Source organism: Amblyraja radiata, chromosome 23, assembly GCF_010909765.2.
Source record: "Amblyraja radiata isolate CabotCenter1 chromosome 23, sAmbRad1.1.pri, whole genome shotgun sequence".
Lineage (NCBI taxonomy): Eukaryota > Metazoa > Chordata > Chondrichthyes > Rajiformes > Rajidae > Amblyraja > Amblyraja radiata.
Window position 1 is genome coordinate 31,375,865 of NC_045978.1, and position 63,641 is coordinate 31,439,505.

The 63,641-nt window shown below is 41.5% G+C and overlaps 1 protein-coding gene and 1 pseudogene across 1 annotated transcript; one reads left to right on the top strand and one right to left on the bottom strand.

Moving 5' to 3' along the window:
* Positions 1–16,789: 16,789 nt before the first annotated feature.
* ntsr1 (neurotensin receptor 1) lies at positions 16,790–56,308 on the top strand. The gene is made up of 4 exons (XM_033041252.1): positions 16,790–17,458; positions 34,206–34,407; positions 50,621–50,711; positions 55,631–56,308. The coding sequence occupies exons 1-4, from the start codon at positions 16,790–16,792 to the stop codon at positions 55,878–55,880; spliced, it is 1,212 nt and encodes a 403-aa protein (XP_032897143.1). The 3' UTR covers positions 55,881–56,308.
* LOC116986119 lies at positions 31,339–32,269 on the bottom strand (annotated as a pseudogene).
* Positions 56,309–63,641: the final 7,333 nt, after the last annotated feature.

Here is a 63,641-nt window from a genome sequence, read left to right on the forward strand (position 1 = left end):
CAGTATGCACTGATGGTGCCGAAGTAGAGATGGTCAAAAGCTTCAAGTTCCTTGCATAAACACTGTATCACCAGCAATTCGCCTTGGACCAGCCACATTGGAGCTGTAACCACACATAATAATAAAATAAGGCACAGAATGAAGGTCTTTCATTCTGTCAAGTGTAATCTGTCTCTCTGGAGACATCTATTTAAACACAATATTTTGCCCTTTTTCCATAGTCCTTCAAATCTTTCCATTTTGAATTTTTTCTTCACTTCTGTGAATGCTTAGGACCCACATTTCAGTGTTGATTGATAGTTGTATATCAATTTATCTCAAGTTATTGCATATTTACTAATGTTATTTATTATTAAATGCAAACACATGACTAAAATATTGTATGCCAGTTTGACCATTCAGAATAATGCTCATGGCTTGCGCAATTTAGTAGGTACATCAATAAACAGGCAGCTCTAATTCATGGCTTACCTCACACCGACTGAAATAATTTGCTCTCTAAATGCAAACTCATGTGGCTTGGAAGCATCGTCAGAAATATTGTAGGCCACTTTGACAATTCAGAATAATTCTTTCACAATTAAGTAGGTACAGCTCTTAACTGCCAGCTCCAAAAGGAAATATATTTGCTAATGGGAGGTAGAATCCAGTCATATTCTAGTTGGAGAGTGAAAGGCAATGTGGTTTGAATAGTTATGACAATTGGTATTCTCAGCAATCACTCAGGCAATCACAATAAAGATCGGAATTATTGAACAAAAATCCAGAGATTTACGTAAGAGATTGCGATGTTTGCACTTGGTACTTGTGAAGCAAATAGAGGCATAAAAATACATGCGGATATGTAAGAGATTGTCATCAAGGTAAAACACCAACAACCTCCAGTTATGACAACTTTCAATCTGTCAATAATCACACTCGATGCTTCACAGGAGTATTATCAGACATTTTGAGAGGTACCAGATACTGATTAGATTATTGGGGATACGAAACAATTTTACATTTTGTTCCAGTAAGAAAATTCATCAGATCAAACTAGGTATTTATTATAATCATAACATGAGAATTGCTCCAGCATATTTTTCACACATTATTGACTGCATTTGGGAAATGGTGCACGGGTTATGAGGACAATGGTACTTCTTGCAATAAATTCTGTTGTGAGCAGCGAACTTTAAAAGAAAACTATAAATGTAAGAATTTAAAAGAGATTAATGCTTAATGAAGATTAAAACGTTTTTCCATTCTCCATATAAAATATAATTATGTTGTGAAACCAGGTATGCTCAGGGTGCTAAGCATCATAGCCATGTTATCAACTTAATCCATTTAACCATCTGCAAAACTGAGCAGAATCGCCTTACTAATATTTAAGCTGAAATGGCATGCAAAAAAGTCATAATTTTGTATTTTAAAATTCATCAAAAGAGCAAAAATCTGCATAAGATCAAGGCTTTTTTAATTTCTGGGTTTCAATACATTTTTAATATTACCTATGAACAATTAGGAACACTTTTGCATCGAGGATTGGTAGTCAAACCACTGAAAACCGAGATAAAGCCTGGTCAGATTGCCACGGCCTATTATGTGTGAAATTAGATGCTTGGGTCCTCATCCAATAGACACTCATCCATGCTTTCGACATGTTCATAGCAAGGTAGTAAAAACAGTGTGATGTATAGTTTATGACCAACAAAGGTTTTATTTTTGTTGCAGCATAAAAAGTAAGATTAAGTGATATAAAATGTAATAAAAGTAGAAAATGCATTCTACTTAATATAAGGCTTCAGGTCTTTCTGAATTCTGAACTTGAAATCCTGGCATTTTTAGTTTTATATTCTGCAAGATTGTTTCCCTTATGAAATGTCACTGAGTGCATTCATTTAAGCTTTGTTCAGTACACAAACTTGTTAATTTGAATTGAATTGAATTGAAAGACATAGCTTGAAAAAAAGGCCTTTCCAACCATCGATCACCCTTTCACACTCGTTCTATATTATCCCACTTTTGCATCCACTCCCTTCAAACTACGGGCAATTTACAGAACCAACTATTGTACAAACCCAAACATCTTTGGGAGTTGGGAGGAAACAGGAGCACCTGGAGAAAATCCATGTGGTCAAAGGGAGAATGGGAAAACTCCACATGGTCAAGATCCTGAAGTCAGGATCAAACCCTCGTCACTGGCACGGTAAGGCAGCAGCAGCTGTGCCACTGTGCCTCCTTGCAATCAATAATTATTAAGAAAATAACTGTTATCTATTATTTAACATTGAGATTCTGTAGCTGGTTTAATAAATGCTTCCATGTTTCTGATCTTTTTGCAGATATGATCATCCTCTGTAAATGGAAACATTAATATTTCAGACAGAGTAGTGACGTGGCAAATTAAAGTTGAGGTCTGTGACCCACTTGATGGCTTCAGATTTTGCGGTGCGGAGTTCTCACAAAATCTTCAAAAATCAGTATCTATGTCATAATTTATAATATGGTTTACTCTTCCAGTTGAATGGTCACAATTAAATTTGGCATTGTGTTTACTACATAATAATGAGGAATTGCAAAATGCAGAACAGGAGGACATGCTTGGTTATGATCTTTTGTCTCAGTTCTCACACTCTCTAACTTCTCCGATTTATCAGATATTCTTGTTTATACCTTATCCCCATGGTCTCCAAGGTTGTACAATGGAGACATCCCCATCCCACACTTTCTCTGCAACTTAATAGGCTTCTTTTGTCTCTTTTGCAATTCTAATGAAGGATGTCCTACATTTGGTTAGTTTAATTTAGTTTATTGTCACGTATACCGAGCAAAGATCCTAGAGCAGAGGATCTTTGGTACTGAGGTACAGTGAAATGCTTTTGTTGCATGCTAACCAGTCAGCAGAAAGAGAGTACAGGATTGCAATCGAGCCGTTCACAGTGTACAGAACATGATAAAGGGAATTTGATAACAACATTTCTCTTCCACAGATTCGCCAGCCCCGCTGAATATTTCCACCGTTTTCTGCTTATGTGATGAATTAGTTTTGAATGGATTGATTTTCAACCATAGTCTAAAATTAAATACTAGATAATGTTAGTGACCTCACGAAATTAAGAATCCACAATAATCCTTTGGCATAAATTTGCAAACAAAATTGCAACAAAATTGCAAAAATTACATTTAGTACAGGAGCTCAAAATAGATGATGTAAATATGTAAATAAAAAATAAATAGAAAGATGCAAACTAAAGGAATATCATGCAGACAAAACACATGAAGTAAAATAAACCAGATTGTCCATTTCTAAACGAGAAATTGTTTCTGATAAAGGAATAAAGCAGTGGCTTTGAGTTAAAAAAAAGATAAAAGTTTAATTAAATGCGGTCCAACAATATAAAGTGCATATGTTGTAATGATTCGTATAAAACTTCATGTGCGAAAAGTAGGAACCAATAATGTTACACGAAGATATAAATTTCCTGTCACTAATAGAAAATTTGCTGAAAATAATTCCAGGGATCGAACATTTACACTTATGTTGGCTGGAAATCTGTAGTTTAAATGTAGGATGACTTCTGTTCACTACATGCATTAGTTATCGAATGGAGAACCAGACTGAGTGGTGCTTAATTTAGATATCGAAATAGGATTCATGATAAATTATGCTAAAATCCAAGCAGATATTTATATCGCAGTGAAAGTGAGTTCCACTGAATTCAATGAAGTGGATAAATACAAAATGCCCAAAGGACATGAGGACAAAGCAGGAATATGATTTTCAGATAGGGCAAAACATTCAAAGAGCTGAAAACCTCACTCCTGCTCTTATTTTCTATGTTTCTATGTCAACAGTTTATTTTGCTAAAAAGTATGATAACTATTATTTAAATTGGGGAAAGCTGAGTGATGTGCAACAACAAGGAGATTTGAAGATTCATAAATTGTATTTAATCTCTGTATCCAGAAAAAGCAAACTGAATATTGGTTTACGACGCAGAATGTAAAAGTCAAAAGAAAATGGTGAATCTATATCAAAGATTATAACAGTACAGTTTGAATACTCTGTACAATTGACTTTCTTATTAAAAGCTTAAAGGCTGTAGAATGGGTATATCCCAATTTATCTACCTTCTTCATTGTGTGGCACGGTGGTGCAGCTGACACAGTGACACAGTGGCACAGCTGACACAGTAGCTCAGTGGCACCGCTAACACAGTAGCATAGCTGCTGCCTGACAGCACCAGAGTCCCGGGTTCAGAGTATGTGTGGAGTTTGCACTTTCACCCTGTGACCGTGTGGGTTTTATCCAGGTGCTTCCGTTTCTTCCCATAATCCCAAAGACGTGTGGGTTTGCAGATTCATTGACCTCAGTAAATTGCTCCAAGTGGATGTGAAAGTGGGATAACAAAGAACAAGTGTAAACTGTTGGTGATGGTTGGGGTGGAATCAGTTGGCCAAAGTGTGTATCAGTTGGTCCATTGTGTATCCGCCCCGCTCTTTTCACTAGACAATAGACAATAGACAATAGGTGCATGAGTAGGCCATTCGGCCTTTCGAGCCAGCACTGCCATGTTGGAAGATAAAAGACCGTAGGGCGAATTGATGGAAGTTTGGAAAGTGAGGAAAGGTTTCAGTACATTAAATACAATGGGACACCAGTGGCTGAGGAATCAAGAACAAAAAGATGTATTTTTAACACTAAACAGGATAAAGAGTAGAACAAACATTTGTATACAAGATACTGTGGGACTGAAATCATCATCAAAGTTAGCAGTTCATGACTCATTTGGAGGATGGCAACTGATAGGATTTAATTTGATCACGTAATCTGTTTCAAATTATAATTCTATGTAGTGTTTGAGGACCATTATAGGGAGAATCATCTGTGGGAAAAATATTATTTTTTATGTGGATTTATATTTGTGTAACAAATTCTGCAAGGAGGGAGGTCTGTTCAACAGGACTGTTGTACAATCTATGATTTTTCCAGTTCTCTTGTGCAAGTAGCAAATTTTTCTACTTCTTTTCAACAAACACTTCCTTTAGGATGATGAGTGCAACAGACCAGAACAAGTGTAGTGACATATTGTGTCAGAAAGGGAGATATCTGATGGAGAGAGATAATTGCTTTTCACTTCCAACTCCATGAAGTTTGAACAGATCTATGTTCAGGGATGCATAAACACTTATTTTGTTCTCTGCACTAAGAAGCATTGTTTACAACTTCAGTTGGATGAACTAAAATAGTAATAGAAACATAGAAACATAGAAATTAGGTGCAGGAGTAGGCCATTCGGCCCTTCGAGTCTGCACCGCCATTCAATATGATCATGGCTGATCATCCAACTCAGTATCCCGTACCTGCCTTCTCTCCATACCCTCTGATCCCCTTAGCCACAAGGGCCACATCTAACTCCCTCTTAAATATAGCCAATGAACTGGCCTCGACTACCCTCTGTGGCAGGGAGTTCCAGAGATTCACCACTCTCTGTGTGAAAAAAGTTCTTCTCATCTCAGTTTTAAAGGATTTCCCCCTTATCCTTAAGCTGTGACCCCTTGTCCTGGACTTCCCCAACATCGGGAGCAATCTTCCTGCATCTAGCCTGTCCAACCCCTTAAGAATTTTGTAAGTTTCTATAAGATCCCCTCTCAATCTCCTAAAATCTAGAGAGTATAAACCAAGTCTATCCAGTCTTTCTTCATAAGACAGTCCTGACATCCCAGGAATCAGTCTGGTGAACCTTCTCTGCACTCCCTCTATGGCAATAATGTCCTTCCTCAGATTTGGAGACCAAAACTGTACGCAATACTCCAGGTGTGGTCTCACCAAGACCCTGTACAACTGCAGTAGAACCTCCCTGCTCCTATACTCAAATCCTTTTGCTATGAAAGCTAACATACCATTCGCTTTCTTCACTGCCTGCTGCACCTGCATGCCCACTTTCAATGACTGGTGTACCATGACACCCAGGTCTCGCTGCATCTCCCCTTTTCCTAGTCGGCCACCATTTAGATAATATCGGCCACCATTTAGATAATATGTAATTTATCTAGCACCGATCCATCTCAATTCCCTTGACAGTGAAACGGACCGGAGGAGCAGAAGATTTAATGATGAAGGTACACCGCTTAAAGGTCAAAACATGATTTTTTAATGCACTTTCCAATTCACAGTGATCACAATATGTTTAAATCCAAGCAAGAATAGAAATGTCAACGTGTTTTTCAAAATTGTGAATCAGTTAGTTTGGAGATTTGAGTTTCTACAACTCATCTGGAAGAACCTGGCATCCTTGTGGCTGTTTTGTGGCTCTGGTCCCCACTGTGACATGTTTAACAGCAAACTGCTGTCTGAAGTGTTCTCGAAAACCATCTGGCCTTATCTTCTCATCATTAAACGCTCATTTTTTCTCCAAAGACCATTGTTGTTTTTAAGACTCTGGCTCTTTTTCCTTAACTACAAAATGTGGGCAATGGACACCACTGGCATCATCTACTGGATCTTTTTGCCGATAGATAATGTTAGATTGCAGGTGACATTGATCAAGTTCTTTAAACACAGAGAAGAACAGAGATGCAAATTCAAACTGAAATCTTGTAAAATCAAATGTGCCAGACTCCCATATGTAACAAAATAATTTGGACAATATTTCTCATTCTATTTAACTTATTTAATTTATTTTTATGCTCATTTTCTGTCTTCTTATAGTTCCTTCTCTGGATTGAGTCACACAAATGTAATTGCCTCTTGATATTTCATTGTATATCCATTGATTAATATGAAACAAGATAAATAATTCTGAATAGCAGACTGGGATCAGTACAGGTGACCAAGAAAGATACTGCACTGGTGTGTCAGGATGGAAGCCACCATCCTTTCCTGAACTGTGACTGAAAACCCACTAATGTGGTTGATGCTTGCCATCGTGCTGAAGTTGCTTAGAAAACGATTTGGTCCACGTACAATGTGGGTGGGTAATAAATGTCACTATGGTGATGGCCACATCCAATTAATTAATCAATTAATTATGAAAATAAGAGCAGGAAGCCAGCTAATTTTCCTATTAGAGACCCAGAACAACTGGGCTAATTTAAACATAGCACATAACGGCCATAGGCTGGTGGACCACAGACAAGGGATCAAAACTAAAACTAATGCAATGTATTTAAGATCAATGTAGCATGGGATGAGCTTCTTTAAAACAATAATATGCACTTTGTAAGTATATTCAGTTATTATAAGTATTAAATTATATAGTTAGAAATAATTATTGAAATAAGTTATCAAAGGATTCCTGTAAAAAGATGACATTTGATGTTTGCTCAAAACTACTTAATTGATATGTTCTATTGGGAAAGAACAAACTTAATGTAGCCTTGCATGAATAAACTCCTCTGGTCAGCTCTTAGTTAGAATGATTTGCTGAAAACACATTTGTACTGTTTTTGTCATGTTGCTGGCTATCAATTAATTAGCCTCTTTAAGTCCTTAACTCTTACAGTCTAAGTGCTGTCCAGAGGAGTTTATTAGTATAAGACTATATAAATGTCATTCTTTCCCGATAACGCATGTTAATTAAATAGTTTAATTTTAATTTGAACCATAATTTCCAATTCTACTTCATAATAAACCAAGAGAACAGTTGTGAAACTTTCACATACATAAATTGTGAATATAGCTATTGAATACAAATAGTGATTTTGCTTTTGGTATTGCTCCTATTTAATCAAGATTAAATAATTGCAAATATTCTAGCCAGAAATGGTTAGAATTCAGAAACCCTACTATATAAATTAGACACAAAAATCATATCATTAGTTGTTCAGTGCATTGTTTAATAAAATAAGATCAATAAGTAAATAACGGTAATTTTTATTTTAAGTTAAATGAGGAATGACAGACATTTGTTACTGACATTCCAAAGAGGTTATGTCTCATGCAATAAATATGTTACAGCAGAAAAATAAATTGCATCAGCAAAACTAGAAACTACTAAAATCATTTCTTCTCAGTTATGCATCCCAACAAATTAGATATAATTTCAGGGACAGTAAAGTATATCAGTAAGTGATCATTCACAGTGAATTATGAAAGAATATTGAGTTTAGAGAAACATCACAATCAATGTTCCCTCTCATTGTTAGCAGTTTGTGTGCGCAGAAATCTTGTATTGTGTTATTTTTTATGCCGTTACAAATGTGTGTGCACTGAATTCTTGTGCAAATTTAAAGCTGAAATTGTTTCACCTTATTTTTGCCATAGCGTCTCTCTCATGGCTAATAACACTGTATTGCCATTTTTCATATAATGTAAATTTCATTCAAAATCCGCGGAAATCCTTTTGTGCGCACATAAATTTCCTTTGTGCACAGGTTGCAAAATGTGTGTGCGCGTGCACAGCTTAGAGAGAACATTGACCACAATCATCTCCAGTCCTGCCTACACCGGGCATCGGCACATTTACACTTTCAGTGGAGATCCTCGAATAAGGACAAACAACTGCACCTTGCAGACTTTGCTTCTCCTTTGGCATTAAAGGAAATCTTATTTCATTTAACCACAAGAAGTTTAGCATACACATAAAATGGCGCATCATGTTTTCCCTTGTCCCTTCCCCTTAAGCTACCAGCAGATGCATCAATCCCTCTGGGGTTAAATTCCAAAATGGATTGGGCCACTGTTCATTTTATCCAATTAGAGTCATAGTCATACATTGTGGAAACAGGGGTTTCAGCCCAAGTTGCCCACACCAACTAACATGCCCCATCTACACTAGTTCCATCTGCCTGTGTTTGGCCTGTATCCCTCTAAATCTATCCTATCCATATACCTGTCCAAATGTTCCTTAAACATTGCAAAATAATTTTCCTCATCTACCTCTTCCGGCAGCTTGTTCCATACACTCACCACCCTTTGTGTAAAGAAAGTTGCCCCTCAGGTTCCTATTGAATCTTTCCCCCATCACCTTAAACCAGCACTTAGCAGCATGGTGAGCTGACAACAACCTGGCTCTTAACTCCAAGAAGACCAAGGAGCTCATTGTAGACTTCAGGAAGTCCAGGGGCGGCACGCACACCCCCATCCACATTAACGGGACGGAGGTGGAACGTGTTTCTAGCTTCAGGTTCCTGAGTGTTAACATCTCCGATGACCTCTCTTGGACCCACAATACCTCAACTCTGATCAAGAAGGCTCACCAGCGTCTCTTCTTCCTGAGGAGACTGAAGAAGGTCCATCTGTCTCCTCAGATCCTGGTGAACTTCTACCGCTGCACCATCGAGAGCATCCTTACCAACTGTATCACAGTATGGTATGGCAACTGCTCTGTCTCCGACCGGAAGGCATCGCAGAGGTTGGTGAAAAATTGCCCAACGCATCACCGGTTCCTCGCTCCCCTCCATTGAGTCTGTCCAAAGCAAGCGTTGACTGCGGAGGGCGCTCAGCATCGCCAAGGACTGCTCTCACCCCAACCATGGACTGTTTACCCTCCTACCATCCGGGAGGCGCTACAGGTCTCTCCGTTGCCGGACCAGCAGGTCCAGGAACAGCTTCTTCCCGGCAGCTGTCACTCTACTCAACAACGTACCTCGGTGACTGCCAATCACCCCCCCCCCCCCCCCCCGGACACTCCTCCCACAGGAAAAACACTATGTCTGTATATATGCTAATGTAAATATTTATTCAAATCATATGCTATGTCACTCTTCCAGGGAGATGCTAAATGCATTTCGTTGTCTCTGTACTGTACACGGACAATGACAATTAAAGTTGAATCTGAATCTGAATCTGAATCTGAATCTAAACCTATGTCCTCTAGTTTTCGATTCCCCAACTCTGGGCAAAGGAATAGTCCTAGCCTGCTCAACCTCTCCTTATAGCTCAGGCCCTTATGAGTCCTGGTAACTAACATCCTTGTAAATCTTCACTGTACGCTTTACAGCTTGACATTTTTTTTTCCTGTAACATGGTGACCACAAATAAACTGAACTAAACATAATACTCGAAATGTGGCCTCACCAACATCATATATACCTGCAGCATGAATTCCCAACTTCTATACTCAATACTCTGATTGATCAAGGTCAATGTGCTGAAAGTCTTTTTGACCACCCTATGATGCCACCTTCAAGAAACTATGTCCCTGCACTTCAGATAGACAAAAAATGCTGGAGTAACTCAGCGTGTCAGGCAGCATCTCTGGATAGAAGGAACGGGTGATGTTTCGGGTCGAGAGAAGGGTCACCCATTCCTTCAATCCAGAGATGCTGTCTGTCCAGCTGAGTTACTCCAGCATTTTGTTTCTATCTTCGGTGTAAACCAGCATCTGCAGTTCCTTCCTACACATCATCTGCACTTCTAGATCCCTCTGTTCTTCAATACGCCCCAGAGCCCTACCATTCACTGTGTAGGTCCTGCCCATGTTGGACTTCTCAAAATGCAACACCTCACATTTCTCTGATCAAGAATCTGTTACCATTTTTGACAACCATCTTCATTATCTACAATACCACCCACTTTTGTGTCATCTGTACACTAGCTAACCATGCCATGTACGTTCTCATCCAAATCATTGATATAGATGACAAACAACAATGGGCCCAGCACTGAGCACTGAGGCACACCACTAATCACAGGCCTCCATTTTGAAACACAATCTTCCGCCAATACACTCTGCTTCTTTCCATGAAGCCAATTATTTTACCCATTCAGCTATCTCTCCTTGGATCCCACACAATCTAACCTTCCAGTGCAGCCAACCACGTGGAACCCTGTTGAATTCCTTGTTCAAATCCTTATATACAATGTCTACAGCTCTGCCTTCATCAACCTGTTTGGTCACATCTTCAAAAATCAAACCAGATTTGTGAGACACAACCTCCCATGTACAAAACCATGCTGACTATTCCTAATGAGCCCTTGTCCATCTAAATGCCAGTATATCCTATACCTTAGAATACGATCTGGTAGCTCTCCAACCACAGATGTTGGGCTCACTGGCCTGTAGTTCCCAGACTTATCCCTGCAGCCCTTCTTGAACAGACGCACAACGTTTGCCATCGTCTAGTCGTCCGGCACCTCACCTGTATTTAATGACGACTCATAAATCTCAGCCAGCCCACCTGCAATTTACTCCCTAGCTTTCCACAGTGTCCTCAGATATATTTGGTCAGGCCCGGGAGATTTATCTACCTCCATATGGAGAGATTGGTTTAACTTGGCATCATGTTGGGTACTGACATTGTGGGCTGGAGGGCCAGTTCAGTGATCTATTCCCATCTGATCATATAACTGTAGAGAATTTACAGCGGAAGAACAGGCCATTTGGCCCAGCGCATCGAAACTGGTCTTTGCACGCAAGGAACTGCAGATGCTGGTTTACGATAAAGCCAACATGTTACAGTAATTCAGCAGTCATGCAACATCTCAGGAGAACATGGACAGGGGACGTTTCGGGTCGGGACCCTTCCTCTGGTGTGTATGCTCCACAGGAGCGCATCTCACTATCTCTTTTTTGGTGGTTCACATGTTTGATCAATGGTGTTTTATCATTAATGTTTTATTATTATTAATGTTTTGTGTTTTCTGAGTCATTCATAACTGTCACTGTATGTAGGTATGTTACAAAACTTACCTTCAGCGGCGCTGCAGTTCGGCCACTGGCCGTGCGCGACTGTGGCGCCTTTGAGGGGGGAGTGGGATTAAAATGCCGTTTTCTCCTGCCTGTCGGAGTCGATCTTTCTCAGGCTGTTAAGCTGCTGAAGAAGAATCAATCCGACTTGCGTTCCCGGAAGTTTTTAAACAAAATCGTGGGACAATTTAATCCCTGGAGTAAAATAAAAAAGCTACTTCTAATGCCGTCAACGCCGACAACGGGACGGATCTCATGTAGGGGACAAAACATAAGGTAAGTCATTTATTTTACATATAAACTGGCTTCTTAGGATGACTTTAATCCAAATTTCCTTGGCGAAAATGTGATTCTGGCCACATACGAACCGGCAGTGTTTTTCCTGCCGATATGGGGTTCAAATCACCACAACCGCAACATTCCAATTGATTGCGTTCCACAAAAACCCACTCGCAAGATGATTAAAATGGCCATTAATTTACGGAAATCAAACACTAAATTCCTTCCATTTGGCCTATAAATTTAAAAATCATGTTATACTGTGAATTCTCATGTGAATGTTATTTGGACACTTAGGATATTTAAAAATGTTAACCTTTTCTTAAGAAATGGATAGATGTTTAGATCTAGAAATTGGATTTAGTAATTAGCTACAATTAGGTAACTAACTAATTATATGCTTTAATTTCAGGTCATCCAAGTAAGATTGTTTCATATTTGTTTCAGAATGCTTCAATCTATAATAACTGAAAATTTCATTCAGTTCTCTAAATTTTTAAGAAAGTTATGGGCTTTTGACTGTCCTCGATCACAGCTTTTAAGTCAATAAAAAGCAATAGGGAACAAGATGCTAATTTCAGAGTATGAAAATGGCCATAACCTTTTTTAATACTGAAGATATGAAAGTGAATTAGGTGTCAAATTAAACTTCTTTTTATGCTTTATCTGATGGGATAAATTGCAGACGATTTTTAAAATCTCAAAATCTCAAAATGTTGTAACTAGTGGGCGGAGCACCAAGGCAAATTCCTTGTAAGTGAATACTTGGCCAATAAACGTACTTACTTACTTAACATTTCCTCCCATTATTTCACCTTGTACCATTGCAATTTTCCCGAACAGATTCACCCGGGTCTCGAAGTCACTGCATGCGGCAATTCCATAGTCTCGCCGGCACTTGAGATTGTTCACAATCTGCTTGTCCCTTTTCCTCCTCCATTTCCCCACTTGCTTCAAACGTCTCTGTGTTTAGAGATCAGTTTGCCCGTGGTGCAATGTGAGGAGCAGTAACCGTCTCACTTTGTAAAATCCGTCTTCAACTGTTTTTGTTTTCGGAGCCGTGTGTGTGAACGAAGTTTATTGTTCGGTAGTTGTAACCAGTTTAATAATCTAGGGTGAGATCGCCTAATACCCATTGCCACTTACTGCGCCGGGTTACAGAAAACAGCGACCCTGCTTGCTGTGACTTTGTGCTTTCGGGAGAGATGCTGACTTATAAAATGAAGAATGGTCTGAAGAAGGATCTCGACCAGAAACGCCATCAATTCCTTCTCCACAGAGATGCTGTCAGTCCCGCTGAATTACTCCAGCACTTTGTGTCTATCGCTATTAAATTAAATATCGCCAAAGACAATTACGCGAAAGACGTGACTGCAGTCGGACGCTTTGTGCAATTGCACAGATCATTTACTATAATGCCCATACATCGAAGCGCACACATTCTGATCTTGGAGACATGCCATTTATTTAAGAGGTTACATGAAACCATTTCGAAGGTTAAATACTCAAGGAGCTGGAGTAACTCGGTGGGTCAGGCAACATATCTGAGTCTGAAGGATATGGATAGCTAACCTTTCGTGTCGGGACTCTTCTGACTGATTGTAGTGGGTGGGGGGAGAGGAGAAAGCTGAGGAGGGGGTGTGGCTGGACAAAGCCTAGCAAGTGATAGGTGGATATAGGCGAAGGGGGGTTATTGACAGATAGCTGGGCAAAGGCAAAGACAACATTCTGTAGGATTAGGAGAGTTGAGGGATAAATTGTGACGCCAGGGGAATGGATAGAGGTGGAGGGGGACGGGGAGACGGGGGGCGGGGAGGGGCTGGGATTGTGTGAGAAAGAGGTTCGCATCCAGTGGAGTGAAGACTCTCCAGCAAATCCAAGCGATAGAGATTCATGATCCCTTCCATGTCTCGTTTCCCTCTCCCCTGTGAAGGTTCTCGACCCGAAACGTTACCCATTCCTTCTCTCCATGGATGCTGCTTTGATGCTGCCTGCCCCGCTGAGTCACTCCAACATTTTGTGCCTATCTGCGAGAATCATGATCCATGTGTTTGTCACTTAGAAACCAGCTCAATAACAGCCCAGACATCTCGCCCGACAACGCAAAGTCTCAGCAAAAGCGTGCTTATTGTTTTCTGTAACCTGACGCAAGTGAGTGTTACTAGATCTAATTTCAGATTATTACACAGGTAACAACTCCTAAACAATGCGCTCGGCGTGCTGGTCACAATATGGAACTCATTGTATTCAGACGGTTCTCATCTGACCGTGAGCATTGTCCCAAGTACATTCGTGTGGATGAACTGAAGTGACCACATCCATCACAGCGCCCACTAAACGCACCGGACGCACATTATCATGGCCACGATCTCAATTCGGAATTTACAACGGTGCTCGTCTTGGCAAAATAGCAAAGAGAAAAGGATGTTGGAGACCTTATTAGTTTGAAGAAGGATCCCGACCCGAAACGACGTCTGTCCATCCCCTCCACAGATGCTGCCTGACCCGACGAGTTCCTCCAGCACTTTGTGTTTTGCTCAAAATTCCAGCGTCTGCAGTGTCTTGTGTTCCTGCTGAATTACTTTGTTCAATGTGGTTTGTGTCAAAGGGGGAGGGACTCCTGCGCTCGGGCAAGAGATGGATTCACTGTAGAAATAGAGAATTATAAAGTTGATGCTGGTTTATACCTATGAAAGACACAAAACGCTGAAGTAACTCGGCGGGCCAGGCAGTATCTCTGGACAAAAAGGATGGATGATGTTTCGTGTCGGGACCCTCCTTCAGACTGAAGGCAGAGGGTGGACGTGAAGAGTAGGCGGTGGGGGTTGGCAGGAGAATGGGGTTGAGAGGACGAGATAGATCAACCATGATTGAATGGTGGAGTTGATTTGATGGGCCGAATGGCCTAATTCGGCTCATACAACTCATGCATTTATGAAGAGTTAGAGGCGAGAAAAGACCAGGACTAATCAGGGCCAGCCACTAATGACCACAGGCAGTGCTTTGCCTGGGTAGGTCCATTGTTGGCCAAGGAAGGTATGATCTGAAGAGAAATAACTTGGAGAACTGGACAACTGGTGAACAAAAAACTAGGAATGATGAACTCTGGGCTCAGGGTGAAGCTATCTGGTTCAGAACGCCTCTGGCCTCGATGCTGATTGTTAGGGGTGAGGAAAAGGCAAAACTACACATTGACCTGCTGAGTGAGCCCTGGCTATGGGATGTTGGTGTTGGATGATGACCCTTTGGAATCTAATCGATGCAATATCAAAAACATCTGAACTGCAAACACAAAAAGGTTGGGAATGAAGGCTATCTAATCTAATAACCAGCAGGTCAGGCAGCGTCTTTAGAGATACTCCGTGGAAAGAGGCCTTTGGACCCACCGAGTCCGCGCCGACTACTGATCCCCGTACACTATCACTACCCTATCACACACGGGACAATTTTACATTTTTTTAAATCGAAGCCAATTAAGCAATTTGGTATTTGGAGTGTGGGAGGAAACCGGAACACCCGGAGAACACCCACGCGGTTACAGGGGAAACGTGCAAACTCCGTACAGACAGCACCTGTAGTCAGTATCGAACCACAGTATCCGGCGCTGTAAGGCAGCAACTCTACCGCTGCGCCATCTTTTTAAAACATAGCCCTAGGTTGAAATATTTAGGGGATTCAGCGCGGTTAAGATTGAAAAAATCGAACTTTTCCTAGTTCTGTCGAGAGACCATTCTCTCGTTGTCTTTCTCCACGATGCCATGGAATCGCTGTCCCAGCTGAACCACTATCAAATGAAGAACCCAAGTGGTCCATATCCCCACGCTTTGAAGCTCAGTTTCTCCACGGTACAACATGCAGCATAAAGACCAGGTCATCGATGGACTGCCAGCCATTCTCTATTATCAATAGACAATAGCCAATAGGTGTAGAAGTAGTCCATTCGGCCCTTCGATCCAGCACCGCCATTCAATGTGATCATGGCTGATCATCCCCAATCAGTACCCCGTTCCTGCCTTCTCCCCATATCCCCTGACTGCTATTTTTAAGAGCCTTATCTAGCTCTCTCTTGAAAGCATCCAGCGAACCTGCCTCCACCACTGACCACTTTTTCTCACAGAGAGTGGTGAGTCTGTGGAATTTTCTGAGGCAGAGAATTCCACAGACTCACCACTCTCTGTGAGAAAAAGTGTTTCCTCGTCTCTGTTCTCTAAATGGCTTACTCCTTATTCTTAAACTGTGGCCCCTCCCCAACATCGGGAACATGTTTCCTGCCTCTAGCGTGTACAAGCCCTTAACAATCTTATATGTTTCAATGAGATCTCCTCTCATCCTTCTAAACTCCAGAGTGTACAAGCCCAGCCGCTCCATTCTCTCAGCATATGACAGTCCCGCCATCCTGGGAATTAACATTGTACTTGTACTGAGTGACTTGTATTTTTGTTTTTTTATGATGCAGTTGTTAAAGTGCAACAAGCCTTTCATTCATACAGAAGTAACGAGCCGCAGTTTACATTGAGTATTCCAAAAGAAACTAAAAAGAAAGCCCAGCATGTTCCCGATGAGCCCATTGCCGGACCGGTGATCAGCCTGAAGTAGGGTCTCGACCCGAACCGTCGCCCATTCCTTCTCTCCAGAGATGCTGCCTGTCCCGCTGAGTTACTCCAGCATTTTGTTGTCTATTGCCGGTCAGGTGCTGCCCGCGTTGCTCGTCCCTCCCCCAGCTCCGGGACTTGTTGAGGGGGAGTGGTGTAACTCGGCAATAAAAGCCCACCCGTCCGTTCCTGTGCCGTCGGCTGTTGCGCCCCCTCCGCTAGCAACGCGCCGAGCCGTCGGCTTGGTCGAGGGCTTTCCCATCGGAGAAGTGAACCGGGTCATTCATTCCCTGCGCAGGAATGAGCCTTGCATTGAACTCCAGCCTGGACGGGCGCGATGCTTTCAGTGGGCGGCCGGGGCCAGACCCCGCCGGCAACGAGAGCATCGCGCTGCGAGAAGCGGCAGAAAACGACCTGGACGTGGACACGGATGTCTATTCCAAAGTGGTGGTCACGCTGATTTACATCGGCCTCTTCGTGCTGGGCTCGCTCGGGAACTTTATCACCATGTATACTCTGATGAAGAAGAAGAATACTCTGCAGCACTTGCAGGGCACCGTGAACTACCACCTGGCCAACCTGGCTCTGTCCGACCTCCTCATCCTGTTGCTCTGCATGCCAATCGAGCTCTACAACTTTATCTGGGTCCACCACCCCTGGGCCTTCGGCGACGCCGTGTGCCGGGGTTATTACTTTCTCCGCGACGCCTGCACATACGCCACGGCTCTCAACATCAGCAGCCTGAGCGCCGAGCGCTATATGGCCATCTGTCACCCGTTCAAAGCCAAGACCCTCATGTCCAGCAGCCGCACCAAGAAGCTGATCTCCCTCATCTGGCTGTTGTCCTTCCTGCTCGCCACCCCTATGCTCTTTACTATGGGAGAGAAATACGCCAATCCCGTCCCGGATCCGGATGAATTGATCTGCACCACTATCGTGGACGAAGTGACTGTCAAAACCGTCATCCAGGCAAGTAGCCAGCGCCTTCTGCTTTGCACATCATAGAGCGGAGAACACTTTACTTTAGACTTTAGAGATACAGCGCGGAAACTGGCCCTTCGGCCCACCGAGCCAACAATCGCCCAGCGATCCCTGTACACTAGCACTGTCCTATATACTCGGGACTATTTGCAATTTTACCGAAGCCAATTAACTGACAGATTGTAAGTTTTTGGTGTGTGGGAGGAGACCGGAGCTCCCGGAGAAACCGCACGCGGTCACAGGGAGAACGTACAAACTCCATACAGACAGCACCAGTAGTCAGGATCGAACCTGAGTCTCTGGTGCTGTAAGGCAGCAGGTCTACCGCCGCGCCACTGTACCGCCCTGGACAGAACTGTCCAGCACAGGAACAGGCCATTCGGCCCGTAGTGCTTGTGCCGTACATGATGTTATATCTAACCTATTCAATACCAACAAGGTACTGGAGTAAGTTTCCCACTGCTTCCCTTTCCATGTGGCTTTCAGCGACTTTGAACTCGGGGACACAATTCAGCGTATGTGGCCGCTTGTGTTGGGGCTGGATGAGTTGCCGATAGGGAGTAGGAGCTGGGAATGCGAGTCCCCGATGAATGAAGGCGTAAAGCGAGAGCCATAGAATATCAGAATTGTGAAGGCGCAGGATGAGGCCACTCGGCCCATGTGGTCCACGCCAGCTCCTGGTGGAACAATCCTTCCATTCAATTGTATTGTCTTCTGGGATCCCAGATTGCCTCGATTTCCATCACACCCACAGGCAGTGAGTTCCAGGTCAGAAGAAGGGTCTCGACCCATTCCTTCTCTCGAGAGATGCTGCCTGTCCCGCGGAGTTTGTTACTCCAGTATTTGTTGTCTAGCTTCAGAATTACACTCAACAACAAAGGATGTTCTCGCATCCTTCCCGTTGCCCTTCCGCTAACGTTATAAATCACGCGATCTGATTCTGAAACCCATCAGCTAATGGGAACGTCGTCCTTCTGGAAATAAAACAGAATGATGACCTTTTTTGGCACCCTAGGGATATTAATGACATTCCGAGCGCAATGTGCGCAAACCAAGAGCCGGCTTTCAATAAAATAAATCTGAGCAGAGCAACGTGAGAAGTCCCGAACATAACCTTAACCCTGAACATATTCCAAATCAATTCCTTTTTGAGGTTGTCCAAATTAAATAATGTAAATGTCCACCTTGTTTTCATGTTATGTTTTACATTATATAGCATTCTAATTCATATTGTTAATGTTGCCTGCCTGCTGAAAGTAATTCATTACTTCTGTGATAAAAATGGAACTGGCCAATGTCTCCCTTCATGAAGCAACATGAAAACAAGGTGGACATTTACATTATTTAAGGTGGGCAACTTCAATAAAAACAATAGATTTAGAATATGTTCAGGTTTAAGATTAATCACTGACTTGCTTGACTTGCTTTAGCTGAATCTAAAGCTGTTTCAGTCGCTGCAGTAAATAATAGTATTTTCATGGTACGGTGATCATGTAGCTGTGTGAAATATGCACCAGAATACAGGTCCGTTCATTTTCTCAAAAAAAAAAACAATCAAGATGTATTCATAAAAATAATGCTGTTCTGTAATAATTGTTTAAGTTTGTTTGTTCCTCTCTTGAAATTGAAAGATTAAGTAATAGAACTTGCAAGTTTTTCAGTATTTCTTTAACAAGTCACTTTGAAGATTAGGTGTCTGTGGAAGGTTGCATGAACAACTGAAGAGTCTGCCTCCATTGTACTTCCATGGACTGTACCTCTTTGATCTTTGTTGTGTAAACATAAGGTGAAATGAAATATTGGAGGGTTCTGTGAAGGACGGGCAGTCCTTCTTACAGAACATCTACTTAGAAAGGAAATAAATCAAAATCTTCCTCAACTCGTGTAGTTTCTGTAAGAAAATGAACAAGAAGGGTTAATACTTTAGCCATTTGGTTGAAAATTTTCAAGATATTTCGTAGTACCTTGGTATAGTCAATTTTCCCTCATATTTTGTATTCTCTCCTTTTTTTAGTTCCCTGATCAATTAGAAAGTTTCATTTCTCCTGTACTATTTATATAATGTGACCTTTTGTAGTACATTTTGCATGTCAATATTAAAGCACTACATGAAATCTTCTATAGGTTTTACATTCCAGAGAACTAAAAACTCAAATTATGTATTATAATTTGGGAAGGAAATAATGATGTAATTGCTTAATAGACAACAATAGACAATAGGTGCAGGAGTAGGTCATTCGGCCCTTCGAGCCAACACCGACATTCAATGTGATCATGGCTGATCATCCCCAATCAGTACCCCGTTCATGCCTTCTACCCATATCCCCTGACTCCGCTATTTTTAAGAGCCCTATCTAGCTCTCTCTTAAAAGCATCCAGAGAACCTGCCTCCACCGCCCTCTGTGGCAGAGAATTCCACAGACTCACCACTCTCTGTGAGTAAAAGTGTTTCCTTGTCTCCGTTCTAAATGGATTACTCCATATTCTTAAACTGCGGCCCCTGGTTCTGGACTCCCCCAACATCGGGAACACGTTTCCTGTCTCTAGCGTGTCCAAACTCTTAACAATCTTATATGTTTCAATGAGATCTCCTCTCATCCTTCTAAACTCTAGAGTGTACAAACCCAGCTGCTCCATTCTCTCAGCATATGACAGTCCCGCCATCCCGGGAATTAACCTTGTAAACCTACGCTGCACTCCCTCAATAGCAAGAATGTCCTTCCTCAAATTAGGGGACCAAAACTGCACACAATACTCCAGGTGTGGTCTCACTAGGGCTCCGTACAACTGCAGAAGGATGTCTTTGCTCCTATATTCGATTCCTCTTGTTATAAAGGCCAACATGCCATTCGCTTTCTTCACTGATGACTTTAATGCATTGGAGAGTGAGATCAAAGAACATGATTTGTCCCTGCTCCCAACACTCATTAACCAATTATTCCTCTTTTATGATTTATCTCGATGGTCACCGTTTTAAATCCATCAGAAAGCTTTTTTTGTTATTGGAAAGATCTTTGCCTCATAATAATAAAGGGCCAGTGAAGCATTAGGCATTTTATGTGAGGCATATGTTAAAAAACGGGATATAAATGTAGTCAGGTTAGATGTGAGAAAGCACACTTTTAGATTCATCAGCATCTGGAACATTTACATGAGTGTAGTTTTGTGCAATGTTTCAAAAGAGAGGTAGACACTTTTTTTGAGAGAGACAGGCATTTTTATTTGCTAGTTGTATATAGGAGATCCACTGATGTTATAAGGAATGAAGGGTTACCAGAGTATTTGTTGATTGTTTTCAAGAGTTTTAAAGGATTTATTTCCTAAATTGTTCTTCACTTATTTCTCCTAGGTGATTATATGATCATGGGAGAGATGTACAAGCTTAAAACATGGGCAAGCTTGATAGATTTGTTGTTTCATCCCTCAGTTCAGTTCAGTTTATTGTCACGTGTACCAAGGTACAATGCTAAGCTTTTATTGTATACTATCCATTCAGCTGAAAGAGTATACAAGATTACAATCGAGCCATTTACAGTGTATAGATACATGATAAGGGAATAATGTTTAGTGCAAGGTAAAACCAGCAAAGTCCGATCAAGGATAGTCTGAGGGCCACCAAACAGGTTGATAGTAGTTCAGGACTGCTCTCTGGTTGTGGTAGGATGATTCAGTTGCCTGATAACAGCTGGAGGCCTCTTGTGAGGTCATGACTGTGGTTGATTCCAGAGTTCCGGTGCTGAAACCAGTTTTTTGCTTTTTATTCCATGATGGTAAACTGAAAAACACTGGCATTGCTTTTGAGAGCAGTTTTATTTATAACTATTGCACACACATAAGTTAAAGAGACACCTGGAAACGGAAGGATTTGATGAAAATGTTCTTTATTCATCACATGGTGGAAGAATCTTGTTGAAATTAAAGCACATTGAGGTAGTATAATCTTTAATGACAAACAAAAAATAGTTGCATTTTTCAGGGTATCTTGTCTGTGATAACACTTGGGATGGGAAACTAACTCCATACAGAAAATCAGTTTATTTGATAATATCTTCGTATTATTTGATTTGTTGGATAGCATGCAAAACAAAGCCGTTCACTGTACCTCGGTACATATGACAATAATAAATGTAAACCTAAACCTAGATAGTTCAAGGATCAGGTATCCATTAACAAAACAAAGAATATCAAATGTGTTCATTTTGGAAATATCCCTTTATCAAGTTCTCTTTGTAGCCTTCCTCACTTGTTGAAGGCATTTCATTTTTAATCACTATCCAATTGATAATCATTTGGCTTCAGAACATTTGTAAAGACACATTCAGAAACTCATTACATAAAATTAATACAATAAAATAAATGAATTTAATGTTGTATTGGCAGTGAACTGAATTGTCAGAGATGTCAATCACACAAACGATGTATTTCATCTTAGTTTTACTTTTGGGACATAAATCCAAAATATTTTCAAGAAGTGTGTTTGATAAAAGATCAAAACTGAGCAGTGCTTTGAATGTTCTGTCAAAGTATTGCCTCACTGTGCTTCAGCACAAGGTACAGAATACATGCGCCAATCTGATAAATCATGAGCAATGTTATAAATCTTTAATTCATTCCTGTCTCAAACATTCGAATGGAATCATTAAATTATATAAAACAAGTAGAATAATAAAGCTGTTAAAATAATAGAAAGTTGTCCGAACATGTGCGTTTCTATGATAACATTACTCAACTATATCTGGGTATATCTCATTAATTATTGTACAGGAAAATCATTAATTCACAGAGCTGTTCTCTGCCCTCAGGAAGTCTACATTTTAATTTATTTGTTAGGCACAGTAACTGAGTAAATATGCAGTCATCTACTATGGAGCAGATGATTTCATTGTTAAGCAAAACACAAGGTGCTGGAATAACCCAACAAGTCAGGCAGCATCTGTGGAAGGAATGAACAAGCAAGTGCCAGAGATAGGCCACATACAAACTGGAGGAACAGCACCTCATATTCTGCTTGGGTATGAATATTGATTTCTTCAATTATAAGAATCAGAATCAGAATACAGTAATACTTTATTTGCCAAGTATGTTTTGTAACATACGAGGAATTTCATTTGCCAAGTCAGTCATACAAATAAAAAGCAACAGATCACCCAAAACACATTTTAACATGAACATCCACCACAGTGACTCCTACACATTCCTCACTGTGATGGAAGGCGAAAGAAAGTTCAAGTCCCTTCCCTTTGTTCTCCCGCAGTCGAGGGCCTTGAGCCCTCCATTGACAGGACAATCTTGACACCCATAGTCGGCGGCATCTTGGCCTTCCACATCGAGGCGATCAGCTACTGCATCGGGGGGATGTCAGCTCTCCCGCTCTGGACGATTGAACCTCTCGTCGGGGCTGGTTGAACCTTCTGCATCATTGGAGCTTCCGACTCGGCCTCTCCCGAGACTGCGAGCTCTTGATGGTAAGTCCGCAGGCCGTGGTGGGAGCGATCCCAGGCAAGGGATCAGCTCCGATGTTAAGTCCGTGCCCCGTGGTGGGGCTTAAAGTCAGTCCGAGGAGGCCTCTAGCTCCATCGATGGTAGGCCGCAGAGCGCCCGGAGAATGCGATGCGAAAATCAATCGCGTCTCCGGCAAGGTAAGAGCCTGAAAAAAAGTTTCCCCCGATCCTCCCCCCCTCCCCCACATAAGACAAACTGGAGAACATTATAACAAACTTTTACCAAACACTAAAAAAATTTAAAAAGATGAAAAAATGAACAGACTGCCGGCGGAGCTGCCATCGAATGGCGCCCCTGGTGGTCTTTCAGTAACACCCCCTTCACCATCTCTCTTTCCTGTTCCCCACCCCTACCCTGGTGCACACCTGGTTTAGTTTAGTTTAGTTAATTGTCACATGTACCGAGGTACAGGGAGAAGATTTTTTGCTATTTACCTATTTCTCCCACTGCTTCGCCCTTTTCTTCCTGCCCCTGTCCATTTCTACTTATATCCCTCCCTCTGGCTTTCCATTTCATTCCTATTCTCTCCGTACCTGACACCCTTTTGTCTCTTTGTCATCTTTAGCTTTTATCCACCTATCTTTTTCATCTCTAGCTTTTGTCCACCTATCTGCTAATCAAACCGCCTTCACCTGTGTCACTTGCTAGGCTTTGTCCCGCCCCAACTTCTTTTTCAGCTTTCTCCCCACTACTACAACCAGTCTGAAGAAGGGTCCAGACCAAAACGTCGTCTGTCCATTCCCTCCACAGATATTGCCTGAACTGTTGAGTTTTAGTTAAGCTTAGTTTGGCGATACAGCAAGGAAACAGGCCCTTGAGCCCACCAAGTCTGCAACGATCGGAGATCCCCATACACTACCACTGTCCTATGTGCTAAGGACAATTTACAATTTTACCAAAGCCGAACCTGGATGTCTTTGGAGTGCTGGAGGTAATCGGAGCGCCCGGAGTAAACCCACACAAGCACAGGAAGAACGTACAAACTCCCTGCAGACAGCACACAGATTAGAACCCATGTGTCTCTGGCTGTGAGGCAGCAACTCTACATCTGCACCATTATTGCCACCCTAGTTACCCTTGCACTTTGTTCTTGTACAAGATTCTAACATCTGCAGTTCCTTGTGTCTGCATATTATTTTCAATGTTGTTTCTTACTCTTCATGTATAAAATGTTTTAATTTTGTGGACTCTCAAAAGCAATTGGTTGACTGGAATTTACAGAAAATGTGTTCAGAACTCTGGTCTTTAAAAACCTTTCTCTGCATAATGTATCACAGAAACGCTGTAAATAGATGGAAAGACTAAATTAGAATGTCATCAGTGCATTAAACCGGTACTAATATTAAATATTCACAATATTAAACCATTGATTAAATGCAATGAATTTTTGCATGTTTTTAACATACAAAGTGCATGAAATTGATTTGCTAGGACAGTAATTCCTTTATTATGTTTTATTTTGCATTCTAAACTTTATTTTTCGTTTATTTGACAACAAATGTAATATATTTGATTGTACACAAAATTGCTGGAGGAACTCAGCGGGTGCAGCAGCATCTATGGAGCGAAGGAAATAGGCGACGTTTCGGGCCGAAACCCTTCTTCAGACTGATAGGGGGTGGGGAAAGAAAGAAGGACAAAGGGAGGAGGAGGAGGTATATTTGATTCATCATTTCTAGATTAGAATTCAAAATGCGCATTAATTCTAGTCTTATAAATTATACATATTACAAACCATGCTTCATAATCCATTTGTATAGTATTTCCATCCTACAGACTGCAGCAGTTCAAGAAAACAGTATACCAAGATAGCGAAAATTGAGTTTGAGTTTAGTTTATTGTAACATAAACCGAGGTACCGTGAAAAGCTTTTGTTGCGTACTAACCAGTCAACGGAAAAACAATACGTGATTCGGGATCAGTGAGGGATGGCCAAGTAATGCTGACCACCAGTGGTGCTCACATTCAAGGGACGATTATATATTTTGATAAGAATTCATTCCGTTTTTAAACTCGAGTGTATGTGCTCCCTTTAATGAATGAATCCGGTAAGAACCTCGTAAGTTGACAAAGACAATAGGTGCAGGAGTAGGCCAGTCGGCCCTTCGAGCCAATGTGATATTTGCTGCACTCCTGGCAGGGCACCTACATTGTTCCTCAGGTAAGGCAGAGCAAAACTATGTGCACATGTGATCTCAGCAAAACCATTGAGATTTCAGGGCTTGCTCAATACGATCTCAAATACATAATCTGAAGGGTCAATTAAAAGATGGAATTCGATGCACTGCGCAACAAGAGAGTGAATTTTCTTGATAGATTCAAGGTCTGTAAGGGGTTTGACACCATTTTTCAAGACTTTGCTTTCTGTGTTACTGAGTGTGAGGTTCCCCTTCCCAGCATTGAGAGGAAGTGGAGAGAGTGGAGAGCATAAAGTTCCTCGGTGTGCAAATTACAGACAGCCTCACCTGGTCCAGGAACACCACTGGGACTGTTAAACGGGCCCATCAGAGGCACTTCCTGAGGAAACTAAAACAGGCCTCACTCCCCACCAACATCCTCAGGACTTTCTACAGGGGTACGGTGGAGTCTGTATTCACGTACTGCATAAATACGTGGTACTCCACCTGCAACTGCTCGGACAGGAAGGCTCTGCAGATGGTAGTGAAGGGAGCAGAGAGGATCATTGGCGTCTCCCTACCCTCGGTACAAGAACTGTTCCAGAGCCGCTGTCTGAAAAAAGCTCAGAGAATTGCTAAGGACAAACTGCACCCCCTCCACATACACCTGGATCTCCTGCCATCAGGCAAGAGATATCGCAGCATCAAAGCCCGGACTACAAGACTGCTAAACAGCTTCCTGCCACAGGCTGTGAGGCTGCTAAACAGTCACTCTGTACTCACAGTCACCTGATTCTGCGGCTTGGCACGGACACTTTAATAACTGGCACTGGCCACTTTAATAACTGGCACTGGCCACTCAAATCAGCTGCCCCGGACATTTTTATGATTGGTTTTACTGTATTTTAACGTTGTTGTTTTACCTGCTTTTAACTATTTATACTGTTCCATCAGGGACTGGATTGTTTTTAGTGTTATTATGTGTGAAATGTTTTAAATTTCATGTGCGATGCTCCGGTATTCCCTGGGAAACGTCTTTTCATTTTGCACTGTACACTGTTGCTTGCAAGATGACAATAAAGGTTGGTTGATTGATTGATTGATTGATTGATTGATTGATTGATTGATTGATTGATTGATTGATTGAAGCTGCTCATGCCAGTAAGGCGATGAGTGTAACAAACTGCATGCAGGTTCAGTGGCTCAACTCCACTTTCCTGCCTGTTCACCATAATCCTTGCACCTCTACTTTCCAAACACTCTCGAGCTCAGCCTTCGGCATACCCAAGACATGGATGGAGGTGATTCATAACGAGAGCAAGGCGCCTTGCTCCCAAACTCCACATTGGAGGGAACATAATGGCCAAATCTTGTCTGTAGATGTGTGTACAATTATACATTGACCTATATCAAGCTCTGCATCAACCCCTCGCTTCATTTTAACAGCAGAATGACTTCTTAAACAACAATGAATTCTCCATCTTTAGGTGACACCCCCTTTATTCGAACCCCTCTCTTTCCTGATCACCCCACCCCGCTCTTTCATCAATTTCTTTCACTATCCTGCTCCCCTTTCTTTTTCCTTCCCTTCCCCTCCTCCCTATCTACTTTCACCTATACCCCTCCATTTGGTTTTAAATTGCATTCCTCTTTCACCCCTCTGCTTATCTGACACTCTTTTGTCTCCACGTCTCCTTTCTGTCTGCTTTTGTCCATTTCATCACCCCCTTTTGTCACCTTTTCATCTCTTGCTTTTGTCCACCTATCTGCCAATCAAAATGCCCCTCAGCTATATCCACCTATCAGGGTTTCGGCCCGAAACGTTGCCTATTTCCTTCGCTCCACAGATGCTGCCACACCCGCTGAGTTTCTCCAGCATTTTTGTCTACCTTCCACCTATCATTTGTCAGGCTTTATCCCACACCGACTTTTACAGCCCCTCCACCCCCACTACAATCAGGCTTCTTCTTCTTGTGTATGGCGTGCACAGCCTAAAGTTGAAGGACAACTTGTTCTATTTGATCATATTTGATTGTGCACGCCAGGTTGATTGCATTAGTCAAAACAGGGCGGACCACATGAAGGTTGCAATCTCCCACCCCACAATCAGGCTGACCTCTAGAGATTCTGCCTGGTCTGTTGAGTTACTCCAGCACCTTGTGTTTCAGCATCTGCAGTTCCTCGTGTCTCCAGGGTGACTTCTTTAATGGAGACACAAGAAACTGCTGGAACCTTGAGCAAAAAAAAACAAAAAACTGCTGCATGAATATCTGTTGTTTGAACATAATTGTTTGGACAGGTACATGGACAGTAAAGGTTTAGAGGGATATGGACCAAAGGGGACTAGTGTAGATGTGGCATCTTGGTCAACATGTGTAAACTGGACCTAAGAGCATGTTTCCGTGTAATATGACTCTATAACTACAAGACTAATTATTCTCAATCCTATCATCATTTGCACAAGTTGAGGCTAAGTAGTTGGTGCTCTACTGCTTCAGTTTCTGGAGGGTAGAGCTTCTATTCTACTGTTAGACTATTTTCAATGACAATTTTCAATTTCCACAGCCTGCCAAGCTTATACCAACTGGCAATTAGGATGACACATGTAACTTCCTGATCCTTACCACTCTTATTCTCATCCATCAGTGTCCGTTTTCTTTACTGTTTTTTCAAAACGCCAGCCCATGATATACATTATGTGTCTCCTAGCAACCAACTCACTATTCCAGGCTTCATTATAAAATGTCATAATTCTGCTATATTTCTTCCCTTGTTAAAATACCAACATGAAGGATGTGGGCAAACTCTATTACAACTGCCATTCTTTGATGCTTTGAACTGTGGAAGGTATAAGTGGAAATGTAATTTAAGACTTGTCCAGTGAATAATGACACCAACATGACAACCGCTGAGTCCCAGGAAGAAAAGGTCATGATTTTGTCACCGTAATCACTAATCATCTGCACATTCATTGCGCGATGATCTTGTCCACCAACAGTAGCAGCAAGTTGATCATTATATGTCCTGGTGGGTTTAATTTATGTGACTCTGAACTTTGGAGAAGCAAACAAGTGCACTAAATCTCACAGGACATTCCTGTCAATGACTACTCAAAACCAATGTGAATGCTGTTGTTATGAGAAGTAGCACTTATTCCAACCTGGAAGGATCCCAGAGCAAAGGAGACATTCACTGGAATATAGTTTAGTTGTACATGTCTGTAATAGATTATTGAGAGCAACCAATATCGCTCTGCAGATACACACAATTCTACTGATATAGGCCTTTCTTGTCACATATTCATTTTTCAGAATGTGGGTGTCATTAGACAGGTTGACTTTTATTGCCTATCTCATATTACCCCTGAACGAGGTGGTCTGCATGGCAATTTTAAGAGTTAAGCAAATGGTTGGGTTCTGGACTCACGTATGGACCAAACCTTGAAAGGATACCACATTCCCTCCTCTGAAAGACAATAGTGAACCAGATGGGTTTTTATGACAATCTGAGTTATGTGGCCATCTTCATTAAATCTAGTTTAAGAAAATATATATATTTTATCATCTGAATTTAAATTCCATGACTGGGATTTGAACTGGAGTATTTATTCAAATCCCTCTGGTTCCTAGACGAGATTTAAGCGCCAGAACACTACCTTGTCCAAGTCTGATTCATGCTACACCCCATCATTCCATACCCCTTCATATGAGGTATTTTAACCAAAGTGACGGAAGATCCACTGATTATTGAGGATAAATGTAGAAAAAAAGTCAAGCAGACTCTCCTGGGATTGTGCTTGAGGGAGAGTTCTGTTTGCTTTTGGAAATGATCCTGCTCATATGCAGTATATTCAACAGGTTATTACCAGGAAGGACTTCTCGACATGCCTATTAAAATTGCCTTAGTATCTTATTGCCATTTTAAAGCCTCTATTTTAATGTACTAATGAAGCTTAGCAGCCTAAATATATGTACTAATGATGACAGAAGTCTAGGCTCAGGCATTTTAAGTCAACTACTATGTTAATCTCAGCAAGATAAAGGAGTTAAATTTACACTGAGATTCTTGAATGTGAAGTAAATGATCAAGGAAGGATTAATTATCCAAAATGCCATCTGCAGCTCAGTTGGTAGTGTGCTAAGCTTTAAGCCCGATGGTTTTGGTTCAAGTCCAACTCCACAGACTTCAGTTCAAAAATCAACGTTTGCATTCCAATGCAGAACTGAGAAAATGATTAAGATAATATGTTACATTTGGGCCCAGTTAGCTCTCTTGGGTGGATGTAAAGCCAGGAATTACTAGCAGGGTCTTGGACAATAATAAAAATTCACTAAAACATTAATTGTGCACACAAATTCTTACTGCCTTTTGCAGGAGCTTGTTGTGCAAAATTAGGCCATTATGTGCTTTTAAGATGGACTGAGAAGGCACCATATAAATGCATATTTCAGTTTCATGCAGATGTAAGAGTAAATGAGATGCATTTCTGGAGCCAAATGATGTATGTATTGTGAAGACCATGAGAGAAGAATCCAAAATTATGCTTCATCATGGTCCTTATACCATTCTTAGTATTGTTTTTTTTCTGAGGAAATCATATCAGCAATGGGAAACATTTCTATCTATCGCCTACATTTTTAATCCTAATTTGCTCTGAAAACTGTTTCTGCACTGCACGATCAATATTGCCAACTATGATATCACTCTCAGCTGCTAGCATTTGACAGAGTTACTGTTCACCGCTCTTCAGTTAATTCAGTTTAGGTTGCAGAATAAATTTTATTCCACAAACATTCCGTCACCTTCTCCATTAAATAGTAATTTCTTCAACTATTTTCTTGCAATTCTTTTAAACATTGATTTTTTAGTGGACTTTGCTGAAGTGATGCTTAGGAGGACTACTTGCTATTGGTTTAATTAGTCCTCGCCATCAGCTTATTTTAAAGACTATTATTATCACATAAGATCAATGTATAGAAACTTTTAAAAAGCTGCTGTGGTTGAAATACTATGGTTATCTACATTTTAAATAATGAAAGAAACATTTAACTTTCTAACTATTTTATGTAGTCACCACTTTCACTATGCCACAAATTCTCTCAACATAGCAAGTTAACATCTATCAAATAATAGTATTCCCATAAATTTCTAAACATTCAGAGAGAACACATGGTGAATGATCTATAAAGTAACAATATCTGAAACAGCTGAAGAGTTTCTTTCCCAACTTGAACCTTAGATTTAACTAATTCAAGTGATGAAATACAGAATAAATTGGAAGTAATTGTGTATTATCAGCTCGGCAGTAGGAGCAAAGCTTAGATACAATCAGTACTTGGTTCCTGTCTATGCTTTTGCTATTCATTGGGATAATTAAATGCTGTTTCCGGTATTAATAGAATCTTCATGGCTAAGTGTTACTAGGGAACAGGTTCAAGGATCTGACTAGTGGAACAGAAAAAGGCTCACTCATCTGTTTAGTTGCAAATCAGTTTTATTGGCAAGGGAGAACAAAAACAATATTTGTCTTGGTATGCGCTGGGTCCAGTTTACAGCAGCACACCTCTATCTCTCTCTCTGCCTCTGTCCACGGCGCTGATTGCGACTCAGCCCGTTGGTGAATCCCTCTCGTTCATAAACAAACTTATGGCTTCCTGGCGCCTGCCTTTATACAGGTAGGAAAGCAGCTGTTGAAATAACCGCCGGTAAGTCCTGGCCAATAGTGCTGCTCCCAAATACAAACTATAACCAATGGCAGGTGACTGTATCTGAGCGAGCCCCCCCTCTTTTGGGGACAAAGCGCTATCAGCCGCAGACTGGCGCTTAAAGCAATACACAGCGCTACAGACTTGCCGCGCAAATCAATACACAAAGCGCTGCTGGTTTGACGCGCAATGGTTTATACAGAGCGGTGTCGGCTTAACATGTGGGAATCTAAATATAGCGCTACCGGCCACAGCACTATGGACTGTTTGGGCAAAATTCTCGTTTTACATTCCACCCTTTGAACGGTGTGGTTACCATCACATCGGGCCGGCAGGCTTTATCACGTCACATCCGGCCCACAGGCGCTACCTCGTTACATCTGGCCCACAGGCTATAAAGTCCACGCGGTCATGATGCCAATCCGTACATACAATGTCGTAATATTATGGCCAAAAAGATTGTCCCAATGGTCAGTCCCCAGTGCACCACTGTTTTACACCATTCTCCCGAGGGATTGTAGTCGTGGTACTGTTCTCCGACCCTTCAAATCTTCTCGACGGCTTCCTGGATGTGGTCAGTGAGTTTGGTGATGTTCTCTTTTACCCCATCCAGGGGCAAACCAGTCACTGAGTCTGTATGACCATGCATGGTATAAATTAACTTGTTTTTGTTGGAGGTCACAAGCCTTAATGCCGTCATCAATACCACCAGAGATAATCTGATCGCTTGTGTCATTAAACATTGCTCCCAGTAGTTGGTACATGTTTTGAACGTATGGATTGCAGCCTTATTCCGAATGTCACACAGCTTCACTGTTTCATCGTCGCTTGCTGTACAGACCAACTGTGGTCCCCATCGGGCTGGATAACATGAATTCACAAAGGATGTGTGACCTTTAAGTCTCTTGATTCTTTCACCTGTTTCACTGTCCCACACTGCTACAGTTTTGTCTGTTGATGCTGGAAAAGGCATGCTGCCGTCTGTGTTATAATGCAATTCCATCACTGCTCCACTGTGACCTTCCAATGTAGCATAATTATCGCAGTCGCCATATACATTCCAAAACAATACGAGTCAAACAAATCCTGCAGATGCCAGTGTTAATCCATTCTAGTGAAATTTACAACAATAAACTTCTTCCTCATGACCGGTTAAAAGCATTAGAGGAGCTTCAAGACTCGAGGTTCTTGGTCCCACCTTCAGCACAGCCTGCTGCGGGCTCCCCTGCACTGAGGGCAGCAGCTTGTTACGGGGGTGCTTGGCCTGCACCAGCACCATCTCGTTTGCTATTTCTTTTTACCAAACATTTGCTATTCTATTCGTCAGATCCTCCCGACTACGCCAATTGTTACAAGGGAACAGGTTCAAGGATCCGACTAGTAGAACAGAATAAGGCTCACTCATCTGTTTAGATACAAATCAGTTTTATTGGCAAGGGAGAACAAAAACAATATTTGTCTTGGTATGGGTGGGGTCCGGTTTACAGCAGCACACCTCTCCCTCTCTCTCTCTCTCTCCGTCCGCAGCGCTGATCATGACTCAGCCCGTCGGTGAACCCCTCTCATACATAAACTAACATGGCCTCCTGGCGCTTGCCTTCATACAGGTAAGAAATCAGCCGTTGAAATAACCGCCGGTAAGTCCTGACCAAGAGTGCTGCTCCTAGATTCAAACTATAACCAATGGCAGGGGACTGCATCTGAGCAAGTCTCCCCTCTCTTTGGGAACTAAGCACTATCAGATGCAGACTGGCACGTAAAGCAATACACAGAGCTACAGACTTGGCGCTCAAAGTAATACACACAGCACTATAGACTTGGCACGCAAAGTAATACAAACATCGCTGCCAGTTTGGCACGCAAAGTTTTAAACAAAGCGGTCAGGTTAGCACTTGGGAATCTAAATATATGCGTTACCGGCCTCAGCGCTATGGGATTTAAACATAGCGCTATTGTCAACAGTGCTATGGGTTTCAGAAGTTTCGGGCAAAATTCTCATATAAAACTAAGGTAGTGCAAGGAAATTTGATGGCTATTTGATAGTCGCGAGCTGTTAATTTCCTTCCCAACATCAAGATATAAAAGTTATTTTCAGTCAACTGTTCATCATTGTTAGGCCATTTCAGTTCCCAGTGGATATTAATGAGCCTTCAAAGAATGGGGCTGGAATTTATTAAACTGCAGGCATTTGTCGTATGTTAGTGCTACCACGAAACTACCTGCACCCAGAAGAGCATATAAAACCCCAAATGGGAAGATGAAGCCCAAGGGGTTGGTAACCTGGGTCCTAAAGACCCAGGCCCGCAACCTTGGCGTGATCTTTGATTCCACCCTCTCCCTTGAGCCTCACATCCGCCATGTCATTAAAACCTCCTTCTTTCATCTCCGCAACATCGCCAAACTCAGACCCTCTCTCACACCGCCCGCTGCTGAAAGACTCATCCATGCCTTCATCTCCTCCCGACTGGACTATTGCAACTCACTTCTCCTTGGCATCATCTCCACCTACATCAACCGACTCCAACTGGTCCAGAACGCAGCCGCCCGACTCATCACCCACACCAAATCCTGGCATCACATCACTCCAGTCATCAAACAACTTCACTGGCTTCCTATCTCCCACCGGATCACCTACAAAATCCTGATCGTCACCTACAAAGCCCTCCACCATCTGGCCCCCCCATATCTCACTGACCTCCTCTCCCCCTACCAACCCTCACGGTCCCTCAGATCCACATCAGCCGGTCTCCTCTCCATCCACAAGTCCAACCTCCGCAGTTTTGGGGACAGAGCCTTCTCCAGGGCAGCTCCCAGGCTCTGGAACTCCCTCCCCCAACTGATCCGCAATTCCGTGTCCCTCACCATCTTCCAGTCCCGCTTCAAGACCCATCTCTTCACCTCTGCCTATCCTTAGCCCCACGTCCCCCTCCCTTTTCATCTGTGCATTAATTGCCACATATTGTGTTTTGTATTGAATTCTGTCTTTACTTTGTGTACTAGTCATGTCTCTACTATTTATTTCATTCCCCTTACATGTTTTTCCTCTACGTGCTAAATTTTTGTAAGGTGTCCTTGAGACTCTTGAAAGGCGCCCATAAATAAAATTTATTATTATTATTATTAAAGATCAATTCAGTTATATCCTTCCCTCCTACAGCTTGATATAAGTAGGGAACAACATGGCCATTTGAGGTAGAGAGGGTGGACATCTTTCCAAAGGTAGGCAGTTGGTAACGAAGTGCACAAAAGCAAATGATGTTCCCCTCTGCGATCCCTGCAACTATCACTGCGATGTCAAAGGACAACACTGGAAACAATCCCGGTGAAACCTCAAAAAGTGCATGGTATTCCATGTTGTTGGATCTTTGATGCTTCTGTTTTATAATTGTTTCTACTTATCTCACTTTGTAGGTAAACGCATTCCTCTCCTTTGTCATCCCCATGGTAATGATCTCAGTCTTGAACACCATCATCGCCAACCAGCTGATAGCAATCTTAAAGCAGGCGGCTCCAGAGAGCGGGGTGTGCATCGTCGAGGGCCAGCAAAACACACTGAGCATTGTGGTGGAGCCAAGCCGGATCCAATCCCTTCGTCATGGAGTCAAAGTTCTCAGTATGTATAATCCCTTCACTGGTCACTATTGTGTGCCTTTGAAGCAAGCCTTCATTCCATCATAGCCCTGTGACAGTATGTGAACAGTACGCTTTCTCTAGGGAGCCTGAGCCGTGAGCTGCTCAACCATTGACACCAGCAGTTTTCTCAAGAGGTTATTCAATGTATTTGTGCAATTGCAGAGGAATGTCAGTAGAAACATCACAAGTTCCACTAAATCACAGACACACTGTGTGGGTGGGTTTCCACACTCTATCTGCCAAGATTGTAACATTCTGATTGAATGAACACCGGATGAAATTTCCTGACCATCAAGAGCAAAATGACCATGAAATACTTACTCTGCAAATGTAGTGAGCAACATTTAAAACATCCCGATACAATACAGTTTGGATAGAGATTACCAATACTGCTATTACTAGTATTTGGCGATAGAGTAAACCCTCATTATAATATATTGGTTGTGGGGGAGGTGGGGGGGGGGGGGAAGAACGGTCTCCGTTATTGCCGATTGTCCGCTATAACAGAGTAAGGGTTTCTCCCCCATTGACATCGCTGTCGGGGCAACGGATCAGAATCCTGGAGCCCCATCACTGAGAGCTCAGTGGGACCTCCCTCAGCACACGGTGCACAATGGCCCAAGAAGTATGCCCGGCACTACATTGTCCAGCACTGCTGGGGAAGGGCAACAACCACTACTCCTGTTGCTTATACCCTCAATCTACTACAAAACATTGTGATCAGTTTCTGTTTAGTCACGAGAGCTAATGTCCCATCTGTAGCATAGTTTATTTGCTGTGATCTTGTCATTACAGGCCTCGACTTTTAGCTTTGTTTTCAATTAATTCATAACCTCAGGTTTAACATTCCAAATGTTTCTTTATCAGCCATGGATTATTGAAACTCAATATAACAAATTAAAACAATCCAAGGTTCGTTAAGAATATAGAAATTACTGGAAACACACCACAGGTCAGGCAGCATCGTGGGAAGAGAAACAGAGTTAAACTTTTAAGTCAAAGATTCAGTTCAGAATAGGTGATTCCTTTGTTAGCAATCAATTGGACACGTTCCTGCATGGTAGAGGACCCGAAGGCTAAAGCATAACAGGTCCGAGGTGGAACAAGGATCCCGATGTGAAATGTTACCCATCCTTTTTTTCCAGAGATGCTGCCTAACCCGCTGAGTTACCCCTGCACTTTGTGTCTATCTTAGATCTGAGACATGTTGGCAACTTGGATGCAAGCGGTGCTGGCTCGAATGGCCGAATGGCCTCCTCCTGCACCTATTTTCTAAGATTGGCTTGGTGATAGGAAGCTAAGGGTCATGGTGGATGGGTGTTTTTCTGACTGGCAGTCTATAACCAGTGGTGTCTCACAAGGGTCAATGCTGGGATCTTTGTTGTTTGTGATATATAACAAACTCATCAAGAAGGCTGGATCTGTCCTGGGGACGGAGTTGGATTCATGGGAGGTGGTCTTGGAGGGAAGGATGCTCCTCAAACTCCAGAGCATCCTGGACAATACAGCTCACCCCCTCCATGACACACTGGTCAACCTGAGGAATACCTTCAGGAACAGACTGGTTCCACCAAGATGCAGAACGGAACGCCACAGGAGATCCTTCTTCCTTGTGGCTATCAAACTGTACAACTCCTCCCCCTTCTGTCATGGGGTAGACTGAGACTGAGACTGAGACTGACTCCCCCCCCCCTCTGCCCCCTCTCCCTAATCTTTGCATATCCCCAATCCTTTCCACACGTTATTTCAATTTCATGTTTCATGGATTTTGTGTTTTTGTGTTTTTATGACTGTTGGCAGATCAATTTCCTTCTGGGATAAATAAAGTTCTATCGTATTGTATAGTATAAAAGACTTGGATGAGAATGTAGGTGGTACGAATTGACAACATAGATATTTGTGGAATTGTAATTAGTGAAGAAGGATATCAAAGGATACAGCAGATGTAGCTTAACTGGAAAGTTGGATGGAGCAGTGGCAGATGGAATTTAACATAGACAAGCATAATGCACTTCAGCAAGTCAGTCAGTTAGAACAGAGAATAAATAGAACAGGTCTTAGGAGTGTTGGTGAGCAGGTCCATAGCGCCTTGAAAGTGACATCACAGGTGGCTAGGGTAGAGAAAAGCAATTTGGTATGGTTGCTTTCATGGGCTAAAAGTCATTGAGCATAAGCTTTGGGATGTCAGGTTGCAGTGACAGAACATTGGTGAGACTGCAATTATTGTGTACAGTTCTGGTCACCACACTACAGGGTGTAGCAGCAATAGACAGAGTGCAGAAGTGATTCACCAGGATGTTGCCTGGAATGGAGGGGAGGAGGTTGTAGTTCTAAGGAAAGATTTCATCAGCAGGGTTTATTCTCCAAGGAATATAGGAAGATGAAGGGTGACCTTACAGAGGTTTACAAAATTATTTGATCTGATAGATACAGTAGCTGGAATTTTTGTCCCAGGGCAGGAGAGCCGAGAACTGAAGAGTGCAGGTTTAAGGTGAGAGGGGTAGAGTTTTCACTTAGTGGATGGTGAAAATCTGAAATGCGCTGCCAAGGGAATGGCGGAGGCAGATACGATTGCAATGTTTAAAAAGGCATTTGAACAAGTACTTGGATAGGAAAGAAGTAGAGGAATGTCAGCCTGTTGTAGGCACGTTATGTAGGCATAGATCAGCATCAAGGTCAGCATGGATGATCAGGCTGAAGTGGCTGTTACTGTGATGACTTTGGTCTATTGACTCAACACGATTCAGATATGGCTGATGAAGTCAGCATCTCTCTGCATGTTTATCAATTTCAAAATGGAGGAATGTGTTGATAGGAACTGCAGATGCTGGTTTATATCAAAGATAGACACAAAGTGCTGGAGTAACTCAGCAGGTCAGGCAGCATCTCTGGTTAAAAAGGATGGATGACACCTCTTCAGACTAAACATATTTCCTTGAGACATTGCTCTCGAGCAGTTCCAAATGCCTGTCTCTGATAATCGTAGAGCTGCTCCTTCAGCTGCTCGCCTTCAGCTCTTCACCTTCCCACCCACCCCCTACTTTCAGTCCGAAGAAGGATCCTGACCCAAAACGTAACCCTTCCATTTTCTCCAAAGATGCTGCCTGACCTGTTGAGTTACTCCAGCGCATTGTGTCGATCTTCAAAATGAAGGAATATGGGCAAGGTAGTTTTGTTGTATAAGATTTGGAAAATTAGAACAGTCCTACCGTTATTGAAGCATGAATAAGATGTAGCCGTATAAAACAATACCGTGGGCATGGGCGTTCTCCGAATTGTCATCCTGCACTGATCTTATGGAATTCTTCCTGAAATCTTCGAATTTCTATCTCTTAGAAACATAGACATAGAAACATAGAAATTAGGTGCAGGAGTAGGCCATTCGGCCCTTCGAGCCTGCACCGCCATTCAATATGATCATGGCTGATCATCCAACTCAGTATCCCGTACCTGCCTTCTCTCCATACCCTCTGATCCCCTTAGCCACAAGGGCCACATCTAACTCCCTCTTAAATATAGCCAATGAACTGGCCTCGACTACCCTCTGTGGCAGGGAGTTCCAGAGATTCACCACTCTCTGTGTGAAAAAAGTTCTTCTCATCTCGGTTTTAAAGGATTTCCCCCTTATCCTTAAGCTGTGACCCCGTGTCCTGGACTTCCCCAACATCGGGAGCAATCTTCCTGCATCTAGCCTGTCCAACCCCTTAAGAATTTTGTAAGTTTCTATAAGATCCCCTCTCAATCTCCTAAATTCTAGAGAGTATAAACCAAGTCTATCCAGACTTTCTTCATAAGACAGTCCTGACATCCCAGGAATCAGTCTGGTGAACCTTCTCTGCACTCCCTCTATGGCAATAATGTCCTTCCTCAGATTTGGAGACCAAAACTGTACGCAATACTCCAGGTGTGGTCTCACCAAGACCCTGTACAACTGCAGTAGAACCTCCCTGCTCCTATACTCAAATCCTTTTGCTATGAAAGCTAACATACCATTCGCTTTCTTCACTGCCTGCTGCACCTGCATGCCCACTTTCAATGACTGGTGTACCATGACACCCAGGTCTCGCTGCATCTCCCCTTTTCCTAGTCGGCCACCATTTAGATAATAGTCTGCTTTCCTGTTTTTGCCACCAAAATGAATAACCTCAAATTTATCCACATTATACTGCATCTGCCAAACATTTGCCCACTCACCCAGCCTATCCAAGTCACCTTGCAGTCTCCTAGCATCCGCCTCACAGCTAACACTGCCCCCCAGCTTAGTGTCATCCGACCTTTGATCCTGTAGATCAAAAGGATTAATTTTGATTGATTGGGTGATTGATACAAATACATCGATAGATGCTCCTGAACACATCATCAGTGATGTAACCTGGGGTCATTGGGTGTTTCGGGTCTTTCAACATCAGACACCCTCACCCAGGCGACCCGGTAAAAGATACATTTTGGAAAGAGGCCCGCCTGCCCATCAAATCCACGCTGACCATGGCTGGCTCAGCAGTTCACACCAGGGGAAATTTGCAGAGATCGATGAACTTACAAACTCATAAATGTTTGGGATGGGGGATGAAATTGAAGGACCGAGAAGAAATGCCAGCATCACAGGGAGAATGTGCAAACTCCACACAGACAGCTTCTAAGGTCAGGATTGAACTTTGGTCTCTGGCCCTGTGAGGCAGCAGCTCTACCAGATGCGCCACAGTGCTGCCCTCACGTTATTTTCCACTCACTGTATGTTGCAACCCAGTGATGTTCTGGCATAGAGGGTTCTTCTGATAACTTCTTTCTTTCCTTCACAATCTTCTGCTGTAACACGGAATAACCCTTGAGTGTGGTTTACGGGCCAGTAACATTCTCTCATGATAATCTCTAATCATCAATTGTAAACGCTATCAAAGGACTATTGTGATGTGGCAATTAGGCTTAAACCCATCAAACCCTATTCACTTTCCACCAGTAGACAAATTAATCAATTAGACTTAACAGTGCTGGGTTTTATAATTCACTTGGTGCTACCTGGAAGAGAAAACACAACCAGCAGCAATAACAGAAAGAAAGCATGATAAAGATTGGTGGAAGGTGCAGCATGTTGGTGAATGTAACACTTTGATTGTTTTCTCGATTGTTTGAATACATGTGGTTTGGGGAAAAAGTATTGTCAATGTTCATACTTTTATAGAATACTGATACTATTTGCCCTAATTATTTGAATTCCCGATTCAGATGAAGAGTGGAGTTATGTCATACTATTACTTGCTTTCTCACAATCTCCCTTGATCTCATTATAAAGCAGATTAAAGTTGAAGATGTTTTATATACAGTCGCTATGTTGAGTCCTTTCATCTATCAGACTGTAAGTGATTGTTGCATTGCATTAATGAAAGAGGCAAATGACAAAGGAGTGCTGATCACTAGTGTATGCCATGACTTTGAAATACAAGCACATAATGCAATATTCAGGAATAAAAGTAATCTTATTCATCGAATTCTTCCTGAAGTCTCTGGTGGTATTTGTGAATTTCGTTTAGATTGTCCATGCAATCTTTCCGTTTGGATCAAATGTTACAGTTTCTGATAGTAGATTTCTGATTAAGGATCATGTTACTACACATTCTTCAATGTTTCCATCTTTTTCCACTTAATGTATCTTTTAAAAGATACATTAAGGTACATTGCAACATGCAGTGGAGCATTGGAACAACATGGAGCCACGTATGCCATTCTTGTGTGAGCCAGTTATATTTTCCTGCATTCTGGGATTTTAAAGTGGGTGGCTATGGGACTCTATCAATTAGCTTTCAAACTTCCACAATGATTGTGTAGGAAGGAACAGCAGATGTTAGTTTAAACCAAAGATAGACACAGAATGCTGGAGTAATTCAGCGGGACAGGCAGCATCTCTGGAGAGAAGGAATGAGTGACGTTTTGGGACGAGGCCTTTCGTCAGAACAGTGATTGTCATATTTTAAAATTCCAGAGATTCGAGAATAGTTCTTATGGATTGGAAGTTAGCAAATACAACCCCACTTTTTAGAAGGGGTGGGAAAATAAAATAAGGAGTTATTGACTGTGGAAATTGCAGGAATTATATTATTATTAAGGAAATTGAAACAAGCCACATAGAAAATAGTAGTAGGACTGAATGTATGAAAGGGTAATCATATTTGGCAAATGTAGGGTTGGAAGGTTTGTTTGAGATCATGACCAATGGAATATATATAGATTAAGCAGTTGATGTAGTGTATTTGGACTTCCAGAAAGCCTCAGTAAAGTGCCATTAAAGAGATTATTAAATAATAATTTTGAAAAAGGGTTCATGTCCAATATCGTGTGCGGACGGGACGTCGAAGGCGAGAAGCCGAAGTGAACAAGTAGAAGCCAAGATACCGAACGGAAACGACGCCGAAAAGCCAAATAACCAAGCTCAGGCTGGCAACAGATAACCTCAGGATGGCCCATTGTTGGCTGAGGACGGTGTACAAGAGGGATACAGGGATTCAAACAGTGGAACTGATAGGATGACCAGGGAGGGTGTGAGAGAGGGGAGAAGGGTATGCAAGAGACATTTGAAGTTAGAGAAATCAACATTCATACTGCTGTATACGATAGGACATGTTTGGGGGGGATATGGACCAAATGCTGGCAGGTGTAGGCAAGCTACTAGTGTTGTTGGGACATGTTGGCCAGTGTGGGCAAGTTGGGCCGAAGGGCCTGTTTCCACACTGTATCACTCTGTGACTATGACTCTACTCACCGGAACATTATCTGAGTCCCCAACCTGAGAAATATATACTTACAATAGCAAGGCTACCATGAATTCAGATGCAACTGTCTTGCACATGGAGGGAGCAAGTAGGCTAGAACTATACTCTCTATATATTTGAAGAATGAGAGGCAATCGCATTGACACATACAACATTTTTAATGGGTAATTGCAGGGGAAATGTTTTCCTCATCTGGGGTACGTGGAACCCAGCAATCTCATATTCAAAGTACACGATTGGTCATTTTGGACAGAGGCGAGAAAACATTTCTTCAGTCGGAGGTTAGACTTCTCTATCCAAGAGACTGTGAAGCCTCTGTCAAGGACAATGAGAACGAGATCAATAGACTTTTAAATATTAGATGAATCAAGGGAGATAGGGTTAGTGCAGGACATCGGCACTGAAGTAAAATATCAGATAGGATTGTATAGACTGGTGGATTCCCCTACTCCCTATGCTTCCAATCGTTATAGAGTCATACAGCACGGAAACAGGCTCGTCGGCCCAACTCGTCCATATCGTCCAAGGTGCCCCATCCACACTAGTCCCACCTGAACATGTTTGGCCCATATCCCTCGAAACCTTTTTCTATCCATATCTCAAAGAGTCTAGTTAGTAGGGACATGACAGTTCTTCAAGGAGGCTTTGAGAACATCCATAATCCTTTACTGTGACAAAGTGACAAATTGACCTGCTATCTCTGTTTTTATTATGTTCTTACAACCTTCCCACCAATTCATAAGGCAACAAAGCACCTCCCCTTTAAGAGGTGTGTGCTGGCTTTCAATACTGTGGGCGAACAGAAGCTGATGCAAATAATTCATAAAGTCGGGCCTTCCTGTTAACTAATTAACATGATCGTTACTGCTGGCGGGATATTCTAATCATTTTAATGAGCCACCAGCTGTGAAGTAAACATCTGTGCTGCACGAGGAGCGCTGATAAAATGCATAGAGTTGCTGCGCCATTATGGAAGATCTCTTTGTCATGTTTCAATTGCATAGTTATTACAGCTGAAATATATGCCATTCAGACTAAAAGGTCCATAGTGTATTTCTGTTTCATGCAAGTCTCTTTATCGGGTTTACCTTAAACAACTTCCAGACTATTACCATCTCCTGCTGTTTCAGATAGTGAGTTCCGTATATTCGGCGAATAAAAATGTCCCTCCTGAGTTTCCCTTTGGATTTTTAAGTCGGTATTTATTTCTAATATTAGGCAGCTTCTACAATGAATCAACGAAAAAAAACTGGATGAGCCTGGTATTATACTGCGCACAGTGGTGTTTGCAGGCTAATCAAAATCACTTCATGTTCAATAAATTTATTTCAAAATACCAATAAAAACAGTAAACGGATTAGCATTTTACATCCTAGTCGATTTTTAAATTGGGAAAAATCACACTAGACAACTAATCATTATGAAAGAGTGGACCACCAAGTTAAAGATGCCTGCAATGGATGGGAAAGGTTCTTCCCTGCAATATGCTCTTGCCAAATCAGCCCTTGGTATTAGTAAGAGGACTTGATCCTCTTACCTCATATTTGTGACAGATAAAACAATAGTGCAAATGAAATGATAGAAATACAGAGCAGTTCTCTCAGCAACAAGAAAGGGGAATGAGTTTAGCATTTTGATTTGTGTAGGAAGGAACTGCAGATGCTGGTTTAAACTGAAGATAGACACAAAAAGCTGGAGTAACTCAGCGGGTTTATTGGCATCTCTGGAGAAATCGAATAGGTGACGTTTCAGGTCGAGACCCTTCTTCATTCTCTGCTTACAATTAATGTTAATTCAGACAATAACTGAATCATTTCTATGCTTCTACAGATCAGCAAGGTCAAAGAATTACAGTAAAGCCTCATTGAAATGGACCATAGGGGGAAGGTGGTGTCCGTTATGCTGATTGTCCGCAGTAATCAAGTGAGGGATTATCACTAGATAAATAGTAGAGACAAACAACTGCAGTTGCTGGTTAATACACAAAAGGACACAGAGTGCTGGAGTTACTTTGCTGGTCAGGCAGCACCTCTGGAGAACATGGATAGGTGACGTCTCAGGTCTTAGACACTTCTTCAGGCTCTTGGTCAGGAACTGGACCTGCAATCCAGGTGAGTTGGCCGGGTGTGAGGTGAGGATCGACGGAGTTATTGGTCAGACCCCATGGTCAATGGTGATAATGGTGGTGGCGGTGGTGGTGGTTGTGATGGTGGCAGCTGTGGTGGTGGTGGTAATGGTGGTGATTGTAGCTGTGCCGGTGGCAACAGTGTTCCATCTACGGTGGTGCTGGTGGCAGTGTTGGTGGCGGGAGCAGGCAGGGTGGGTGCAGCGGAAAGAGGGGCGGCTGGAGATGCGGTGCAGGCCAGAGTGGCTACGGGGGTACTGCACTGAGGAGTCCCCTGCAACCTGTTTCTCTAGCGGTTCACAGACTCGCCAGCCGCCTGCCACCTTTGCGGGCTGGAAGAGTCTGTGTGCCACGTCCATATGGAGTGTGTGAGGCTGCATCCCCTGTTCCATTATCTAAAGGGGCTTCTCCTTGCCTTCTGGCTGCATTTCTCACCCACCATCCTCATCTTTGGACACCCTGTGCGTAGGGGAGAGGGTAGGGCCAAAGATGTCCTGGTTTGGTTGCTCCTGGGCCTGGCCAAGTTGGCCATCTGCGAGTCACCGCGCCAGGCGGAAGAGGGCTCTGCACGAGCCAGCTGCCTGCCCCTTTTCCGGGGTTACGTCTGCGCTCGGGTAGTGTTGGAGAGGGACTATGTGTTGTCCATGGGCACACTGGGGGATCTCCGGGACTGCTGGGCACAGCAGCGGGTTGAATGAATCCTTAACAAGAATTGTAACATAGTTGTATAGTAGTTTAGTATATTTGTTTGTCTTGTATTATGTTCTGTTTTTTTTTATTGTATTGTAAATATTATTTTTTAATAATTGAATACATTTTTTGATTAAAAAAATGGGTGGCATTGGCAGCCAAGTGCAGGTCGGTAGGTCAGTCCGCTATAACCAAAATCAGTTACAAAGAGGTCCGTAAAAATGAGTGTTTACTGTACTTTGATTCTGTGCAGTGTTGGCTGATGACATCTGCTGTCATGGTAAGCTAGTAAAATGGTATTTTATATTGTAAGTAGTTAACACATTAGCCATAGTAAGAAAGATTTGTATTTACATCGTACCGTTCATGATCTCAAGATCTATGAAAGCCACAAGGTGGTGCAGCGGTAGAGTTGCTGCTTTACACGCCTGCAGCGCCGGAGACTCGGGTTCAATCCCAACTACGGGCGCTGTCTGTACGGAGTTTGTACGATCTTCCCGTGACCGCATGAGATTTCTCTGAGATCTTTGGTTTCCTCCCACAATCCAAAGACATACAGGTTTGTAGGTTAATTGGCTCGGTATAAGTGTAAATTGTCCCCTGTGTGTGTAGGATAGTGTTAATGGGTGGGGTTTGCTGCTCGGCGTGGACTCGGTGGGCTGAAGAGCCTGGTTCCAAGCTGTGCCTCTAAAACTAAAAAAAAATCTTTGCCAGGAATCTGTTAAATGTGAAGTGTTGCATTTTGGCAGGACTAAAGGGCCTGTCTCACTTGGGCGTCATTTTCACGTCATTTACGCGACATCATTTACGCGTCACAATGCACGACGCGCGCATCGTGACGCGCACGTGATGCGCGCATGGTGCGTTGTGACATAGGCAGTGACGCGCGGTCGCACATGGCGCACCTGGATTTTGGGATTCACAAAATTTTCGCGCGTGACGCGCAAATGACGCCCACGTGGGACAGGCCCTTTACACTGAAAACAGCAAAGCTCTGGGGATTGTGTTGTAGAATAGAAAGGCCTGGGGTTCTGGTTAATGTCCATTGAAATTGGCAACACAGTTGAACAGGGGTGTTGATAAAGGCATTTGTTCTGCTTGCTTTCATCACCCAAGGTATCAATTGCGGAGACGTCATGTTACAACTATCGAAGACGTTCGTAAGGCCACATTTGAAGAACCAAGTACAATTTCCGTCAATCTGCTAGAGGAAGGATGCCATTAAACAGGAAAGGGACTCTGGGGAATGACCATATAGAGATTTATAAAAGCATGAGGGGCACAGCCAAGGTGAATAGCCACAGTCTTTCCCCCATGGTAGGGAAGGCAGTGGTTTAAGATGAGAGGGGAAAGATTTAAAAGGGAACTGAAGGATAACAATTTCACAGAAATGCTGTTGGACCATCGGGCAAGTCAGAGGCAAGTGAGACTAACTCATTCAGGCAACTCGGTTGGCATGGATGAGTTGGTCCGAAGGGCCTGCTCTGCATTGTGTAGCACTATGACCCTATGCCTTAACTTTTGACATGTAGATGAAATGCAGAAAATTAAGCAGCTAATCTACACATACAGTTTAAAAACATGATTGAGATGAGCCAGGTAATCAGTGATGGTAGAGGAATAAATGTTGCCCAGGGCACTAAGGTAATACCACTCCTCTTCTTTGGATTTGGACTTCTCACATTGATCTAAAAGGTAGGTCATAAGGAATGGGAGTAGAATTAGGCCATTCAGCCCATCGTCTACTCCGCAATTCAATCGTGTCTGACCTATCGTTTCCTCTGAACCCCTGTCTTCTCCCCATAACCACTGACACCTGTACTAATCAAGAATCGATCTATCTCGGCCTTAAAAATATCCACTGGTGTAATTTCTGATTAATATTTCATACAAAAAGACACATATTCTGAGATTGCAGTATTGTAATCCAACTTTCAATCGTTTCACAAAAGATCTGTCACATTTTAGGGAATAGTACCGAGCATAATAATGTAAGCAACACGAGCTAACACCTGCCTCATCTTCAGTGACATGTTTACCATCTCTGACGTTGCAAATTGTAAAGGCCAAACACCAAATGAGTCATGAAAAAAAGACAATGCTGGAAATACTCAAGAGGTAATGCAGTATTTCTGCAGGGAGAACAGAGTTAATGTTTCGAATCCATGACCTTTCATTAGAGCATTGGTTAGTGCACAAAATTCACTGATATTGGCGTCTCTTCCTTCAGAGTCAATCAAGTCCAGTATCAGGCTCCCCCGCAATCCTGGGCCACTCGTCAATTTAATTTCATGTTTCACGTATCTTGTTGTGTTTTATGACTGTTGGCAGACCAAATTCTCTCCTGGGATAAATAATGTTCTATTGTATCGTATTGTATCTCAGTCTCTTCCTTCAAAAGAATCTGAGTTCAATGACTAAAATAATGGAAATGATGAAATATGTATTAATGAAGCATGATGAATTGTTAATTTGAGAACAAAATAAATTCAGGAATTTATTTAATATCATGAACAGATTTTAAGAACTAAAGTGTCTCTTTAGCTGTCTCCCCCCTCTCCTAATAAACTGGAACGTTAACTGGTTGTCTTATCTGCTACACCCGAAGTGAAGTGCAGTATTTGACTCTGATAGAAGCAGTATAGTGTAATTAATTGTTGTTGTGTCTTAGATAATATCACTTTTAAGTAATAGTCAGCGTTTGGTGATATTGTAACTGAATTGCATGGTAAATCACTTAACGGACAATATGGGAATGAACAATCTACTGTTTATGTTACATAATAAATCTAAGCGCTAATGTGTAGATGCAGGTTTTACACTGAAGGAAGGCACAAAATGCTGGAGTAGCTCAGCAGGTCAGGCAGCATCTTTGGAGAGAAGGAATGGGTGACGGTTCGGATCAAGACCCTTCTTCTCAGTTATATATATATATATATATATATATATATATAATGTCTTTGGTGTGGTAATTATCTATTCTTTAAAAGGGTAGCACAGAACTGGCACTAAATTATTTAGTAAATCAAATTAATGTATTTAGAAAGTCTGAAGAGGGGTCTCGACCCAAAACATCACCCATTCCTTTTATCCAGATATGCTGCCGGTCCTGTTAAATCTAAGCTCTATTTTGTTATCATGGAGAATACCCTATGGATTTTACTTACTGTACCTGGAAAACGTTGATCCATTTTAATTTGTAATATCCTTTCATAAATCACAAGCACAGAATGTTTAAATATTATCTGACCCTTGTCAAACTGTTGTATCATCTAAATTGATTAAATCACTACAGTCTGTTAAGTAATCCTGCTAATTCACTAAAATTGGTCAATTAGAAAAACCAGCAGTTTACATAAAAAGTCCATGAGAAACTAACTAATTAATATGTATTTTAAAAATTACTAATCCTAAAAACTGGCCAAGTTTGTTCCTGAAGTTTACATTTCCATTTTTTTTTTAATGTTTCCGTTTGCTGCACAGTAAACACAGTTATTAAGATATAAATATCCTGGAAAACTAAAGAAATACTCTCACAGAAGCATGGGACTAGAATGTGCCTTTCCTGGTCACTTACCAGGCTTAGTCCCGACCCCATCTCTTTTCCAGCTTTCTTGCCCCTACTACTCCATACTGAAGAAGGGTCCCGATCTGAAACTTCACCCTTTCCATTCCATGCACAAATTTTCCCTGACCTACTGAGTTACTGTGTAACTTTGTGTTTTGCGTTTTGTGCTCAAGCATCTGCATTCTTGTGTTCCTTTTTGATGTTTGTTCTATTGGAACGGCTTGACCAATCAAGCCCACTGTGCTTCATTTCCTGGTCTGACCCTGCACAGTGAGATCCCACCTGTTCTTCACTCTAGGAGAGGAATAGGTGGGGTAGATGCACAGAGTATCTAGCTCAGAGCTGCGGAATCAAGAACCAGAGGACATAGGTTTAAGGTGAAGGGGGAAAGATTTAACAGGAACCTGAGAGGTAACCTTTTTCACAAAGGGTGGTGAGTGTATGGGAAGTGCTACCGGAGGAGGTAGTTGAGGCAGGTACTATCGCAACGTTTAAGAAAAATTTAAACAGATACATGGATAGGACAGGTTTAGAGGGATATGGGCCAAACGCAGGCAGATGGGACTAGTGTAGATTGGACATGTTGGTCAGCGTGGGTAAGTTGGGCCGAAGGGCCTGTTTCCACACTGTATCACAATCCAATATTCCTTATTTTCCAAATCAGCCCAACTCATCCTGACAACTTCTAAAGACTAGAGTACTAGACTTCTCCAAATGTTCTTCCCAACAACTCAGCTTTGCCTCACATGCTGGTACAACTCTATCCCTATTCTTTCTGTCAGATCTAATCTGTCAACCTCTCTATCCCTGCTTTTCTCATCCTGAGGACAGCTGTCATAAGGTCATAAGGTCATAAGGAATAGGAGTAGAATTAGGCCATTCGGCCCATCAAGTCTTCTTTGCCATTAAATCATGGCTGATAGAAACATAGAAAATAGGTGCAGGAGGAGGCCATTAGGCCCTTCGAGCATGCACCGCCATTCATTGTGATCATGGCTGATCGTCCCATATCAATAACCCGTGCCTGCCTTCTCCCCATATCCCTTGATCCCACTAGCCCCTAGAGCTCTATCTAACTCTCTCTTAAATCCATCCAGTGATTTGGCCTCCACTGCCCTCTGTGGCATGGAATTCCATAAATTCACAACTCTCTGGGTGAAAACATTTTTTCTCACCTCAGTCTTAAATGACCTCCCCTTTATTCTAAGAATAAATCTATCTCTAAAAGAATGATCTATCTCTCCCTCCTAACCCCATTCTCCTGCCTTCTCCCAATAACCTCTGACACCCGTACTAATCAAAATTCTATCTCTGCTTTAAACATATCCATTGACTTGGCCTCCGCAGTCTTCTGTGGCAAAGAATTCCACAGATTCACAACCCTTTGACTAAAGAAATTTCTCCTCATCTCCTTCCAAAAAGAACGTCCTTTAATTCTGAGGCTATGACCTCTAGTCCTAGACTATGCCACCAGTGGAAATATCCTCTCCACATCCACTCTATCCAAGCCTTTCACTATTCTGTACGTTTCATTGAGGTCCCCCCTCATTTTTCTAAACTCCAACGAGTACAGGCCCAGTGACGACAAACGCTCATCATAGGTTAACCTACACATTCCTGGGATCATTCTTGTAAATCTCCTCTGGACCCTCTCCAGTCAGCACATCCTTCCTCAGATATGGTGCCCAAAATTGCTTACAATATTCCAAATGCGGCCTGACCAGCGCCTTATAGAGCCTCAACGTTACACTTGCCTTGAACAGGTATCATCATCAAATAACCTGTAGTTTTTGTGAACCCTCTGTTCCCCAGGGGAATTGTGATGTTAACAATACACGATAATTGATATAGCAATAGTTGACCAGGGCAGTCCTCATTTACAGGCTACACAAAATATTAAAGCAAACAAATGTGCAGTATCTCATTAAACTTTAGTAGAAACATTATATAATACTTTGGTTGAAATGTCAGTCTGCATATCTTAAAGCCATCATTCATGTTTCGGTGGGTGTCTCCAGAAGGTGCCAGGACAATCTTTATAGAAACATTGAAATATAGAAAAGGTGTCCTTGAGACTCTTGAAAGGCACCCATAAATAAAATTTATTATTATTATTATTATTATTAAAATAGGAGCAGGAGTAGGTCATTCAGCCCTTTGAGCCAGCACCGCCATTCACTATGATCAAGGCTGATCATCCAGAATCAGTACCCTGTTCCTGCTTTTTCCCCATATCCCTTCATTCCATTAGCCCTAAGAGCTATATCTAATTCTCTCTTGAATACATCTAGTGAATTGGCCTCTACTACCTTCTGTGGCAGAGAATTCCACAGATTCACAACTCTCTGGGTGAAAAAGTTTTTCCTCATCTGTCCTAAATGGCCTACCCCTTATTCTTAAACTGTGACCCCTGCCACATAATAATGGCATATAATCCTCCAACATTTTCACCACCTCCAACGGGATCCCACTACTGGCCACATCTTCCCATCTATCACATGATCCATATCTCTCTATTCCCTGCTCTTCCTTGTGCCCATCTAAAAGCCTCTTAAAGCCATTATCATATCTGCGTTCACCACCACACCTGGCAGTGTATTCTAGGCCCCCACCACTCTGTGTAAAAAAACAACACTGCACATCTCCAGTAAACTTTCCCCATCTCACCTTTTAGCTGTACCTTCCAGTGTTGGATATTTCCACCCTGGGAAAAGGGTTTTGACTATGTATCTATGCCTCAAGAAAGTACTCCAAGTACTCAGTGGCTCAGGCAGAATTGGTGTTTCATTCAATCCTCTTTCCATCCTTGTCTACTTCGTGTTGTTGTTTCAAGTTAAAGTTGTACGTCTAACAAGTCGTACAAGTCATACAAGTAGTACAACCCATGCTCATGTGTTGATCAGAAGAATGTCTAATTTCTTAAGGATCTTTTATTACAGCATTATTTCTCAATTTTCTTTATCTTCTTAGTAAGAATTAATTGATTAAGCATGGTGATTACGAGTATTAAGAATAAGCATTCAGAGTTATTTGTTTTGTCCTTCAGGAGCCGTGGTCATTGCCTTTGTGGTCTGTTGGCTTCCGTATCACATACGACGTCTCATGTTCTGCTATGTGCCCAAACACCACTGGACAGAGTAAGCACCAACTGATTAATGTTCCGATTTGATAACAATATGTACGCTTAATATTTTATGAAAGAAAATAGGACCAACATTTCAATTGTATTTTTGAGTATTTTAATATGATCTGTACAGATTGTTACTTGGTTTATAGATGAATGTGCCAAGTAAAATGGTTGTGGATTCAGGTCACACTCCTGGCACTTGCTGTGCTAAGGGAGTGCCACTGCCAAAAGACATGCTGCCTTTTGAATGAAGCATTAAACCAAAAGCCTTATCTAGATGTAAGAGATTTTCAGAGTTTGTCATTGTACCCTGGTACACGTGACAATAAACTAAACTAAATTGAATCAAACAGCACTATAACTTAAGTAGAACAGCGGAGTCAATCCCTTCCAGGCCAAGAGTTAGCAATCAATATTAACAAACTTGTCTATTTATGTAAGCATTTCAGTGTAACGTGTTTATTTTCACTTGCTCTTTGTGGAAGCTTACTGTCTACAAAATTGCTGGAGCAAAAAACAAAAGATATGAGAAGAATATGGTGATGTAACATTAACAATAAGAGTTTGCATACATACCAATCCTTCAGTTCTGTACACTGAGTTTATGGAGGGAAACAAGACTTAAATTTATTCATTCTAGATTTGGATTTAGGAATTTTAATTCATCTTTGACAAGGAAACATAGAAACATAGAAACATAGAAATTAGGTGCAGGAGTAGGCCATTCGGCCCTTCGAGCCTGCACCGCCATTCAATATGATCATGGCTGATCATCCAACTCAGTATCCCGTACCTGCCTTCTCTCCATACCCTCTGATCCCCTTAGCCACAAGGGCCACATCTAACTCCCTCTTAAATATAGCCAATGAACTGGCCTCGACTACCCTCTGTGGCAGGGAGTTCCAGAGATTCACCACTCTCTGTGTGAAAAAAGTTCTTCTCATCTCGGTTTTAAAGGATTTCCCCCTTATCCTTAAGCTGTGACCCCTTGTCCTGGACTTCCCCAACATCGGGAGCAATCTTCCTGCATCTAGCCTGTCCAACCCCTTAAGAATTTTGTAAGTTTCTATAAGATCCCCTCTCAATCTCCTAAATTCTAGAGAGTATAAACCAAGTCTATCCAGTCTTTCTTCATAAGACAGTCCTGACATCCCAGGAATCAGTCTGGTGAACCTTCTCTGCACTCCCTCTATGGCAATAATGTCCTTCCTCAGATTTGGAGACCAAAACTGTACGCAATACTCCAGGTGTGGTCTCACCAAGACCCTGTACAACTGCAGTAGAACCTCCCTGCTCCTATACTCAAATCCTTTTGCTATGAAAGCTAACATACCATTCGCTTTCTTCACTGCCTGCTGCACCTGCATGCCCACTTTCAATGACTGGTGTACCATGACACCCAGGTCTCGCTGCATCTCCCCTTTTCCTAGTCGGCCACCATTTAGATAATAGTCTGCTTTCCTGTTTTTGCCACCAAAATGGATAACCTCACATTTATCCACATTATACTGCATCTGCCAAACATTTGCCCACTCACCCAGCCTATCCAAGTCACCTTGCAGTCTCCTAGCATCCTCCTCACAGCTAACACTGCCCCCCAGCTTAGTGTCATCCGCAAACTTGGAGATATTGCCTTCAATTCCCTCATCCAGATCATTAATATATATTGTAAATAGCTGGGGTCCCAGCACTGAGCCTTGCGGTACCCCACTAGTCACTGCCTGCCATTGTGAAAAGGACCCGTTTACTCCTACTCTTTGCTTCCTGTTTGCCAGCCAGTTCTCTATCCACATCAATACTGAACCCCCAATGCCGTGTGCTTTAAGTTTGTAAAGGATCCACCTTTGTTATTTATGTAGAAAACAAGGCATTGTGTTGTGCACACAAGCGACTGCAGATGCTGGAATCTCGAGCATGAATGCTTCATTCCTTCCAGATGAAGGGTCTCGACTCGAAACATCAACTGCCCATTTCCCTCCACAAATCATGTCTGGCCCTCTGAGTCCCTGCAGCAGTTTGTATAGAAAAGAACTGCAGATGCTGATTTACACCAAAGATAGACACAAAATGCTGGAGTAACTCGGCGACACAGGCTGCATCTCTGGAGAGAAGGAATGGGTGATGTTTCGTGTCTCGACGTTTCGTCTCTCAACCATCTATCCTATCTATCTAGACAATTCTGTCTTTTATTCAGAGATGCTGCCTGTCCCACTGAGTTACTCCAGCATTTTGTGTCTATCTTCCCTGCAGCAGTTTATTATTTTCACCATTATTTCTAAGAACAGGAGAGTTATTTGTGCTATTTTTCCTATTATCAATTGCTCAGCCAGCATTAGTAAGGCACTGATGACATGGACATTCTCACCGTGCTGGCTGTTAAAGCTTTCTGCGTGCAAAGTGGTTACTGTTTTTTTCAAATTACAACAACTCATAAAGTCATTGAAAACAGCCCCTTCAGCCCAACTCATCCATGCTGACCAAGATACCCCTTTAAGCTAGTTTCATTTGCCTGAATTTGGCCCATATCCCTCTAAACCTTTCCTATCCATGTAACTGCCCAAATGTCCTTTTAACTCATCTTTGCAAATAATTTATTGACTGTAAAATGTTTTGGGATTTTCTGAAATTAATATGGAAGAGGACAAATAAACAAAAAGCTTACTTTTTAAAATTACTACTGTTTTCATCTAATGGATAGCACAGCCTGGGTGACTGTGAAACAGGATGTGTCTGAAGATCACAGATTAAACATGTCACAAAATTCATGTTTCACCAAGCAGCTGTGATCCTGCTCAGTATCTTCCAAATCCATTGAAAATATAACGGAACCAATGTTACTGTCCTCTCTCAAGCCAGCATCCAAAGTTACTCTCGTCTCTCAGGTCAGCGTTGAGGCCTAATTACTCTTAGTTGCCTATGTTGTGCAGGCCACATCGTTCACATGCCTGAAAGATACACATTAAGCTCTTAATAACTTTATTTATAAAGCACTTTAAACAACTGCAGTTGCCACAAAGTGCAGTACATGAGAACTCATGAACAAAAAGCTATTACAAACAATTAAAAACCATTAAAAACCGTAAAACGAAGGACTATAAAAAACACACTAAAAGTTAAAAGACATTAAAAGCACTAAAAACAGGAGCAATGCCTCAGCCAGTGTCGAAAGCCAAAGAATAAACATGTGTTTTTAGGGAGGATTTGAAGATGGACAGTGAGGGGGCCTGTCTGATGTGCAGCGGCAAGGTGTTCCAGAGTGCCGGAGCAGCAACAGAAAAGGCTCTATCCCCTCTGAGCTTCCGCTTAGACCTTGGTACCTCAAGGAGCAGCTGATCAGCTGACCTGAGGCACCGGGCAGGAGCATATAGGTGGAGCAGCTCAGAGAGGTAAGGCGGGGCGAGCCCATTCAACGATTTAAAAACAAATAAAAGAATTTTGAAATGAACTCGAAAGTGCACTGGGAACCAGTGAAGGGAGGCCAAAATTGGCGTAATGTGCTCCCTCTTTCGAGTTCCGGTCAAAAGGCGAGCGGCAGCATTTTGAACAAGCTGGAGACGAGCCAATGAAGCTCGTGCGACTCCAGAGTAGAGTGCGTTACAGTAATCCAGCCTAGATGTAATAAAGGCATGGATTACTGTTTCAAAATGCAAAAAGCTCTGTCATGGAAGAAATTACTAAACAAGCAGAGGAAAAGATTCAAGGATGTTCTCAAAATGTCCTTGAAGGAATTTCATTTTGCCACTGATTCCTCAGAATCAGTCTGTGCCTGGTCAATGTGATGTAAGAGCTTGTGTGATGGCACTAAGAACTGGAATGCAATCGGAATCGGAGTGGAAACAAGTCCTCCTAGATCCCAAGAAATTGGCGAATTAAATGGATAGTGAAGAAAACCATTTGCATGATATTATGCATCTACCATGATGGTTAATGCTGAGCTGGAATTGGTCTCAATTTATCCAGCAATGCCAATTATCCACCACCTTAAATGATGACAAATTTACTTTTCAGTGGGGAAAAGATTGAGATAAATTCAAAGAGTGCACTTATATACTAAAAGCTATTAATAATGTTTCTCATTGCAGATTATTTAGCATAAACACGGGTTGTCAAACTGAAAGACGAGTATGAGTACTAGGCTTCTGCTGGGCCTTAGACCTGAACAGTTTCCATTTTGTAATTATACTCGGTAATTAATACCTTATGAAGATTTAAAAATATAATCTTCCCTGGCAGCATTTAGGATAATTAACATGTAGTTTTTGTGCATGAATTAATTCTATTAAAAAAGAGTTTGATAAATACTTGAGGGAAAAGGAATTATGGTATAAAACGTAAAAAAAAGAATCAAATGAGAATTGATAACTGAAGGAGCATTACAAGCACCATGAAATTAAATTTGTCCTCTTAAACACTTGATAAAATAGCACATGTACATTATTTACAAAATTCAGCTTCAGTGATATCAGTGGAATAGAATTTCAGAATTGGAAGTCAATGGTCATAAGTTATTATCATGTGGCTTTATCATGCATAACAAATGACAAACTTCAATCACATAACCCTTCTGGGTCAATGAGGCATTAATTGAATCCTGTCTTATTTTGTATCTTCCAGAAAGAAGGTTGATAATAGATTACCATTTAATAATTTATTTGTGGTTACTTAGAAGTTAAGCCGAAAGAAGGGAGTCACTAGTCTCAACAATTTTTATATACAGTATATCTATCTTCAATAAGATTTCATGCAATTACATAGTGTGGAATTAAAAAGTTATGGATAACACAATTTCAGATGAACTGTCTTTCTAAAAAAAATTATTTCAAAGAATGCTGTTGCACTCATAAAATACTGGTCAATACATTCTTAATAAATGTATTATTAATTTTGCTGTATTTTTGTTATCTTAATTGCTATTACTACTTCTTCCAGATTTCTCTATGATTTCTATCATTACTTCTACATGGTGACAAACATCCTCTTCTATGTCAGCTCCGCCATCAACCCTATCCTGTACAACTTGGTCTCTGCAAACTTCAGACAAAACTTCTTCTCCACGCTCAGCTCCTACTGCCTTCTCAGGCAACCAAAGCCCAAGACTCGTGCAATTAGCAGAAAGTCAAATAGTATTTCCAGCAATCATACTTACTCCAACGTTCTCACCAAAGAAACAATGTACTAACAGATAATAATTAAATTCAAATAGTTAATGAAGAAATTCAGAAGATTGGTAATTACTGACATGAATTTTGGAGAACTAAGATATTCTCCAAATTATGTAATTACATTTTTTCCTAAATAATGGGATGTTATTATTAGAATACATTTGTACAATTTGAAAGGCAATTTCTTGGAGTTTCCAATCAATCAGTGTTTTTCTTTTTACAGCATAGAGCACATGTGTGTAAATGATCACAGGATTACAGGTGCAATAGACAGTTGCCATGGATTCTGCAAACTTTGCTCAAGTTCAATAGACATACACTAAAGCTCTATTTATCTGGCATGCTCAGGACTAGGGTGGTGCTGATGAGCAGGTATTTTGGACTATTGGATGTATTCCAACACTTAATACACTTTCAATTTAAGACGCAAAGTGCTGGACTAACTCAGTGGGTCAGTCAGCATCTCCAAAGAAAAAGGATGCATGACGTTTCGGGACGGGACCCTTCTTCAGTCTGAAGCCCGACGCAAATGTAATTTATTCTTTTTCTCCGGAGGTGTTGCCTGACCTCAGTTACTCAGCACTTTGTATCTATCCACCCATCACTTGCCAGGATTTTTCACACCCCCCACTTCTCTTCCAGCTTTCTCCCACTGACTACAGTCAGTCTGAAGATGGGTTCTGACCCAAAATGTTGCCTGTCAATGTTCTCCAGAAATGCTACCTGACCCGCTGAGATACTCCAGCACTTTGTGTCTTTTTCGTAAACCAGCATCTGCAGTTCCTTGTGTCTACATTTTCAATGTACCTTTAGGATTAGGAATACTTTATTGTCACATGTGACAAGGCACAGTGAAATTCTTTGCTTGTATACCTATGGTATACAAATAGCAGCCACCTACGGCACTGATAAAGTTGCACTAAGTACGCCGGCTCCTCCTTTTGTCATCCCCCCCACCTCCCACCCCCCAGCAGTTTCCCCATGCCGGGTCCCCATTGTCCATTGTTTCCCCCCCCCCCCCCCCCCCCCCCACCATGGAAGTCCCTCCATGTTCTCATCGACCGTCGATCACGGATCGACCTGCAAGGCATTGCCGCTGCCGAGGCACCATCACCGAAAGGTCTCACCACCGCAGCCGAGGCCTCATTGCTGCTACCACAGAGGCCTCACCGCTGCCGATGCTTCACCGCGTAATATCTTTTTTTAGATATTGCACAGTACAGTGGTATAATACATAGTATATTTCAAGGAAATACAGTAGACAAAACCAGGTGAGTTCAAAGAGACGCCAAGACTACATTCTTAGATTAGTTTAGTTTAGAGATACAGTGCGGAAACAGGCCCTTAGGCCGACTGAATCCGTGCCGACCAGCGATCCCCGTACAGTAACACTATCCTACTCACCCTAGAGACAATTTACAGTTTTACCAAGCCAATTAACCTATCAACCAACATGTCTTTGGAGTGGGAGGAATCCGAAGTTCCTGGAGAAAACCCAAGCAGGTCACAGGGAAAACGTACAAACTCCTTACAGACAGCACTCATAGTCAGGATTGGAGAACCCAGGTCTCTGGTGCTGTAAGGCAGCAAGTCTACTGCTGCGCCACCAAGCCTCCCCCACTCTTAAAGATGTCATGGAATACCTTTAAAGCTCAATTGCACTGGTTAATGCCAGTTTTATATTTAATGACCAAATGATTTTGAGCAGAACTCTGGACAGCAATTCTTCTCAAAACGAGCAAAGTTGGTGTTGTAAACTGCACTTGAATTACTCAATGCAGTCAAAGTAGAAACTGTGCCCCACATTATATTAATATTGCTGTAAAATTATAGAATTGTTATGGCTCCAAAGGATGTTCTTTGATCCATCAAGTCTGTATTCAGACAAATGTATTTACACCCATGTTTTTCATTTTTACCTTCACAGTTATCTTCTTCTACTGAATAAATTACCATCTGAATCATGACCAATGCTATTGTGTGTAGAATGCGGTTTGCCCAAGAAAGTTAATTTTTTAAAAACCAGAAAATGCTGGAGATATTCAGCAGGCCAGGTAGATCTGTGGAGAGAACAGCAGAGTGAAGTATCAGATAAATGATCTTCCAGCAGTTTTTTAACCAGAATAATGTGTATTCTGATGAAAGAACGTCAACCTAAACCATCTCTCTCTCCACAGATGCTGCCTGACCTGCTGAGGTATTTCCAGCGCTTTCTGTTTTAGAAACATAGAAAATAGGTGCAGGAGGAGGCCATTTGGCCCTTCGAGCCAGCACCGCCATACATTGTGATCATGGCTGATCATCCACAATCAGTAACCCGTGCCTGCCTTCTCCCCATATCCCTTGACTCCGCTAGCCCCTATTTCAGTTCCAGCATTTACAGTTTTATTTGCACTTCTGGAACACAAAACAAAATGAATGTTGTACTTTTTAAATACAAGTGAATGTAATGTGTCGTGAATTGTATATAGAGATAAAAGACACAGCGTTGAAAAATATGCTTCTCTTAATAGACCATAGTGTATTTTGCTTTCTCGTCTTAGAAATCCTATTTCTTATAATGCATCTGTACGTCAAGTGTGGCAACTAGGTAAATTATTTGAGTGAGTGATTTTGTCGACTTTGATAACTGAAAACAGGCAGTCAGTCACACCACACTTCCAGTGACACCTGTTCCAGGCATGTTTAGTTGCTAAGCAACACTTCCTTGGCTATATTAAAGAAGCAGATATTAATCCTGCAGTTTTTTGTGTGTTTAACAACTGTGTGGTCTGGTGCATGACCAGATCCTAAGTGGAGAATAACAATTTTGTGAAATGCTACTTGGAATAAATCGTAAATGTGCATATTTTCACCCTAAAGTGAAAGAGTTACAGTATAATTGCTGCCATGAGTATCATTCTGGAATGAAAAACATAACCTCTCTATTTGCAGTTTTTAAAGCTCTGATTATTATATCTCCATGGTTAACGTTTTTAAACTTATTTCCCAGATTTTGCAAGAATATTTAAACATCTATAATATAAGGGCAAGCAGGCTTAATGCAGCAAACTTAATGTAGTCAAAACATTTTTATTCAACGTTGGTCATGTTTGTACAACCTTATGCAATTGCAAATCTTTTTTCAAGAATGAAATGCTGCTGAAATTCTCTGGGTAATTCCCAGTGAAGTTTTCTTGCATGACTTTTGCGATTTCCACATCAGTCATGCTCATGAGGAGACAATCTTATTGAAGTATTGCAGGGGATTTTAAGAGTAATTTGTCCTGAGAATGACCATCATTGTGCATCTCCTGAACAGCTTGGATCCTACTCACTGGGGACAATTTGCAGAAGCCATTTAATCTACAAACCTGCACGTCTTTGGAATGTGGGAGGAAACTGGAACACCGAGAGAAAACCCACGCAGTCACAGGGCGAATGTACAAACTCAGTACAGACAGCACACATAGTCAGCATCAAACCCGGGCCTCTGGCAACGGCTCTACCGGTATGCCTCTGTGCCACCTTTTAGAACCACTATAAGATAAATGCCTCACTTACCTTCCATCTTCCAGCATTTCAACACAAAAAGGCAACACCCTACCATCCTCCATTGTTCCTCTTGACTCTGGAGACTCTGGCCTCAAGCTTTCAATCACCCAACTGCCTGACTCTAGTGCCTCCAGTATGCATGATCCTCCAGAGCACATCCAATTCTTTCAACTTATAGAACTGAAATTCTGAGTTAGTTTACAATCAGGGTTAAATTTATTTCAATAACAGTAGTAATTGTTACAGGAACAAACTGCTGGAGGAACTCATCTGTGGAAGAACATGGACAGACCATGTTTCAGATCAGGAAGGTTCCAAAACAAAACCTCATCTGTCCAATTCCCTCCATAGAATCTGCCTCAAAGGCTGAATTTCTCCAGCAGTATGTTTTATGCTCACCGAGCATAAAACAATGCTCCAGTATCTGTTAATCCTGATAATTGTTACATCCTGTATTGGAGGCCTGTGCTAATATATATTCAACTCTTCCATTTTCTAACATACAAGATAGGATCAAATATATGTAATATCATACATCTATTTTTTTAAATGCAGCTGTCAATGTTTCTATAATGGGAAACGTTGTCTATTCTGAAATCACTTTTAATATTTAACCATCGTCTGTTACACCATACTTTAATTTAGTTTAGAGATAGAGCATGGAAATGCCCTTCGGCCCACCGAGTCTGTGCAAACCAGTGATCCCTGCTCACTTACACTATCCTACATACACTAAGGACCACTTACAATTATACCAAGCCAATTCACCTACAAACCTCTACGTCTTCAGAGGATGGGAGGAACCCGGAGATCCTGGAGAAAACCCAAGCAGGTCATGGGGAGAACGTCGAAACTCCGTACAGACAGCACACGTAGTCAGGATCGAACCCGGGTCTCCAGTGCTATAAGGCAGCAACTCTACCGCTGCACCACCATGCCACCCTTTTTTGACCCAACAAAGAGTCTGAAACTTATAGAATGTTACCCTCATACATTCTGTCAGTTTATAGAGAGTATAACATGGAACATTACATTGCACATTTTACAATAATTTGTACAAATGATGCAGTAAGGTTCCTCAGCCAGGTAATGGAAACAATCAAACTTCACAAATTGCAAGTATTATCATCCCATTGATTTAGAACATTAATGCAAAGGTTGTCGAGTAATTTTACTGCATTGAGAAGTGCATCTGAAATGGAATAGGGCTATAAATCTATACAGCATAGAAACAGGCCTGTTGGCCAACAGTGTCTATGACATCCACTATGTCTATCTTTACTAATCCCACTTGCTTGTATTAATTCATATCCTTCTGTGCCATCTTCATTCAAATACCTGTCAAGAAATCTCTCAAATTTTGTTACGGTTCCTGCTTCCACCATCTCCTCTGGCAGCTCATTTCACGTACCAAGAAATCTTTGTGTATACTATTTATCCTCAGACCTCCTTTAAATCTATGCCATCTAGTCTCAGACACTCCTTGAGAAACATACTCTGGCTATCTACCCTATCTGTGCCCCTCATAATTCTATATACAGGGTACCTCTATCAAGTCACCTCTCAACCTCTTTCGCTGTAGGGAAAACAGATCTACCCTCTCTAATCTCTCTTGATAATTCAGTGTTGATGAGAAATAATGCGAGTGCTACCTATTGAATGTATGATAGATCCTCCCCACAAATCCACCATGAACGCATATTGTACAAAGTGACTTTCGTATTTGGATTTGTAAGTTCAAGCTTTAACTATCCAATACAGAGGTTCATATGAAACAGGTTTCAATGACATTCATGTTTTAGTGCAGTATTTTTTTTTTTTTTTTTTTTTTTTTAATTTTATTAGAAGTACGGTAAATTACAATAATACACAACACATATATCTCCGCAGTTTTAGTGCAGTATAATAGAGAATATATTTATTTCCGCTCTGCCCAATACACTGAATGTTTCATTATTTGGGTGTTGTTCTTAATCTAAAAGTTACTTGTTTGAATTTGATTTTTTACTGACAATATCTAATTTTGGTGTAAACGTAATAGTGGGCAATGTTCTACTATGCAAAGATTTCTATTGTTAGTTTTACTGTATGATGAATTTCTGCTATCTGTGAACATTTGCACTTTGCATTTTTAACCTTTGTATACACACCTCTTCCTGATCTGGTTTTGAGAACTAAACTGTAGATAATCCTAAATGATAACTTGCTTATTTGTCATTTCAACTGTCTGTAGTGTGAGTTTAAAGTCTGTTGTAAATTCTAAAGAAGGGATTTAAAGGAACAAACTCAGAAAGCCGTTTGGTTTTATTCAGGGGCCAAAGATGGCAGCTATTTATTTCCAGTCAAATATTGTGAGCCTTGGAGCTTAAAGAGTTCACATCATACATAGTCAATGTAATTGTTGCTTATATGTGTATTAGTGTCTGTCCTTGAGTATTTTGTTCTGGACTGGGTATTCATTCTTTGGGTACTGAAATATAACATTAGCTTTGAAAATATTCATTTGAAAGGAGATTTTTTTATTGTTTGGATTAAATGATGAGTAAAATTATAAAATTACATGAATTGGTGAATGTACATTTGTTTGTGGAATAAACTGATTGCTCTCATCGTTTTTTTTTGCTGTTATTATTCCCTTTGATGCCAGGATGGCTTTTAAAGACGAGTGACAGACAATAAATATCAGAACAGGTACAATTGTTTGCTGTGATCAATTAGTTTGATAGGAACATGAATGTCAGTAAAAGACCAATGCGAAGTTTATATGTTCCTAAGAAAGTAACTTTACTTTGTGTAAAAAAAAAAACCATATAAAACTCTCAGGACAAATTGTATTTGTAAGTTAATGAGTAACTTGAGTAAGTATAAGACTTATGTCTGATTTTCTAACTTTAAATATGACTAATTTTGTCTGGGAAACTTGCCACATAATTGAGTCTCCTAGTTTTAAAAGGAGTCTGAAGAAGGGTCTCAAGCTGAAATGTCACCTATCCCGCTCTTCAGAAATGCTGCCTGACCTGCTGAGTTACTCCAGCACTGTATCTTTTTTATAAACCAGCATCTACATTTCCTTTTTTATACATCTTACAAAGAAATGGTCAACATTTTTAAAGATGTGGGCCAAATGCAAGCAGGTGAGACCAGTGTAAAAGGGGCATCTTGATCGGCATTGGCAAGTTGGACTGGAGGCCTGTTTCCATGCTGTAAAGAGGACACGTCTTCCTGACAACATTAGTAGGTTGTTGAAAAAAAAGCTGTCAGAATATCTATCTAAACATTGCATTTGTTTTTGTTTTTGTTTGGAATTATTCGTTTCAATTGAATTTAAATGCCAATTGTACTCACCACTGCTTGAATGGTAAGAGGGCTGTACCATTAGCTGGAATTAGATCAAAAGCAGCAAAGTAGCAGGAAGAATATTCACTGAATCATAGACCTGAGACTGTAGACATGTGTTTAATCATTAAATGCTTTAATTAAGCATGAAATTGAGTGAATACAGCTCTCATGGTCAAGGAGCCATTCAATGCTGCTGTTAAATAATGAAAGGACAAATCCCTGTATTGAACAAACACGGCTATTTTTGCACCTATTGAGGTAAATAGATGAGGCATGAAAACAAAATGGTATTTGTTATTGTGGGAGTAACAAAGATATTCTAATGTTTAAAATATGACGAGAGGCAAATGTGCAAGAAACAATGTCCAAACTCCAATCTTTTAAAATCTGAAATTAAGAATGGAATACATTGGAAAATTTGTGGTGAACAGTCAATAGCATACCTCTTTGCTAATAGGATTTAAGTTTGAATCAAACCTAGACAAATGAATTAAATCTTCATTTTTCATCCGTTATAATCCCCCTATAATCCCTTTCTGTTTTTAGTCTGCTGTTCAAATGCAAACTGTTGCAATATGAGTACCTCAAAACAACCTCAAAACAACAAAGCAACCTCAAAACATTTCTTATTACCACAGATTCACACGATTAATCACATTGTGACCAATTGTTATCTATATTACTAAAAGTCTGATCTTGGCCACTTCCTGTTGTTTTGTATATTGATTTTAGAAAAAACGCTGCCACTTACGGCTGTGATTTTTGGCCATCTCACTCAGAGTCCCCCTCCGCTGCGCAGGACAAGAGGATTTTTCCCATCAATGAAAAATAAAAGAGTTATTAGTGTTTAGAAAATGTTGCGATTCTCTCTCATGAAGGCCACGCCCCTTCCGGATGGACTTTAA

Excerpts from the sequence above, each read along its gene's own strand:
- ntsr1 (XM_033041252.1), top strand. The coding sequence starts at position 16,790 with ATGAGCCTTGCATTGAACTCCAGCCTGGACGGGCGCGATGCTTTCAGT. Across the intron at positions 34,408-50,620 it reads TCATGGAGTCAAAGTTCTCA|GAGCCGTGGTCATTGCCTTT; the intron begins GTATGTATAATC and ends TTTGTCCTTCAG. Across the intron at positions 50,712-55,630 it reads CCCAAACACCACTGGACAGA|ATTTCTCTATGATTTCTATC; the intron begins GTAAGCACCAAC and ends TACTTCTTCCAG.